This window comes from Oncorhynchus tshawytscha, linkage group LG26, assembly GCF_018296145.1.
Source record: "Oncorhynchus tshawytscha isolate Ot180627B linkage group LG26, Otsh_v2.0, whole genome shotgun sequence".
Lineage (NCBI taxonomy): Eukaryota > Metazoa > Chordata > Actinopteri > Salmoniformes > Salmonidae > Oncorhynchus > Oncorhynchus tshawytscha.
Genome location: NC_056454.1, coordinates 19,552,593 through 19,624,156, shown reverse-complemented (window position 1 = coordinate 19,624,156; position 71,564 = coordinate 19,552,593). Strand labels below are relative to the sequence as shown.

General features: G+C 43.0%; 3 protein-coding genes across 12 annotated transcripts; 2 read left to right on the top strand and 1 right to left on the bottom strand.

Moving 5' to 3' along the window:
* The first annotated feature begins 17,449 nt into the window (after nt 1-17,449).
* On the top strand, nt 17,450-33,960 carry ccdc80 (coiled-coil domain containing 80). 4 transcript variants are annotated; one of them, XM_024389141.2, is made up of 11 exons: nt 17,450-17,736; nt 17,858-17,911; nt 18,195-18,897; nt 19,148-19,824; nt 20,215-20,583; nt 20,775-20,928; nt 24,981-25,117; nt 27,460-27,611; nt 28,076-28,179; nt 30,237-30,320; nt 32,944-33,960. In XM_024389141.2, exons 1-11 carry the CDS (start codon nt 17,734-17,736, stop codon nt 33,261-33,263), a joined length of 2,757 nt encoding a protein of 918 aa, XP_024244909.1. In that variant the 5' UTR covers nt 17,450-17,733; the 3' UTR covers nt 33,264-33,960. The 4 variants fall into 4 exon arrangements, with proteins under 4 accessions (XP_024244909.1, XP_024244908.1, XP_024244910.1 ...); XM_024389140.2 differs by having other exon boundaries at nt 18,180-18,897; XM_024389142.2 differs by having other exon boundaries at nt 17,858-18,897.
* A 166-nt stretch (nt 33,961-34,126) lies between these two features.
* On the bottom strand, nt 34,127-45,734 carry slc35a5 (solute carrier family 35 member A5). Of its 5 annotated transcripts, XM_042306762.1 has the most exons (11): nt 45,612-45,734; nt 44,255-44,429; nt 44,074-44,172; nt 43,814-43,947; nt 43,665-43,732; nt 42,482-42,670; nt 42,081-42,287; nt 41,788-41,915; nt 41,132-41,400; nt 35,758-35,802; nt 34,127-35,656 (listed from the first exon to the last, which is right to left on the bottom strand). In XM_042306762.1, the coding sequence occupies exons 2-10, from the start codon at nt 44,391-44,393 to the stop codon at nt 35,785-35,787; spliced, it is 1,251 nt and encodes a 416-aa protein (XP_042162696.1). In that variant the 5' UTR covers nt 44,394-44,429; nt 45,612-45,734; the 3' UTR covers nt 34,127-35,656; nt 35,758-35,784. The 5 variants fall into 5 exon arrangements, with proteins under 5 accessions (XP_042162696.1, XP_024244912.1, XP_024244913.1 ...); XM_024389144.2 differs by lacking the exon at nt 35,758-35,802 and having other exon boundaries at nt 45,612-45,733; XM_024389145.2 differs by lacking the exons at nt 35,758-35,802; nt 45,612-45,734 and adding an exon at nt 44,598-44,785.
* A 188-nt stretch (nt 45,735-45,922) lies between these two features.
* f5 (coagulation factor V) lies at nt 45,923-69,712 on the top strand. 3 transcript variants are annotated; one of them, XM_024389136.1, is made up of 25 exons: nt 45,923-46,086; nt 46,908-47,114; nt 47,779-47,861; nt 51,652-51,774; nt 52,640-52,852; nt 52,979-53,149; nt 53,408-53,629; nt 54,116-54,281; nt 54,535-54,715; nt 54,882-55,184; nt 57,050-57,197; nt 57,466-57,678; nt 57,903-60,072; nt 60,240-60,408; nt 60,617-60,853; nt 61,093-61,312; nt 61,532-61,711; nt 62,154-62,270; nt 62,480-62,551; nt 67,016-67,101; nt 67,403-67,558; nt 67,833-67,977; nt 68,150-68,301; nt 68,802-68,993; nt 69,165-69,712. In XM_024389136.1, exons 2-25 carry the CDS (start codon nt 46,948-46,950, stop codon nt 69,309-69,311), a joined length of 6,033 nt encoding a protein of 2,010 aa, XP_024244904.1. In that variant the 5' UTR covers nt 45,923-46,086; nt 46,908-46,947; the 3' UTR covers nt 69,312-69,712. The 3 variants fall into 3 exon arrangements, with proteins under 3 accessions (XP_024244904.1, XP_024244903.1, XP_024244906.1); XM_024389135.2 differs by lacking the exon at nt 45,923-46,086 and having other exon boundaries at nt 46,874-47,114; XM_024389138.2 differs by lacking the exon at nt 45,923-46,086 and having other exon boundaries at nt 46,875-47,114; nt 68,802-68,984.
* Nucleotides 69,713-71,564: the final 1,852 nt, after the last annotated feature.

Here is a 71,564-nt window from a genome sequence, read left to right as displayed (position 1 = left end):
GGTGGTCTGTTTGAACATTGGCCAAAAAATGCTTGGAAGAGGTCAACATGCTATATGCTCTGCAGGAAAGGTTTTTGTTGTTTTAATAACATTTTAGCATGGTCTGTATTTTAACCTCTTTCAACCCATCTGTTTTATAGTGTAATAAATATTTAGAATGTTCACAATGTTTATCAGTCCAGTTATTCTTATGTGCACCGGGCACAGCCTGTGAAACTCCATATCTGTCACGTTCTGACCTTAGTTCCTTTGTTTTTGTCTTTGTCTTAGTATGGTCAGGGCGTGGGTTGGGGTGGGCAGTCTGTTTGTTTTTCTATGTTGGTTTTTGAGTTCGGCCTAGTATGGTTCTCAATCAGAGGCAGCTGTCAATTGTTGTCCCTGATTGAGAATCATACTTATGTAGCCTTTTTCCACCTGTGTTTTGTGGGTGTTTATTTTCTGTCTTTGTGTTACGTGTGTATGTCACTAGACGGGACTGGTTCGTTTCATTCATTTAGTTATTTTTGTGTTGATTCAGTGCTTTCTTTAATTAAAATTATGAACACTTGCTGCGCTTTGGTCCTCCTCTCCTTCCCAAGACGACACCCGTTACAATATCCAGTTTTCTGTTTTGCATGTTTTTTTTTGTAAGGGCACACACATGCATACACCCCCGGCGATGACCTGTCAAGAAGACAGAGGTGAACTATGAAACATGAACTAGCAACAGACAGGCAGAGGCCAGCTACCAGGTCCTCCATTTGTCCGCCCATTTGTGCACAAGCCCTTCAATGTTTCCAGACCAAAATGAATTGGAGAGGGATAAGCAATAAAACAGAAGATCTCTAACTCTTATTGGAAGGGTAAGTGGAGCATCACCATTGTACTTACACCGATCAAGTTCTTTCAGAACTACACACACTGACCAATGTCATGGAAAAGTAATAGCCTAAGTGGTCAAGTGCACAAGTGGCCAACGACTGCTAAAAATGTCTAGCTTACTATTCCATATGGACTGTGTAAACAACCTCTCACTGCATGTGGCAACATGCTTGTGTGTGTGTTACTGTGAAAGTGTCCTGTAGGTTGGTGGGTATTGGGGTGTCCGTGGTCAGTCCCCCAATAGCTGTGCATGCAGGGAATGTTATCCTTATGCCTGGCTGTGGAATGTCCTGTTTAAACACTGTAGTCCATAGGTACGTAAACACACAGGCACCCATGTGCGCACACACACGTATGCAAGTTTTAAATACTGTCATGGTTTTGGAACTCTTCAAATGTCCTATTTCAATATTAGTTGTCTTTCAAGGTGGTCTTTACATCTGACCAGTGAGTACAGATCTTACCACAGCTGAAAATTCCCTCTCGCTGTAGGCCATTCACTCTAATGACATGATATCTGTCTCAAAGAACCAAGTCCTCCTTTGCTTCTCCCAGGTCCACCTCTGAGTTCTACAATGGGTGGGTCAAAACAAGCATTGTGATTGGTTGATACGCTCTCTAAGCCATACTAAAATCTGTTTAGCACGGGTAAGCCTATGATGCAAAAATGGGCATTTTGTTTTCTGCTCCATTGGAGAAATCCCTGAGCATCCACTGTCCTATCAGCCCAGCGAGCGAATTCATTCATTTGATTTCCACTGTAAAAAAGCATCTAGACATTATCTCCCCTTGATGAAATGCAGTTACTTTGCTGTTATTCTAGTTGCACGGTTTGACGTGACTGTGTTAGCCGTAGTTGGCTATCTAGCAAGCATGAGATAAGAGCGTTGCCAGTCAGCATGGCAACGGAACAGTTAGAACCAGTTATTGGGTTGCGTCCATAGATATAGAACAAAAATACTTCACAAAAGGGTCACGTCTCTGGCAACCTAACCAATAAAATGAACGGTCAGCTGGCTTGGCTAGCAACCATTGGACAGATGAAATAGTAGCTTATGAATACATTTAACAATTTTTTTTATTTAATTAGTAACCCATTGTAGAAAAGCAATTGTACACTCAAGGTTGTGCAAAACAACTCTTTTTTTAGCATGGCTGTACGGATCTACGGTACTCGGCTCTGCCTCGTACCTATGACCTATGAATTTTAGAAGGCTATGGCTTCACTGTCCAGATCCATCTACACTTCTACGATATCCTGACACAATGCGTGCCCGAATACCTCCAGAGTTGGTCAAGAAGATCTGATCACAATGCGTCTTTTAATGGTCTAGACCTGTCTGACAATGTGGGCTCAATCAGAATGTGGATAAGATCAGGCCAAAGGATGTATGTTAGAACCGGGCACGGTGCCTTCAGAAAATATTCATACAGACTTATTATTCCACATTTTGTTGTGTTACAGCCTGAATTCAAAATGGATTTTTCTCACCAATCTACACACAATACCCCATAATGACAAAGTGAAAACAAGTTTTTATAAATGTTTGCACATTTATTGAAAATTATATACAGAAATATCTCATTTACATAGGTATTCACACCGCAGAGTGAATATGTTGTAGACCTTGGGCAGTGATTACAGCTGTGAGTGTTTCTGGGTAAATCTCTAAGAGCTTTTTACACCTGGATTGTGCAACATTTGCCTATTATTATTTTCCAAATTCTTCAAGTTCTGTCAAATTCGTTGTTGATCATTGCTAGACAAACATTTTCAGGTTTTGCCATACAGTAGATTGAAGTCAAAATAATTGGTGAAAACAAAAGGTGAATTCATCCCTCAGTGTCTGGTGGAAAGCAGACTGTTCCATTTCTTTTTTATCCTGAAAACTCCCAGCCCTTTAAACAAATGTTTGTTTTTTTATGTTACCTTCATTTAACTAGGCAAGTCAGTTAAGAACAAATTCTTATTTTCAATGAATCTGTTTGAAATTCACTGCTCGGCTGAGGGACCTTACAGATATTTGCATGTGTGTTGAGAGAAGGGAGGAGTGGGGAGAAAGAAAGAGAGAATAAAAGAGGGGGGGTTGTAAGCTAGAGAGCGACCGTATGGATTGAATGAAATAATCACTGAATATTGGACACGGACTGCGACATTGATTGGGGTTGGTTAAGATTCCTCTCTCAAAATTAGGCTACTTTTGAAACTTCCTCTCAGCTTTTGGTCCAGCGGCATGGGCAGAGGGAGAGAGAGAATTGGGTACTACTCAGTCATGCTTTGTGGTGGAAATCAGATGGCGTTTATGAATAAATGGAAATGTTTTTACAGTGAAATCATACATAATTGAGAGAGAGAGAGAGAGAGAGAGAGAGAGAGAGAGAGAGAGAGAGAGAGAGAGAGAGAGAGAGAGAGAGAGAGAGAGAGAGAGAGAGAGAGAGAGAGAGAGAGAGAGAGAGAGAGAGAGAGAGAGAGAGAGAGAGAGAGAGAGAGAGAGAGAGAGAGAGAGAGAGAGAGAGAGAGAGAGAGAGAGAGAGAGAGAGAGAGAGAGAGAGAGAGAGAGAGAGAGAGAGAGAGAGAGAGAGAGAGAGAGAGAGAGAGAGAGAGAGAGAGAGAGAGAGAGAGAGAGAGAGAGAGAGAGAGAGAGAGATTATTGCCAGTAAGAAACTGCTAGCTTTTAGCTGCTAACAGTAGGCCTAATAACAACACATATTCTGTCACGCCCTGACCTTAGTTATCTTTGTTTTCTTTATTTTGGTCAGGGTGTGACTTGGGTGGGTATGTTAGTTTTTGTATTGTCTAGGGGTTTTTGTATATCTAGGGGGTTTTGTAAGTCTAGGTATTTGTAGGTCTATGGTGGCCTGAATTGGTTCCCAATCAGAGGCAGCTGTCTATCGTTGTCTCTGATTGGGGACCATATTTTGGTAGCCATTTTTCCATAGGGTATTTGTGGGTTCTTGTTCTGTTTAGGTGCCTGTCTGCACTATTCATATTAGCGTCACGGTTTGTTTTTGTTAGTTTGTTCAGTGTTCTTTCTTTATTAAAGAAGTATGTACGCATATCAGTCTGCGCCTTGGTCTCCTCTATACAACGACCGTGACATATTCAACTAACAATTTACTTTTAGTTCCCTTCAGTTTCCTCTAAACGCAGACATGGCTGTCTGCTGAGGATCATTAGTAACAGTTGATCATATATTTTAAAAAGACATGTAGGCTAATTAAGTCGTTATGGAGCGCAGAGCAGCGCAGACCAGTTTGAGCCTGATGCATGGGGCAATACTTGGCTGTGTCATCACACAGTTCCATGGTTAGTGCAGGCAATAGACAAGTGTATAGCATACTATTCTCCCTATTCTAATTCTATGTACACGAATCCAACATTACCATGGGTTGAAGAACTGAATGTGGCAATTTTCAGAATAATCAAACCACCGTTTTCTTTTAGTGTGTAAAGGCTCTCCAAACCTGTTTTTTATGATTCATAACTACTTTCTAAAAGCTAAATAATCGACATGATCAGAGTATTTTCAAATCTACCAATTGGTGCTGAAACGGATATGCATCTACTGTGTTTAGATGGCTTTCTTTCATTGATCCCTACTATTCTGAACCCGTTCTCTCAAATATATTCTATTGAGTCTGTCGATAAAATTCTAACTAAAAGGTACACCTTATTTAAAGGGATGCCTTAAGATAAATGCACTGAAAACCCTATTGATTGAAAACTCCACGAGAAAGTCGGCAGCAAGTGGGAGGGTTGAATTACATTTATTCAGCGTGCTCACGAGAACCACGCCTGCAAAACCTGTGTAACGGTTCTCTTGTGGTGAAGGAGAGTCGGACCAAAATGCAGCGTGTAGATTTCGATCCATGTTTAATGAACAAACGTAAACACGAATCAATTATAAACACTACAAAACAAAGAACGTAACGAAAACCGAAACAGCCTATACTAGTGTAAACTAACACAGAGACAAGGACACTAAGGACAATCACCCACAAAACCCAACACAAAACAGGCTACCTAAATATGGTTCCCAATCAGAGACAATGACTAACACCTGCCTCTGATTGAGAACCATATCAGGCCAAACATAGAAATAGACAAACCAGACACACCACTTCGAATGCCCACCCAGCTCACGTCCTGACCAACACTAAAACAAGGAAAACACATACGAACGATGGTCAGACCGTGACAGCCTGTTCCTTTTCATAATTGTATTATTATCAGGAATACATTTTGATTTGATATGTGTTTGGTGAAATATGTATAAAAGTAGAGTAAATGCCCGTAATTCTGCACCTGTGGATAGATGGACTTCCAATTTTGATCTTCTTGTTTCAGTGACGACAACGAAGATGTATTGATCTACTGGGATTTAACTAACTTTCTGTTTTGTCTGTTAGGACTTGTATGTAGAGTTGCGTTAATCCTTTTGCAGACAGTCCTGTTCTTTTCATTAATTGATTTGCAATTTTGTCTGTATAATATAGTTTTGATGAATGTTTTTATGTTTTGAGAAGGCCCAACTACATTTTTAAAACGAATTTACTGTTTTGCAAAAGGCCACAGAGTTCTGTGGACTCACTTTGACCTCTGACCCCAAAATGTCATCAACAGGTTATGGTGGTCAAAGCCACAGGCTTCTTTACTGCGCTCAGTATTTTTCCACCCAGTTAAGGTGGTAAGGGGAGAAGTCTGTGTTGGCTTGCTCCTGGTCAGGAAATTGCCCTCTGACCTCTTTATTGATATTAAAACGGAAACAAATAAAAGGGAAGAAATCCATGTGTCCTGAACTATAGTCATCCCAAAACCCTGAACGTGGCTAACACATTTACAGAGCTTTAAAAGAGCCCTACTAAAAAGTATTACACTCTAATTCAAACAACTAATAAAGCAGTCCAACCTTGTACTTTGCCCTCTCTGACTCCAACTAGAGCACAGTTTCCCAAACTCTGTCCTCGGGACCTCAAGGGGTGCACGTTTAGTTTTTTTCCCTAATACTACACAGATTATTCAAATAATCAATTAATCATCAAGCTTTGGTAATTTGTATCAGCTGTGTAATGTTAGGGCAAAAAACGTGCACCCCTTGGGGTCCCCAGGACCGAGCTTGGGAAACGCTGAGCTAGAGAGCTCTAGCGATTCATTTAAGATTGACTGGTGATAATTTCCAGGACAGTAACTAAATGGGTTATACCTAATGTTCTCCTGTCTCCTAATTTATCCTGGTTCGCCTATTGTATGCCAAAAGTTGTTACATTGTAACTACAAAGGTTGTTACACTATAACTACATGGTCATTATAATGGTTATACCTTACTGGGTTTCACTTTACATTCAGTCGCTTGCTCCTGGGGAGGTACATGATAATTACAAGTAGATCCTATGTAACAGCATTGTCCTTACATTACACTTGATTTGGTATAGCCTTTGAGCCAGGTCATAACATAGATATAAGCTCATTGAAAATGACTGTTGTGTGCCTTGTTACAATTGTTGTTACCAGATCCTAGCCTATTTATCAACCCTGGTATTACATGTGGATTTGATGGTAGAGTTGTCAACGTGGTAATTCACAGGTGACTTTCAAACGTGTAATTACAAAACATGAATTACATTAGGAATATACTGTAAATTAGATTACAGTAACATTTTTGGTAACAATACCATAAAATGGATTACAGTAGCTGTATCCGTAAGATAAATTACAGTAACTAACTGGCAAATTGCTGCCAGTAAGTTACTGTACATTTTACAGGAAATGTTTTACAATGTGACTTTCTTTCAATCCTAACAGTATTGAAACATTCTCCAACAACACACCTAGCAAACGTTCTTTCTGTGTGCTGTTTTGGGAACTTTGTTACTTCTTCAGCCGTTGTTGGAAAGATGTATGTTAAAACACTCGTAGGCCTAAGTTGAATCATTATCAGGAAACCGGGCACAGAACCCTTACAGACACTTAGCAAACACACACACATACAGTATGCATCAGTAATTACAGCTAATGAAGTCACTGAAACCATTAACAAAGAGCTGCAGTCTGTTTGGGAATGGGTGGCCAGTAATAAACAGGTCCTGAACATCTATAAAACTAGGAGCATTGTATTTGCTACAAATTATTCCCTAAATTCTAGACCTCAGCTGAATTTGGTAATGAATGGTGTGGCTGTTGAGACTAAATTACTTGGTGTTACCTTAAATTGTAAAGTTTAGATTGAAATTAAAGGCGCCTGAATACTTTACGAATGCACTGTACACACACACACACACACACACACACAGCTGCTCTGTGTTCCCACATGAGGTCATCTGCAGAAGTGGAAAAAGTGTAACACACAGATTGAGTTAGAAAAATAGGGCAAGATTACTCCGATGAACAATGTAGAAAGTGAGAGGGGGGGAAGAGATGAAGAGAAATATATGGAGAGCGAGAGAAGGGGGAAGATATGGAGAGAAAGATATGGAGATACAAAGAAAAAATAATGAGAGGGGGAGAGAGAGAGAGAGAGGGGGAGAGAGGGACAGACAGAGAGAGACAGAGACAGAGAGAGGGGATAATGTGAGTTTCCCCCTTGATCTTTGGAAATTCCACAGATGTCTAAATTGATCAAACTTTGCAGATTTCTAATATAAACCAGAATGTTTAATGCTGAGATCTACAAAAGGATGACATATAGAAAAGACCAGGGGGTATTTATTTAGAAATACATACATTTATTTTATTTATTTAGTTTATAAATTATATAAATGTATACATTTTTTTCTTCATTTGTGTTCTTTTTTCTTTTTTGGGTGGGGGGTAATCTTGCCTGAGACCCGAAGACTTGTGTTAGCACCCCAAGCTAATGCCTGGGCTTTAGCTCCCCGGGCTAACACTGTCATGTGGTACGCATGCGACCCTGTTTCAAAACCAGTCATTCGCACAATGCCCCATTGTAGGTGGATGATGCAGTAAAGTATCTTTGGATGCAGACAGCAGTAAAATCTGGATAACACACACACACACACATTTAACAGCAGGCAGACTGGCACTATAAACAGACTGATAATTTTACAGGGTAAATACCCATCTGTACTACTCACTGTTATAGCCCCGTGAGCTGGAAAAAGCTGTGTTTGTGTGTTTTATACTGAAAGTAGTCCCCTCTTACTGATGTGCCAGGGGTCAGGTTGGACAGCAGGAGAGGTCAGTGATTAAAGAGTGAAATGAAAGTTCATAATGTATGTGAAAGAGACATGCTGGGTCAACAAAACCTAATTACTGCTGTTGATGTGTTAGTGCAGATCACTGTGGATAACTCAAGCTGATTGGACACTAAAAAAGTCAACATGTCGCTGGCTGCTTCCAAAATTACATCCTATTCTCTATATAGTACACTCAATTCCATTTCAGAAAGTGAGTCTGTGGATAGCAAGTCAACCTTGACACAGGCCAAAAGGCCGTATGTTTGATACAATTACGGGACAACCCATATTAAAGCGTTCATGTTGCTGTGCTGACCTGTTGAAAATCCAAAGGCCAGTTTCCTTCCTCCTCTTTAGAATCAAACATACGGAGACCATCAGGAGAACTCCCCATGCCTTACTCTGTAATTACAACCAGCATGTAGTCGAGAATCGCTGGGTTTTCAGACGACTAAAAAAGAGCGCAAACACACCTTGAATCAGCCTATATCGACTCGAACTGAACTACTCTGCTCAAAAAAATAAAGGGAACACTAAAATAACACATCCTAGATCTGAATGAATGAAATATTCTTATTAAATACTTTTTTCTTTTACATAGTTGAAAGTGCTGACAACAAAATCACACACAAATTATCAATGGAAATCAAATTTATCGACCCATGGAGGTCTGGATTTGGAGTCACACTCAAAATTAAAGTGGAAAACCACACTACAGGCTGATCCAACTTTGATGTAATGTCCTTAAAACAAGTCAAAATGAGGCTCAGTAGTGTGTGTGGCCTCCACGTGCCTGTATGACCTCCCTACAACGCCTGGGCATGCTCCTGATGAGGTGGCGGATGGTCTCCTGAGGGATCTCCTCCCAGACCTGGACTAAAGCATCTGCCAACTCCTGGACAGTCTGTGGTGGATGGAGCGAGATATGATGTCCCAGATGTGCTCAATTGGATTCAGGTCTGGGGAACGGGCGGACCAGTCCATAGCATCAATGCCTTCCTCTTGCAGGAACTGCTGACACACTCCAGCCACATGAGGTCTAGCATTGTCTTGCATTAGGAGGAACCCAGGGCCAACGGCACCAGCATAGGGTCTCACAAGGGGTCTGAGGATCTCATCTCGGTACCTAATGGCAGTCAGGCTACCTCTGGCGAGCACATGGAGGGCTGTGCGGCCCCCCAAAGAAATGCCACAGCACACCATGACTGACCCACCGACAAACCGGTCATGCTGGAGGATGTTGCAGGCAGCAGAACGTTCTCCACGGCGTCTCCAGACTGTCACGTCTGTCACATGTGCTCAGTGTGAACCTGCTTTCATCTGTGAAGAGCACAGGGCGCCAGTGGCGAATTTGCCAATCTTGGTGTTCTCTGGCAAATGCCAAACGTCATGCACGGTGTTGGGCTGTAAGCACAACCCCCACCTGTGGACGTCGGGCCCTCATACCACCCTCATGGAGTCTGTTTCTGACCGTTTGAGCAGACACATGCACATTTGTGGCCTGCTGGAGGTAATTTTGCAGGGCTCTGGCAGTGCTCCTCCTGCTCCTCCTTGCACAAAGGCGGAGGTAGCGGTCCTGCTGCTGGGTTGTTCCCCTCCTACGGCCTCCTCCACGTCTCCTGATGTACTGGCATGTCTCGTGGTAGCGCCTCCATGCTCTGGACACTACGCTGACAGACACAGCAAACCTTCTTGCCACAGCTCGCATTGATGTGCCATCCTGGATGAGCTGCACTACCTGAGCCACTTGTGTGGGTTGGAGACTCCGTCTCATGCTACCACTAGAGTGAAAGCACCGCCAGCATTCAAAAGTGACCAAAACATCAAGAAGGCTTGGGTTTTGCTAGGGCGTTGTGGACGCAAGCTCCATCTCCGAGGGTTGAGTGTTCAAGTTCAGTGATAGGCACTCATTTTAGTTTTTTAGTTTTAGCCCTATCCCAAACCTTAATCCTTAACTTAACCGTTTAGATTTAATGCTAAAACTTTAACTACAGAGTTGTTGTTTTTAACCCTATCCCAAACCTTTAAAGAGATTCTCTGGTACTTTTGTATACTTTTTAGCGAGTAGTTCTGTGTGTGTACATCTTGCTAGCAGATGTTTAATCAGTCATTTGAAATAAAATAATTAGGCACTAATCTATGGATTTCACATGAGTAGGAATACAGATGTGCATCTGTTGGTCACAGATAACTTTTTTTTAAAGGTAGGGACATGGATCAGAAAACCAGTCAATATCTGGTGTGACCACCATTTGCCTCATGCAGTGCGACACATCTCCTTCGCATAGAGTTGATCAGCCTTTAGATTGAGGCCTATTTAATGTCGTCCCACTCATCTTCAATGGTTGTGCGAAGTTTCTGGATATTGGCCAGAACTGGAACACAATGTCATACACGTCAATCCAGAGCATCCCAAACATGCTCGATTGGTGACATGTCTGGTGAGTATGCAGGCCATGGAAGAACTGGGACATTTTCATCTTCCAGGAATTGTGTACAGATCCTTGCAACATGGGGCTGTGCATTATCATGCTGAAACATGAAGTGATGGAGGCGGATGAATGGTATGACAATGGGCCTCAGGTTCTCATCATGGGATCTTTGTGCATTAAAATTGCCATTGATAAAATGCAATTGTGCTCATTGTCCGTAGCTTATGCCTGCCCATGCCATAACACCACCGCCACCATGGGGCACTCTGTTCACAACGTTGACATCAGCAAACCACTCACCCATTCACCCACACGAGTTACTAAGGTAACCTGCCTAAATGACTACTGCCATCTGCCCGGTACAGTTGAAACCGTGATTCATCTGTGAAGAGCAGACTTCTCCCACGTACCAGTGGCCATCAAAGGTGAGCATTTGCCCACTGAAGTCAGTTACAACACCAAACTGCTGTCAGGTCAAGACCCTGGTGAGGACGACAAGCACGCAGATGAGTGGGTACACGTGGTCTGTGGTTGTGAGGCCGGTTGGACGTACTGCCAAATTCTCTAAAACGAAGTTGGAGGCGGCTTATGGTAGAGAAATTCAATTAATTAAATTCTCTGGCAACAGCTCTGGTGGACATTCCAGAAGACAGCATGCCAATTTAAGACATCTGTGGCATTGGGTTGTATGACAAAACATTTTAGAGTGCCTTTTATTGTCCCCAGTACAAGGTGCACCTGTGTAATGATCATGCTGTTTAATCAGCTTCTTGATATGCCACACCTGTTAGGTGGATGGATTATTTGGCAAAAGAGAAATTCCCACTAACATGGATGTAAACAAATTTGTGCAAAGAAATTGAGAGAAATACGTTTTTTTGCGTGTACAGAACATTTATGAGATCTTTTATTTCAGCTCATGAAACATGGGACCAGGACTTTACATGTTGTGTTTATATTTTTGTTCAGTGTACATACTAGTCGCCAAAGTTCCGGAGCATGTCTTTAACTTAACCATTTGGAATAATGCCACCAATGGTCCAGCAGGAGGAGCAACCCAGGGAGTCCAACTACGAAATGTGACTTTTGGAGAAACGTGGACAAACATCGGAATCTGAAGTCAAATCTGTCAAACGGTGAGATCTTGTTGGGAAGCCAACGACATGGCATGATTATCTTTCATTGGTTCCGGGTCAGGTTCTCTAGGTAAAGTCCTTGGAAATGGAGTGAACAAGAAGAGACCATCTGAACTTCTCTTATAATGTCAGACTGTGTGCGCAACTGGTCAACTGGAGTCAGGTGCAGGAGAGCAGAGATGAGTGAACAGGCACACTTTAATTGGCAGAAGCAAATCAGTCGGACGCAACGGCATCACAACACTCCAGCTAAAGGCAAAAGTGAATAACGCACAAAATAATGTACAACAATACAATACCACGGGTTCAAAACAATACCCGGAAAAAAACTGCCTGGCGCGTCACACAACAAACGTAATTACACACACAGACATGGGGGAAACAGAGGATAATATACACGTAGAGTGATGAGGGGATGTAAAGCAGGTGTTCGGGAAAACAAGACAAAACAAATTGGAAATGAAAGGTGGAGCGGCGATGGCTAGAAGACGGGTGACGTCGACCGCCGAGCGCCGCCTGAACAAGGAGAGGAACTTCAGACTTCGGCGGAAGTCGTGACATATAAGAAATGTTAGTTTTCGTTTTCCAATTTGAAACGTTTTGCTACGGTGTGCCCAAATGAACACTACCCTGTAAAGCTTCCTTTCCTGCTATTCTCTTACATCTCAGTGTGCTCTTTACATCTGTGTATGTTTTGGTTGAGATAATGGAGGTGGATGAAGACAGTATTTTGGTTGGCTTCTCTCTTCTACAAATCCTGTGTTAGAATCAAACTGTATCCTACTACAGACTCCACACATAAATCACACACACCACCATCTGCGCTTCTCATGTTTTACTCAGGGTCTTTCGTGTGTGTGTGTGTGTGTGTGTGTGTGTGTGTGTGTGTGTGTGTGTGTGTGTGTGTGTGTGTGTGTGTGTGTGTGTGTGTGTGTGTGTGTGTGCTGACATCCCCAGTTCTTGCTTAGATATAGTGCTGGTGAATAAACTCTTAGTCGGGATACTGATATCCTCTATAAAACGTTTACACTGGTCAGCAGAGCATGGGGTGTGTGTTTATGTGTGTGTGTATGTGTGTTTGCCCTACATACCTCAGTTTAAGATGGTCTTGGCTCAGTGGATGTAAAGGTGTGTTTGATGTGGACCACAAGATCAGGTCCCCTCTCCTTTCCAACCCTTAAGGAATGTGTGTTTTATGTTTACTTAAACTGGACTGGCAACACATTGGGGTATAGACTGTACATCTGAGGTTTAAGAGTAAGGATGGAGTTTGGTGGTTCAGTGTGCTATCCATAGTATAGATGTTTCACCAAACTACATTATCACATCATAAGTAACCTTGCTTGAGAACCAAGGACTCAATGATAAAGTGCTCTATATTTTCACATTGCCCATCCATCTGTGTGTGTGTGCATGTGTGTGTGTTTGTGTATTGAGGTTCAGAGTGGTCATATTGGGGTATATGTTTGGCCCATTAACAGACGGTTCACTGGGAGAGTTTTAATTAGTTCAGCATCAGTGGAAAAGACAGGAGACTAATGTTCATCATTCCCAGCTGCTTCCCCCTTTGTCACGACAATGAGCATCAGAATTCTTAAACAGATAAAGTCCTATTACTATTATCTGGATAAATAATGAGAGTGAACATCTGCCTATGTGTTTGTACTGAGGTCAATAATTGTGTTCTTTGCTATAAAAACTCTGTTGCTCTTTTATACTGTCTGGTGGAACAGGTTATGGAAGTATAGATGGCTATAGTTAAAATGCATATCTCAGGGATTCGTGAGAAGTAAGGCTAAGCGTGGCTACAAATCCGGTTGTTCAATGAGCTGAGCGGTTGGAAAAACGATTGTGGAGTAAATGAGAATCATATAAAGAGGTTATAATGCACTGTAATGATGCTTTATCATAACTATACAACTTGACTCGGTGTATGCCTACAGCAATAATGTATACCGTTTAGACGAGAAAAGATGAACTGCCAAAGTCTCAGAGTCTAAACTTACCACAGCTTTCAGTTCTTAGATGACCCAAGTCCATCCAACTTTAATTGCGTCGCTTATTTATTATGCTACCATTTGGAACAAGTCCTGCAAGGGGAAAGCACCGGCTATTTTGGAACATTTCAAAGGGAATGGATGTTGTGGGCAAGGGGAGGGAAATACAAGCTGTTCCTTGTTAGAGTTTATGGGAGGAACTTGACTCTGAGATTTGCTATGGAAATCAAGTGATCCTCCACTGTTGTGACAGTGGAAGAATCAAATGCATTATTATTTGAATATTGAAAGGGTGTGGGAGACAGAGAAGGGATGAGTAGTCATGTTGAACAGAGTCTTGCAGGTGCTGGAGATGGAGGAGGTGGGAGCATGTGGGTCTGGGCAGGGGTGATGTCGTTGATGTTTGTGTGGGTCTGTCTGTTGTCTGTTGTCTTTTGTCTGTCTATGTTAATATTGTTTGGAAAAATAAAATCATACCAAAACAAATAAATTGTTTCTCTATGGTCAGTTATCTTCCCAGAGAGCTTTCTCCAGCGGGGTTGCCAGTTGTGGTAAAGTCCCAAACTTTAAATTGAATTAAATTTAGCAGTAAATGTAAACTTAATTCATAAATTAGAAATTGCATTTTGTGTTTTATAAAAGTAGTTTTTTCACTAAGGATTTCCTAAAAGACTAAAAGAAAGACTGCAACATTTCCAGTGAATGGAATTTAGACTGCTACTGGCAACCAGGTGTCCAGGGGCTGGTCCTGTATAGCCAACCTAGACTCATGGGTAGATGTAATATAGTAAATATATAGCTATATATAAACATATAGATATGTAGTATATCCGGAACACTCCAATTAGTATGATATGTTACGTTTCGTATGGTATGTATTCATTTGTGGACATCCATCATCCATTTTGTATATATTACTAATTACAATTCATATGGTATATTACGAATTTGAAAAATATATGCTATTTTACAATTCGCTTTTCGTTGTGGCTAACGTTAGCTAGGTAGCTAACGTTAGCTAGGCTACGGGTTAAGGGTTAAGGTTAGGGTTAGGGTTGGGGTTAGAAGGTAGGTTAAATGGTTAAGAGTTAGGGGAAGGGTTAGCTAACATGCTAAGTAGTTTCAACATAGCTAAAAAAGTAGTAAGAAGTTGAAAAGTTGCTAATGAACGAAAATGCTAAAGTCCATGATGAGATTCAAACTCACAAACTTTAGGTTGCTAGAAGTTCATGTTAAATGCTCTGACCAACCACCCTACTTTCGTTTTTTTGCCTTATGTAACCATAACAAACATAACATATTATATGTGATCGCAAGTACATACCCCAACCAGAAGCCATGGATTACAGGCAGCATCTGCACTGAGCTAAAGGTTTGAGCTGCCGCTTTCAAGGAGTGGGACTCTAACCCGGAAGTTTATAAGAAATCAAGCTATGCCCTCCGACGATCCATCAAATAGGCAAAGCACCAATACAGGACTAACTTCCAATCGTACTACACCAGCTCTGACGCTCGTCGGATGTGGCAGGTCTTGCAAACCATTACAAACTACAAAGGGAAGCACAGCTGAGAGCTGCCAGTGGCACAGGCCTACCAGACGAGCTAAGCTACTTCTATGCTTGCTTGGAGGAAAATAACACTGAAACATGCATGAGAGCACCAGCTGTTCCGGAAGACTGCGTAATCATGCTCTCCGCAGCCGATGTGAGCAAGATCTTTAAACAGGTCAGCATTCACAAGGCCGCAGGGCCAGACGGATTACCAGGAAGTGTACTGCGAGCATGCTCTGACCAACTGGCAAGTGTCTTCACTGACATTTTCAACCTCTCCCTGTCCGTGTCTGTAATACCAACATGTTTTAAGCAGACCACCATAGTGCCTGTGCCCAAGCACACTAAGGTACCCTGCCTAAATGACTACCGACCCACAGCACTCACGTCTGTAGCCATGAAGTACTTTGAAAGGATGGTCATAGCTCACATCAAAACCATCATCCCAGAAACCCTAGACCAACTCCAATTTGCATACGCCCCAACAGATCCACAGATGATGCGTTCTCTATTGCAAGCCCTACTGCCATTTCTCATCTGGACAAAGGGAGCACCTAGAATGCTATTCATTGACTACAGCTCAGCGTTCAAAACCATAGTTCCCTCAAAGCTCATCAATAAGCTGAGGACCGTGGGACTAAACACTTCCCTCTGCAACTGGATCCTGGACTTCCTGACAGACCGCCCCCAGGTGGTAAGGGTAGGTAACAACACATCCGCCACACTGATCCTCAACACAGGGTTCCCTCAGGGGTGCATGCTCAGTCACCTTCTGTACTCCCTGTTCACTCATGACTTCACGGCCAGGCACGACTCCAACACCATCATCAAATTTGCCGATGACACAACAGTGATAGGCCTGATCACAGACAACGATGAGACAGCCTATAGGGAGGAGCTCAGAGACCTGGCCATGGGGTGCCAGAACAACAACCTATCCCTCAATGTGATCAAGACAAAGAAGATGATTGTGGATTACAGGAAAAAGAGGATCGAGCACATCCCCATTCTCATCGACGGGGCTGCAGTGGAGCAGGTTGAGAGCTTCAAGTTCCTTGGTGTCCACATCACCAACAACCTAACATGGTCCGAGCACAGCAAGACAGTCATGAAGAGGGCACGACAAAACCTATTCCCCCTCAGGAGACTGAAAAGATTTGTCATGGGTCCTCAGATCCTCAAAAGGTTCTACAGCTGCACCATTGAGAGCATCCTGACCGGTTGCATCACTGCTTGGTATGGCAACTGCTCGGCCTCCGACCGCAAGGCACTACAGAGGGTAGTGCATACAGCCCAATACATCACTGGGGCTAAGCTTCCTGCCATCCAGGACCTCTATACCTTGCGGTGTCAGAGGAAGGCCCTAAAAATTGTCAAAGACTCCAGCCACCCTAGTCATAGTTCTCTCTGCTACCGCATGGCAAGCGGTACCGGAGCGCCAAGTTTAGGTCCAAGAGGCTTCTAAAAAAATAAAGGAGAGCCGCATACTCTAGGAGCTCAGATGTAAAAGTATTTATTCAACATTTTGACAGACAAGCTGTCTTCATCAGGGTATAATGACAAACACTGCGGGATGACTCATTTATATAGTGTAAAAAGACACACGTGTCTGTAATCATGGCCGGGTGTGACCTGATATCATTGGTTAATTCTCATATTAAAATAGCATACAAAAAACATAAATGGATAGCGTACGATCATAGATACATTTTGGCTACATAAGCCTATAAACATTCTAAACAGCTCCAACCCCCAAGCCATAAGACTCCTGAACATCTAGTCAAATGGCTACACAGACAATTTGCATTACCCCCCCCTCCCCCTCTTTACACTTTACACCACTGCTACTCTCTGTTGTCATCTATGCATAGTCACTTTAATAACTCTATATACATGTACATACTACCTCAACTAAGCAGTGCCCCCGCACATTGACTCTGTATCAGTACCCCCCTGTATATAGTCTCCCTATTGTTATTTTACTTTCTGCTCTAAATTACTAATTACTTTCATCTCTTATTCTTTTCTTGTTGTTTTGTTTACTGCATTGTTGGTTAGGGGCTCATAAGTAAGCATTTCACTGTAAGATCTACAACTGTTGTATCTGGCGCATGTGACTAATACAATTTGATTTGATTTGTCTTGATGTTACACAAATGTTTGTCTCCTAGATTTACATTTACTATGTTACGTCTAGTCTATGAGACCAGGCTGGTATAGCGCCACTGCGCCAGCGAGGAGAGTCTGAGGCAGGGCAGGCTTAAAGGTGTCGACATTACTAGCTTCCGTAGTTTAGGTTGGGGAGTCGGGAGAAAGAAGAGGGAGACGCATTTCCCATACAGAAGAGCCACTCTGTGCAGGTTTTCCTCTTGAAATCGGACTAGGTTTGCTATGCGTAAAACGCCCTGCGTTTAAATTGGATTACTTTGATAGTTGGAAAAAACTATATTTTTAAATAATGGTCAGGTCCGAGAATAAAATAACACGGATTTGTTTTCGAGACCGTGCTGTATATCTGTTTACTTGTGGATGTTAAAATGTCGCGTACACTCGGAGTTTATAAATGGTATGACATTTTTTTCCAGAATTGGCAAAGTCTGCGTATTTTCCTAATTTGTGTGGTTATTTTGAGAGCTGAAATTGGAAGTTTGGATTAACGGTTTCTAAATACCCCGAATGTTTTTCAGGAATTGCTGACTCCGTCAATTGGTGCCTGGTTTGGATATTTTAGAACCTCTCTGGTGAGTTTTCCTGTCTGCGTTTTCACGCTTCTCTCAGGTTGATCGCAGGCTGGTGAAGTGGGGTTTGGCTGGTGTTCCACTGCAAAAAGTAAAGGCATGTTTTAAAACACAATAATAAAGTGTTGGCCTCTCTCTTGTACTCTGTTTTTTTACTGCGCTGGACTTTATTTCTTATTTATTGAACATAAATGCTCTAAAGACGCACACAGGTCCCATGTCCACTATTGGATATTCTTCTCTCTTTCTGGTTGTTTATTGTAACTAACAGTTTACAATAATGCAGGGAGAGTTTGTCCTGGGTCTGTCCCTGCTGTGTCTGCTAGCGTGGGCAGGACACGCCGACAAACAGGCCCACCTCAGACGGTTTCCCTTGCGCCAACGCACCAAACTCAATACCGGGCGTCTGCAGCTCGGCGCAGCCGGCAGAGAGCGCACTGTCGGCGTGGGAGGAACCCGCCCAGGGCCCGGCTCCCCCTCGGTGCCCTCCGGGATCAGCGCCAGGCTCGAGGAGGACATGCAGGCGGACCAGGTCTCTGTTCTTCAGCCCAGGACTGGGTCTGGACAGGGCAGGAGAGGTGGAGCGCTGGCAAGAGCAGCAGGGAGGAGGGTAGCTGGGAAGATGGCTCCCCTCCAGTCTGGCATGCTTCAGGATGAAGGCACTCCCAGGGCGAAGGCCAGACAGACTCGAATGCCAAGCAGCGCAGGCTCGCCTAACCTCCTGGCAAGCTTTGCAGGGAAAAACCGAGTCCTGGTGATTTCTGCTCCACATGACTCAGATGGTTACTACCGGCTGATGATGACACTGCTGAAGCCAGACGTGTACTGCGAGCTGGCAGAGAGGCACGTGCAGCAGATCGTGATATTCCACCAGGAGGGGGAGATGGGTGGGAAGGTGAGGCGGATCACCAGCGAGGGGAAGGTGATGGAGGAACCTTTGGACAAAGTGCTTATCCCCCGCCTCATGACCTTCCTCAAACTGGAGAAAGGTAGGCTTGGCCCACCTGGAAACATCCCCTAGCCCTACTCCTTCAGTGTTAGCAGATCTGAGAGAATCTCTGTGGGGGGCTAGATTGAACCTGCCATTCAGATCTGTCAACACCTGCTTGGTGTTAGGAGTGGGGGTTATGGGGGTACTTTGTGTGATGTTGGCTATTTGTATGTTTACTGCATGTTTTATGCTGACAAGCAGTGAAAATGAATTTGTGAGGGCAATAACATAAATCTGAGTCTTTACAGGTAAGTTTGGGATGGTGCTCCTGAGGAAAACACTGCAAGTGGAGGAGAGGTATCCCTATCCAGTCAGGCTGGAGGCCATGTACGAGGTCATCGACCAGGCACCAATGAGGAAGCTGGAGAAGATCCGACAGAAGGGATTCGTCCAGAAGTGTAAAGGGGCAGGAGTAGAGGGCCAAGTGGGTGGGGGGGGTGGAGACTCAGGGATGGAAGTTGAAACAGGTGGACAGGTAGACCCGACCCCAGAGAGGAAGCCGCCTGCGAGGAAGCCAATGAGGAGACCCACAACAACCACCACAATTGCCACGAGGTCAACGACAACGAGGCCAATGACAACTTCGATAACAACAAGACCCACGACGACCACGACAAAAGCCACTATTACAACAACGAAAGCAACAACCACACCAAAGCCCACAACAACCACAACTAAACGTCCTGTGACCACACGACAGACCACCACCACTACCACCAGAAACCAGAGACCCACAAAAGCCCAAACCACCCCTCACTGGCTGCCTGCCCCTAGGACCACACCTGAGCCCTATAACCGCAGAGACAAGGGGAGACACCCACCCAAGACCACCACGTCTGGGGACAACCGAACAGACAAGGAGAGGAAGGACCACAACAGCCGTAAGCCGGCCGGAGTGATACCCACCAAAAGGAAGCATGGGAAGGTATGCAGTTTTTTTTATTTTACCTTTATTTAACTAGGCAAGTCAGTTAAGAACAAATTCTTATTTTCAATGACGGCCTATGAACAGTGGGTTAACTGCCTGTTCAGGGGCAGAACGACAGATTTTTACCTTGTCAGCTCGGGGATTAGAACTTGCAACCTTTCGGTTACTAGGCCAACACTCTAACCACTAGGCCACCCTACCTCCCCAAAAAGTTGACTTATTACATTTCACTTATTACATTGATGTTGAGACAGAATGTTGCTGTATGTTGTTCTCTGTTGCTTTTGTTGCACCAGGTTTGATTTTGGTGATCAATAAAGTCCTCTTCTCTCCTATCCTCTCCTTTTCTCCTCCCTCCTCTCCTCTTCTCTTCTCTCTTCTCTCCAGGTGTTGAATAATGAGTATGAGGAGAATTATGAATCAAGCCGGCCCACCTCCAGCAACCCAGAGACAGAGGTCAACACAGAGGTCAACACAGAGGTCAGCCCAACCAAGAGGGGCAAGGGAAAACACGACAATACTGAGAAGAAGAAGAAAAAGAACAGCAAACCACAAAAGGCCACCAAGAGGGACAAGGCAGAGAGGAGAGGAGCGAAGGTGGGGAAGGAGGGAAAAAACAACGGGAAGAAGAACGGAAAGAAGGCGTTGAAGAATCACGAGAAAGAGGCGTACCACAAACCCACCAAGAAGCCTCCGCCTCCTAAGGGTTCCCTGGCATCCTTCCTGGACTACTTTGAGAACAGGAGACGACTTGTGGTAAGTACCAGTGTTTTGCAGCCTGTCTAGATTCTTAACACAGGAGTGTTGCCGAGGGCAGGGTAGTAAAATCAGTCCCCATCCTCTAACCTCCCCGCTGTCTATTATAAACACAATCGCCACAGTAGTGTGTGTGTGTGTGTGTGTAACACAGTCTAACCCAGTCTCTTTCTGTGTGTGTGTGTGTCCAGATCATAACAGCCCCCAGTGAGGAGAGCACTATGTATGTGCAACAGAGGGATGAGTACCTGGAGACGGTGTGTGAGATGGCCATCAGGAAAGTCTCCATCATCACCATCTTTGGCTCTGTCAACTCCACCATGAAGATAGATCACTACCAGCTGGGTATGTACACATCTCTACTAACACACTATTGCGGGAAAGGAAAAGTTTAAGTGACTTTGGGTCCTTGAAAACTCTATATAAATGTAATGTATTATTATTGTTACGACACGTAGCCTGTACAGGACAGAACAGTCCGCATCAGCTATAGTACACTTGAAATTGAAAGGTCATTTCTGATTCAACCGACGTACCGTAAATGCAGTCTCCGCGAACGTGGGAACATTGCCTTTAGATTTCAAACGCGCTATAGCGCTGAACTTTGGCGATACAGATTGAATTGAGCCCTAAGTTACAGTAGGTGTCCTGTATTGCTGTTACTGCCCTGTCCTGATTTTACCCCTGCTATCCTAAACTCCTCCGATAGAACAGAAGGCTAGAAGGTGTCTGGAGTGAGTCTGCAGCAAACAATAAGAGAGGCTCGAACAATAACACTGTGAACAGGATGACACTACCATTGCAAAGACATTTTGGTGAGACACAATGCCAAAGCCTCCTGAGTCCCAGACATGACAGTTAATGGTGCACAAAGGCTTTCACTGCTTCGCCATGAGTGCTTCGTGCATGTGACCAAACGGATCGGAGGGGGGGGCTTTGTGTTTGTGAGAGTCTCACCTATCCATAGAGGGGGCATAATCATTTATTGGCCAAACCGTTCGATCGCTACAGCCGTTTTCATGAGAAAAAGCTACAGAGAAACACCTCTGTAGCTTTGCCACCTTCCACCACCGATGCGGAAGTCAGACATCGGCGTTTACAGTGGATTAAGATCCAGCCCATGCACACACTAGCTTAAACAGACAGCTTTTGAAGGGGATTTTTATTATTATTTATGTATTATGCCTCGAGCGGAGCATGAGGGGGGCCTCAAGCAGAGAAACTATTGTAATATTTGTATATATATATTTATTTTTATTTTTTTATGCCCAGGTCATGAGGCCCCTTGATAATGTGAGACCTGAGGCAATTGCCTCTTCTGCCTAATGGTAAGTCCGCCAGTGTGTATGTGTGGTGTGGGGCGATCCCGGCTGAATACCTTCCTAGTTTATCATTGGTGAAAAGGGGGAAGTCTGCTTCCTCTGCAGCTAATGTGTAAGCTAGAGAGTTAGGTCACCTCTCTCTCACACACACACACACTCCCACACACACACACGTGTCTTGGGTTAGCTTACATGGCTTATCTTCAAGATGAATTAGAGTCTCCCTTTTGTTGATTTTCTTCAAAGCTACTTATTCAGATGGCTCAAGATTACAAATGCGTCTTATGAGATTTGCATTGTAAATTGGGCTTGGCAAGCGACAATATTTGTAGTTTTATGGAGATTTGAATCGTGCCTCCAGCCTATAGTTAGGATGTGTTAATGTCAGGACACAGCCCTACTGTATAAAACTTTATTATTCTCTCTGATTCTACACAAAGACATGTTCCACAGACGGAATGCCAGAATGATTTGAGGTGATGTCACACACACCCATGTTATGAACCGGACGGTGGTTAGTCTTATGTTCCGAGCATCACTCCAAGGGTTAATGTGTGTTCGTGAGCGTGTGTGTGTGTTTGTGCGGGTGAGCGTGTGTGTGTTCGTGCGGGTGAGCGTGTGTGTGTGTTCGTGCGGGTGAGCGTGTGTGTGTGTTCGTGCGGGTGAGCGTGTGTCTGTGTGTAAATGGTCCTTTCACAGCTGTATGCTGGAAAAAGGTTCCCTGTGTTGGATGACATCATCCTTACCTTTGAGTGTAATGCAGACATTGGTCTGTGTGTGTGTGTGTGGTGTGTGTGCGTACGTACGTACAGGGTGCTGTGATTAAGGGCTGTGGGCTGTGTAAGCGGTAGCTACAGTCCCAGCTAGCACATAATGTTCAAGAACCATTTGTTTCTTGGAGTGGGGTTATGGGTTATCCAATAGTTATTTTGCATACAATCATCGTACAATGTTCTGGGAATGGTGCAGGATACCCAGATTGCACATAACGTTCTGAGAACCATGTATCTTAGGTGGGAATTTCAGTACTTCAGCATAAGGTTTCCTACAAGTTTCCTCATAGTTCTATTTAAATGAATGTTCTGAAATTGTTTAAAGAACGTTAAGAAACAACGTGCTTCTGTGTGAATTTCAGTACTTCAGCATAACTTTTTCTGCAGGTTTCCTCGTGGTTCTATTTAAAGAGAACTTTCCATAAAAAACATTAGTAAACTTTCAAAGAACATTCTAAGAATGTTATTTAAAAACATATACCTGTACATTCCGCTCTAAGTGTCAACAAAACTCTTGTGTGTATCTTGTTAAGTGTTTCCAGGTGTGTTTGCCGCGCCCACTTATTGGCCACACCTGATCTTAATGAGTGCTTGTTTCCTTTGACATTGGTTCCATTTGAATAGACAAAAATGAACAGCTTTGTATCAGTTAAAAGAAACATGGCATGCTAGCTCCATCCTGGTGGCGCAGTGGACTATTTCCATGAATAGAGAACAGACGATTGTAGGTTTGTATCTCACTGAGGCTTTGATACAATAAAAAATAAATGGGTTTGCATGATTAATGCCTAAGTTAATGAATTTCCATGTGTCCTAGCCGTGCTTGGAGTTCAGAACAGTTAACACAAATTAAGCTAGCAGTGTTATTAAAAGTCTTATGGAAACATTACCTTCAAATAACTAATCATTTTCGTCATCAGAATGTTAAGAAAACTTCTCAAGAAAACTTTCAGGGAACCATAGTGAAATGTTCTCAGAACCTCCTTGCATCCTAAAAAGTCAGGAAACGTATGGCTTCATTCTCAGTACCAATGGAAAACCAAAAACATATGTTCCCACAACTTCCAAGGAACCAAATGTGCCAACTGTGTTAGCTCCTCTAAGCCATGTGATCAAGCCAACTTCCTGCCTGAGTATATTCCTGTTCAGGATAGATAGATGGATCACCGCTTTGCCTTAGAAACCATGGTGCTACAGATACTGTATATGTAAGCCATAGGAGGACGCCATTTGTTTTCTGTAGAAAGGAGGATGGTTGTGGATTGAAAACATCTTCATGTATGTTTTCAAAAGGTGACCAGTTCTCTTTATAGTACAAAGCAGACATGTGGAGTCCTTATCCTCTCAATCACATCAGGAAACATTGGGGTTTTTAAAAAAAATCCTTGTTGTGGAGAATGATGGGTTTCCAGTCAAAACAAACAGTAAGTCAACAAATGGCCTCTGTCATTACCCTCATGTTGAAGACAGCTGTGGTCTTTGGGGTGGGATTCCAATCAAAACAAAGGAAAACAGAGATCTGGAATGCAGTCTGAGATGCAATCCGGTCTGCCTCAACAAGCATTCGGGAATCAGGAGAAAATTATGGTTGAATGTTTTTTTTTTTTAAGGAATATCCATGTTGAAAAGGAGTGAGACATTCCAAAGAGTTAAAGGAAATAAAAATAAGACAAACAATCTAGATTGGCTTCTTCCTCCTCAGCCATCTCCCTCTCACTCTGTTTGATACAGATTATTGCCAATGTTTGGTAATAGAGATGGCCTCAGTGTGTGTGTGCATGCGTGCGCACACGTGTGTGTGTGTGTGTGTGTGTGTGTCTTCTCAGAGGAAGCAGTAAGCCTAGAGTAAACACACCATTGCCCTCCTTTTGGGTGGTAGATCTATTTTACCTCAAACAGACGCTCGCCCAAAATCAACCGTCGATTCCCCCAGTAGTCCCCTCCTTACCCTACCTCTATGTTTGCAGAACTGAAGAGACAGGGATAGGTGTAACCAATAACAACTAATAAGGCCACAACTCCACCTCTCATAAATATTATGAGGGAAACACGCCTTCTGGTCGTCAGTCATGTGTCAACCCATTCAGTCTCTGGTAGGAAGTGGGATGTCCAATCCCTGTTTCCCCATGACTCTGGTTGTACTATGCAGTTGTTTTAGCTTCCTTATCTGAAAATGCACTCATTATTGTAAGTTTCTCTGGACAGGAGTCTGTTAAATTGTACTAAACAACATTTTAATTGGTTGTCTGTTTCTCAATTTTCTCTCGCTCTCTTCTTTCCCTTCTTTCTCTTCCCCTCCCAGAGAACGACAAGCCTATGACGGGTCTTCGTCAGGAGGACCTGGTGAACCAGGATCTGATCACAGAGCTCAGGAAGGAGTTTTATATGACATTTAACGACTTCTACATGGTTCTCACTGACACTGACATGAGAGCCAAGGTGGGTTTTGTCTCTCTCTCTCTCTCTCTCTCTTTTTTTCTCTGTCTCTCTGTCTTACTAGGCGTGCATTATTTTGCAATCTGGCACACTGGATTGTCGGAGTCCGCACTTTTTGGACCATTCCATTTAGAACTAAAGTCTACAACTCAACCCAACCATTTTGCCAAGTGAGCTAAATGGAGCACAAACACCTAACCTCTCTGTTTGGCCAATTAGACATAGACTCATGTTGCCTGACCTGCCTTCGCCATACTGTAAACATCCTGCCGTGATTAAACACTGGTTTAATTCACACATCATGACGTTCTCCCAACAGCTGTGTTTGTGTGTGTGTGTGTGTGTGTGTGTGTGTAAACCACCAGGCTGTTTTCAGACGGATTAAACAAAGACGCCAGTGTGCAAGCAACCCTCTAATGCTGTCAGTACAGACAGGAAATTCTATTAACATTACAGGGCACATGGAGGGAGAGAGGGAGGGAGGAGTGACAGGGAATGCAAAAAACAATGAGGGAGACTGTATCCATGGCAGCAGACCCTCACCTGATCCATTAGAAAGTTTGTGTGCCTGTGCTTCTGTGAGTGTGTAATGCTGCATTGGGGAATATCACATTCTGGACTGAGCAAATTTGAGATCAGAATTTTAATGCCCACAGTGTTAAATGCAACACTTTCTTAGTGTGTATATGACTAACAAAGTGTTGATGTGTTGAAGACCCCAAGAGTGTTGGGTCCCTAACACCCTGGGTGTTGCAAATTTGGACTTAAATGAACACTTTATTAGGGCAGATGCTGTTCCACTTCCTCAGTGTTAGGGAATGAACACTTTATTAGGGCAGATGCTGTTCCACTTCCTCAGTGTTAGGGAATGAACACTTTATTAGGGCAGATGCTGTTCCACTTCCTCAGTGTTAGGGAATGAACACTTTATTAGGGCAGATGCTGTTCCACTTCCTCAGTGTTAGGGAATGAACACTTTATTAGGGCAGATGCTGTTCCACTTCCTCAGTGTTAGGAATGAACACTTTATTAGGGCAGATGCTGTTCCACTTCCTCAGTGTTTGGGAATGAACACTTTATTAGGGCAGATGCTGTTCCACTTCCTCAGTGTTAGGGAATGAACACTTTATTAGGGCAGATGCTGTTCCACTTCCTCAGTGTTAGGGAATGAACACTTTATTAGGGCAGATGCTGTTCCACTTCCTCAGTGTTAGGGAATGAATACCTATGGTGTTACCGTAACTAATTTTTTGTTGTTATTTTAACAATGTAGGGTGTAAAGCCTTATTTGCATATTTATTTTCAAGGGTGCCACTCAAGTTAATTTTAGAGGTACCTGTACCACCCATGACTGTGTTTGCTAGTGACAGAGACATGATTGTTGCATTCGATGGCTTTCAGTCCCGTAGCTTTCAGTGAGTGCCTACATTTATATTTTATCATCAAAATGTAATTATTTATCACGATAAATGACTTTTTTTGACTATACCATACTTCAACGTTCAAGTTTCACCCTAACACAGTTGTCTGAAACTCCTGGTTTGCTGGCCACATCAACAAGTCATATTATGCTGGCTTCCAAAGTGTTACATAATTCCTATTCAAATCCAGCCATAGGCTATTGAACTTTTAATCCCCTGCAACCAGCAGTTAAAATGACTGCCATGGTAGGAAAGGTTGATCAATGAGACTGCCTAAACCATCTCAATAACGGGTTAAATAAATCCAACCACTTACAGATTGGATTTGCTTAGAAACATTTGTTATTTATCTTTGTGTAGTATAAGATCAATTAATCAATCATTATGCATGCAGAAACATAGATATTAAAACTATTCTAAAAAGCAACCTGCAACAAAGCATGCTGGAAAATATAATGTCCCATGTCTCTTTCACTCTGAGAGAATTAACGGAAATGAACTCAACAGTCGAGTGACAACTTCAATGTCAATTTCAATCCCATTAATTCATCGCAGGCGGTGTCAATTTCAATCCCACTTGTGTTAACCCCACTAGAATCAGATATAACACTCACAACACTTTTTATCTCAACTCCAATAGTTTAACACCCACAAATCTGCTGTGTGTGAAGGGACTCTGATTCTCATCGAACACATGGCTCAGTGTCTTGTTTCATTTGCATACAGATTTTTTTAGGAGTAGAGGATACACAATTTTTTAAGAATACTGGGATAGGTATAACAAAGGAATAGCATTTGTTATGTTTTTCTCCTGACAACTTAAAGAATCGAGTAAGGATTGTACACTCAAATCCTCCAATGCTTATCTTTTTGCTCCATTGTCTTTTTTTCTGTCTTGATGATGTGTGTTTGTCCCTCTAACAGCAATCCTACGAGGTCCCGATCGCCATGAAGGCTGTGTTTGATTACATCGACACCTTCTCCTCTCGCATCAGAGAGATGGAACAGCAGAAGAGAGACGGAGTTGTCTGCAAGAAGGAGGACAAACCCAGATCACTGGAGAACTTCCTCTCCAGGTAGTGTGTGTGCACGTTACTCTTGCTGATGGCTGTGGCAGCGTCTGGAATTTTAAACAGTCATTAGCTCACAGCCAGTGAGAATATTGTCTCAAACCAGGCAGGGGTCTCGTTGAGGAGGCTGTGGTCAGAATTTGTAGTCAACATGAATATTCACACTAAATCACCTGCACCACAAATTCAACAGTTCTTCATGAGCTAAACTTGGCTCTGATGGTGGACAGCATGCGCGAGCCTATACTTCTAGTACTCTACGTTAACACAATTGTCTTGGATTGATTGACTGTGGTCCTATATTTCTATCTTTAACAGATTGACTGTGGTTTGTTGCAATAGAGACTAAATTCCAGTCTGATGACAGTAAGTCAAAGGGTCTGGAGTTTGGACAGAAAGTGACTTGGTTGATGACATTACTGTGTAATCTTCCTACATCTTTCATCCTAGTTCCGTCTTTGGGTTCTCAGGTTCCGTTGGAGGCGTCGCCTGTTTGTAATCTCCGCCCCCAACGATGAGGAATGGGCCTATCAGCAGCAACTCTATGCACTGACCAGCCAAGCCTGCAACCTGGGTGAGTATAAGAAGGAATTGTTGATTTATTATCATATTCCTTAAACAATATTTATCCCATCTACAGGAAGTGACTAGTCTAGTGCCTAGGGGTTGTTACACACACACACAGTGCCACACAACCACACAATTGATGAGGGAGAATATAACACATTAGATCTGGTAAAAGATAATACCAACAAAAAGAGCGAGAGAAAGGCCATACAGTCAGATAGGATTTTAGGTGGGGGGGTTTATGTGTTATTTCATTGTTTTGATGTCTTCACTATTATTCTACAATGTAGAAAATAGTAAAAATAAAGAAAAACCCTTGAATGAGTAGGTGTGTGTCACGCCCTGACCTTAGACAGCCTTTTTTATTCTCTATTTGGTTAGGTCAGGGTGTGACTTGGGTGGGCAAATCTATGTTTCTATTTCTTTGTTGGGCTAGTATGGTTCCCAATCAGAGGCAGCTGTTTATCATTGTCTCTGATTGGGGATCATACTTAGGCAGCCCTTTTTCCCACCTTCAGTTGTGGGATCTTGATTTTGTTAGTTGCTGTGTAGCCTGCAGAACTTTACGGTTGTTTATCTTTTTTTTTTTGGTGTTCATCAAAATAAAGAAAGATGTACGCTTACCACGCGGGCGTAACAGTGTTTCCAAACTTTTGACTGGTACTGTATGTCAGGCTAGGAATGACCATGCAAAAACGTTTTTCTGGGATGCATGAACAAATCAAATCTAACTTTATTTGTCACATGCGCCGACTACAACAAGTGTAGACCTTACCGTGAAATTCTTATAATGGTCTGTAAGGGCTTACTTACAAGCCCTTAACCAACAATGATATTTACTGGGATTTCGATAACAACCTATGGCCAAATGTTCAAGACAGGCTTGATTTCTAAATGTAATCAAATGAAAGAAACAATGTTTAGCAAGTATTAGTTTGTTTCTTTCATTTGATTACATTTTGAAAGATGTATTCAATGATCACACCTTTCATCACACATAAGATGGAAATTATGGACATTTGATGTTGAGTCAAATATTATGGGTAGTGCAAGTGTATTGCCTAATGTGAAAACAGTGTAATGTACTGCAATTTAATGTTCTTTAGCATACTACATTCAAAGGTTCATTTGGAAACATGGGTCTTAAATGTGTTGCTACTGGGTTAACTGGTTGGTAAAATAACTACATTGAGAAGATGTCATTATGTTGTGTTTTGGTGATTCAACCAATGTACTCATTATATTTTCGGTGTGTGGTGAAACATGCCTGCAGACAAAATGAATGCACAATGAAAGGTTTTGAATGTAAGACTGGCTGTGTTACCAGTTTGGAGTTTTGTACTAAGAGTTTTGAAAAATCACCACAAGAAAATAGCACCAAAGCGAAATTTAAAAAACGAACAATCAGTGGTGCACGAGAACTTCAGTATTGGTGTTAATAACCAGAGTTGATTGTGAGTGTGTCAATACTCTGTGTAGAGTGAAACACTCAAAACCATGCACACCATTATCATATTTCCCAGCATGCTCTATTGCAGGTTGATTTTCAGAATTGTTTGTTTCAATATCTGTGTTTTTGCATGTATATTGATTGGTTGATTAATCTTAGACTACACAAAGATAAATAACATACATTTTTCTAAACTAATCAAATCAAATTGTATTAGGCACATGTGCCGAATACAACAGGTGTAGTAGACCTTAAAGTAAAATGCTTACTTACAAGCCCCTAACCAACAATGCAGTTTAAAAAATACGAATAAGAATTTAAAAGAAAAAGGAACAAGTAATTAAAGAGCAGCAGTAAAATAGCAATAGCGAGACTATACAGGGGGTACCGGTACAGAGTCATTGTGAGGGGGCACCGGTTAGTCGAGGTAATTGAGGTAATGTGTACATGTAGATAGAGTTATTAAAGTGACTATGCATAGATAATAACTGAGAGTAGCAGAGGCGAAAAAGAGGGGGTGGGCAATGCAAATAGTATTTTGTTGTTCTAATGCGCTATTATGTCCTCTCTGCTGTTTGTTCATCTATGTGGTGGTGGTTTCCATGGTGACCCAGGCCTGAGACACATCTCCATCCTGAAGCTGGTTGGCATGGAGGCAGTGGACCAGGGAGGAGTCCTAGAGCTCTATCCAATCAACGGTAAGAACCCTGTTGTCTCCACACCACCTATATGTACAGTTGAAGTCGGAAGTTTACATACACCTTAGCCAAATACATTTAAACTCAGTTTTTCACAATTCCTGACATTTAATCATAGTAACAATTTCCTGTTTTAGGTCAGTTAGGATCACCACTTTATTTTAAGAATGTGAAATGTCAGAATAATAGTAGAGAGAATGATTTATTTCTTTTATTTCTTTCATCACATTCCCAGTGGGTCAGAAGTTTACATACACTCAATTAGTATTTGGTAGCATTGCCTTTGCCTTTAAATGGTTTAACTTGGGTCAAACGTTTTAGGTAGCCTTCCACAAGCTTCCCACAATAAGTTGGGTGAATTTTGGCCGATTCCTCCTGACAGAGCTGGTGTAACTGAGTCAGGTTTATAGGCCTCCTTGCTTGCACACGCTTTTTCAATTTTCTATAGGATTAAGGTCAGGGCTTTGTGATGGCCACTCCAATACCTTGACTTTGTTGTCCTTAAGCCATTTTGCCACAACTTCGGAAGTGTGCTTGGGGTCATTGTCCATTTGGAAGACCCATTTCCAACCAAGCTTTAAATTGATGATGATAATTTAACTGATGTCTTGAGATGTTGCTTCAATATATCCACATAATTTTCCTGCCTCATGATGCAATCTATTTTGTGAAGTGCACCAGTCCCTCCTGCAGCAAAGCACCCCCACAACATGATGCTGCCACCCCCGTGCTTCACGGTTGGGATGGTGTACTTCGGCTTGCAAGCCTCCCCCTATTTCCTCCAAACATAACGATGGTCATTATGGCCAAACAGTTCTATTTTTGTTTCATCAGACCAGAGGACATTTCTCCAAAATGTACTATCTTTGTCCCCATGTGCAGTTGCAAACCGTAGTCTGGCTTTTTTATGGCAGTTTTGGAGCAGTGGCTTCTTCCTTGCTGAGCGGCCTTTCAGGTTATGTCGATTTAGGACTCGTTTTACTGTGGATATACAGTGGGGCAAAAAAGTATTTAGTCAGCCACCAATTGTGCAAGTTCTCCCACTTAAAAAGATGAGAGAGGCCTGTAAGTTTCATCATAGGTACACTACAACTATGACAGACAAAATGATTTTTTTTTTCTCCAGAAAATCACATTGTAGGATTTTTAATGAATTGATTTGCAAATTATGGTGGAAAATAAGTATTTGGTCAATAACAAAAGATTATCTCAGTACTTTGTTATATACCCTTTGTTGGTAATGATAGAGGTCAAATGTTTTCTGTAAGTCTTCACAATGTTTTCACACACTGTTGCTGGTGAGTTGTGAAATGTCTTTAAACAATTATTGGAAAAATTACTTGTCATGCACAAAGTAGATGTCCTAACCGACTTACCAAAACTATATTTTGTTAACAAGAAATTTGTGGAGTGGTTGAAAAATGAGTTTGAATGACTCCAACCTAAGTGTATGTTAACTTCCGACTTCAACTGTATCAAACTGCATACGGGAAATGGCTGTATGAAGATTAAACCAAACAAAACAAGACAAGTGGAAGGTCAATGGGGCTGTATGTGTTATGTTTAGTTTAATCTTCAGTTCATACAGCCACGATGTTGAATATCGGATGTTGTTTTATTGACACAGCAGGCAGCTAGGCCAGCCTCAGCCCTAACTCCTGCTGTCTCCCCCAGTCCAAGTCCCTATCGCCCAGCTGCGTCTCCTGTATTCTCTCCATGCTACCTGTTTGATGTCTCCTCTGTGGTAGGGGACCCAACCCCCAAAAACTTGCTGATGCTGCTGCCTACACCACACACACGTCCCTCCATCCATTCACCCCTGACACGCAGACAGCTCCTGTGGCCGGAGTGTTAGGGAGGAGATATGTAAACCCTCCCTTTAATTTCTCTAGCCTGCCAAATAGTTTTCTTGTGTGCTCTTTATGGACTTTTCCTTTAGTGATGGGTCGTTCACGAACAAACAGCTCTTTTTGAACTGATCTTTTTGGTGAACGTCGGGAACCGACTCGCATCTGTGAGAGCCATTCAATTGGCTCCCTTATTTACATACTGTTACTACTGGTTTTTGAGCTCCTGATAACGATTATCTGCAGATACGTTATAAAAACATTCTCTGAAGATTGTAATTCCTTACTGCATTCAAAAAAAATTTTTTTTTTGCAGGTCATCTAATAAAATGGTCAGGTAAAAATTGTACTTGCATATCATGATGTGTGACATAATTGCAGGCAACATTCTAGGCGTTACATAATGGATTTGGTATTCTTAAGCACTACTGAACAAAGAGCTGTTTGCGAGCTAAATAAAGGTCTCTTTTAGCCAAACGGACCCGGAATACCCGTCAATGCTTTCCTTGAGTGAAGGGGTAGTTGTGCAGGGGAAGATGACGGGGCTGGAGCAGAGGCGCTGAATTTAGCGGAACCTTCAAAAGACAACGAAATGAATCCACAAACACTTTCACATTAAATGGATAATATGAAATTCAATTCTTCCATAGCAGTATTAACACAAGCTAATCCTTTCTAGCTCTAGAGAGGCAGCTTGGCCATGGAGCGAGAATGCCTCTTAAGTCAAAGATATCAAACACACCAAAGCCTATTGACTGACTCTCTCCCCCTTTCAGGCAGCGCCACGGTGGAACGTGAGGGCCTCTCGGCCGCCTTGGTCAAAGACATCCGCAACTACTTCCAGATCAGCCCAGAATACTTCTCCATGCTGCTGGTGGGAAAGGACGGCAACGTCAAGTCGTGGTACCCGAGCCCCATGTGGTCCATGGCCAACATCTACGACCTGGTGGATTCCATGCAGCTCCGCAGGCAGGAGATGGCCATCCAGCAGTCACTGGGCATGCGCTGCCCCGAAGACGAGTACGGGGGCTACGGATACCATCACAATGGCTACGACGGTTACCAGGACGCTTATCACCAGGGATACGGTTACTAAAGGGTCGTTGAGATGGTGTCAATAGTCTATCAGCAATGATATGGTTACTAAGGAGTATGTTGCCTAATCTCATAGATGCTTTTTGATGGCCCTTTGTAGATTTGAATGGATCAGATAGGTGTAAGCAAGCCCTCTGGTAGTCTAGATGGGATTGTCACCATGTTGCTTGAATCAGATCTACAAGTTAGCAGTAAGTATCTAGGGCTATGGGAAAGGGATTGAATTAAAATTGGGCATGTGTGTGTGTGAGGGGCATGGGTATAAACTTTGTCTCGCCTCCTTATTAGTGGATCGTGTTTTCAGGAAGTTTATGCACAGGGTTAAAGGAGTTAGCTCTGAACTTCCTGGTTTTGTACTAGAAGGAAATAAAGGATTGGATAGCGATGTCATCAATCTCAATCTTTCTTTATATCAGTCTTGTGTATTAAGAATTACAATTGAAAACTTTTCAACATTTTCCATCAGTCTACTTCAATTCCATTCCTGACCAAATGTTAATTTTCACTTTCACAGTCTGGACCTTATTGTAGATACAAGCGTAAAGATACGTCAAAACTTTTGTATTTATTGGATTTATTATTTGAGGCGATCAAAATCAGAGCTATAACTGTCTGTTTGTAAAGTTTCCTGTTGCTACACATTGTTCTTATTTATACTCTGTGGTGCTTTATGACAAATAAAACTGTTTTACTATCAACAGTTTCTCGGAGTTAATACACATCTCAGTCATTTGTATAAATGTCTAGTCAGAGGTTCTTTAAGCACAGTAACCATTTATTATACTACACCACCCCCTGTTGGTTCAATTTGAACATTACAACACAGATCAACAGAACGGAAAAAATAGTGAACTAGACAAAATATGGTATTTTTGGCAGTTTTTAATGTTAATTTGATAATCTGTTGACTGTTTGTTTGAGAAATTGTAATTATGCACTGTGTCATGAATAGTAATATAAAGAACCAGGTGTAAATTGCCTTAAATGCATACAGCATTACAATAATTTTATGTTATGCGTAACAACTTCACAAGAAGCTTTTTTGAATACATGATAGAAGTGTAAATTATATGGCACAATAAGCATGGACAGGAGAGGAGTAACACCGTTGAACACATGTAAACCACTAGAGAAGCCAATTAATTTTCAGTAAGTAATCTGAAACGCAATCTTACATGTTTTACCGTCAGATTGGGTATTCTGAACGTAACTTGGACTGAGACCAGAAGAAATCACATGGTCCGTGTGCTAGTACTGTATGGTCTTTGTGAGTACTTAACGTAAAGACAAACTGAGTAGTTGGCCATTAGAAAAACTAATTTAGCTCCCAAACATCCAACAGCCTTGAGTAGATTTCTTAATAGCCACATATGTATAATAAAAACAAAGACATAATAAGATCATACTGGCAGATATCAACATCTGACAGCTGTAACCCTTGTCACCGTGTCAATAACAGCAATAGCATTATTTTAAATACAACATATACAACATTGTATATTTACCATTTCTTCCATTACAATATTATTTGTATATCATATTTTTCATCTTCAAACAAGCACATTTCTGAATAGATGCGGTAAAGAGGTCAATGGAACGCAGACCTTGGGGGAAAGAAGGATGCCGGATTGGCGCGCATTCAACAAGTCTGATCTAACAAAGTGAATATTTGTGAACAAGGCCCACAATGTGGCTACTAAAATTGGATTTTGATATATTTGCCAGTTTTCGCAGAATAACATTTAAAAGTTGTTGTTTAAAAGTGACTGCTAAATGCTAACTCCTGTTCGTATAAGCTGGTAGCATAGCTAGCATATAGAAATTGGTCATGGTAGTCAAAGTAGTTTTTAACTGCAATGCAGTTGATTGGTGTTGACATGAACATGTATTGGGGTTGACATCCATACACGCATTATACTCAACATACAGTAGTGTGGAATACACATATAAACAATAGCCTAAATGTAGGATCATTTTGCTGGGGGGCAATGAAGAGACTCAGGATCTTTTCCCCCATGCATTTCCATGGCATTTCCATGTTTGTGTCGAGTTCCATTGACCTCTTTACCGCATCTATGATGTACAATAAATTATGACAATCACAGTAGGCCAACAAAACCACAGGCCAAGCCGCTCTGATGTCATAATACATAGCATGTCCATTCTGATGTCACAGGCTGATGATGTCACAGGCCAGGTTATAGCAAAGTCATAATTCAGGACTGACAGTTTCTCCATTGTGATGTCACAGAGTCAGGCATGTCACAGAGTCAGGCATACTGATGACATCACAGGGTTGAGCCATTGTGAAGTCATAATGGGAGGCTAGACAGACTCCTCCTCTGATTCACTGTCTGTGTTTGGCCTGGTCAGCCTCTCCAGCTCCTCCCCATCCTACACAAACACAAAGGAAGCATGGTGGAGATTAGAGAGGAATAACACCAGAAAGAGGAACGTCTGAAAGCAGTGGGTGGATGTGGTGTGTTAGCATTTACCTGCTGGGTGTCGATGAACAAAGGCGATTAAAAACCATGTAGAATCTAGGGAAGGGCATTTGATATTATTTCACTATTCAAATAATATCAGGATATTTTGGGGAATATCCAGATAATTATGACTCTTTTAAATCAATTAGAATGACGCAAATGCAGAGATAAAACAACAGAAGGCTGTTTTTCTCCGTAGTTTTGGGTTCAAAGCAACAGTAAAAGAGACGATAGAACTGATTGTCTTACAAAAAGGTTCTGGGTGTTTTGCATTGATCTGTGTCAGGTCTTCTGGAAACTCTTAGGGGCTCGCCAGTAATTGCTATTTGAAGTGGCGAGAAGTGGCAACGCACAGTTATAAAAACAATATTCAAAAGTTTATTTTAAGTATTTAAAATGTCATGGTATATCCTTGTAGGTAACAAGGATAATCTAATTTAATTTATAACAAAGCCTTTTCAATGTCAAAATAGGGCTACAATAAATAAATAATGTAAATAAACACGCACTCAAGTAATCGAATCCTAACGTATGTTCAGATATCCTGATATTCGATTAACTGTGCCCATTCTTAATAGAATCGACAGGAAATGAACGGTCAGAGGCGGTGTTCTGCGGTTAGAGGTGTTCTGCGGTCAGAGGCGGTGTTCTGCGGTCAGAGGCGGTGTTCTGCGGTCAGAGGAGGTGTTCTGCGGTCAGAGGCGGTGTTCTGCGGTCAGAGGCGGTGTTCTGCGGTCAGAGGCGGTGTTCTGCGGTCAGAGGCGGTGTTCTACCGCCAGAGGAGGTGTTCTGCGGTCAGAGGCGGTGTTCTGCGGTCAGAGGAGGTGTTCTGCGGTCAGAGGAGGTGTTCTGCGGTCAGAGGAGGTGTTCTGCGGTCAGAGGAGGTGTTCTGCGCCAGAGGAGGTGTTCTGCCGCCAGAGGCGGTGTTCTGCGGTCAGAGGCGGTGTTCTGCGGTCAGAGGCGGTGTTCTGCGGTCAGAGGCGGTGTTCTGCGGTCAGGCGGTGTTCTGCGGTCAGAGGCGGTGTTCTGCGGTCACAGGCGGTGTTCTGCGGTCACAGGCGGTGTTCTGCGGCCAGAGGCGGTGTTCTGCGGTCAGAGGCGGTGTTCTGCGGTCAGAGGCGATAGGACGGCCACATACTGTTTTTAAGTACCCTAACCGTCCGTTGCTCTGGTGTGCTTCCTCTCTTATGGGGGATTCTCACAACACAGTCTATGTAATATTGTAATGTAATGTAACTATCTTTTCACATTTCTGACTGCGTTTACCTAATAGCTATTTCCACACTAAGGATTTGAGGAAGGTGTGCTGATCCTAGATTTATGTCTACAGGCAACTTACACACAGAGCCTCCATAGACCGACAACCTCCTACTTATCATCATACTCTAACCAACCTAATTGAATACATCTATGTACCTACTGTAATGCAGTTACCCAGGGCTAAGGCTGTGGTGGGAATCTAAACTCTGTTCATTACACAGAATCACATTGGTTTCCCCTCAGTCTAAATCTTTATTACACACAAATGAGAATCATGGTTGCCCTCAGTGTGCATGTGTGTTTGCCTGTGTCACACTGTATATGGGTGAGAGTGGGTTGTGTCTGTCTGTCTGTCTGTCTGTACACATACTACCGGTCAAAAGTTGTAGAACACCTACCCATTCATGGGTTTTTCTTTATTTTTACTATTTTCTACATTGTAGAACAATAGTGAAGACATCAAAACTATGAATTAACCCATATGGAATCATGTAGTAAGCAAAAAAGCATTAAAGAAATACAAATATATTTGAGATTCTTCAAAGTAGCCACCCTTTGCCTTGATGACAGCTTTGCACACTATTGGCATTGTCTCAACCAGCTTCATGAGGTAGTCACCTGAAATGCATTTCAAATAACAGGTGTGCCTTGTTAAAAGTTCATTTGTGGAATTTCTTTCCTTCTTAATGCATTTGAGTCAATCAGTTGTGTTGTGACAAGGTAGAGGGGGTATACAGAAGACAGCCCTATTTGGTAAAATATCAAGTCCATACTATGGCAAGAACAACTGAAATAATGAAAGAGAAACAACAGTCTATCATTATTTTTAGACATGAAGGTCAGTCATTACGGAACATTTCAAGAACTTTGAAAGTTTCTTCAAGTGCAGTCCTAAAAACCATCAAGCTATGTTGATACTGGAAAGGAAAGGAAGACCCAGAGTTACCTCTGCTGCAGAGGGAGGATAAGTTCATTAGAGTTACCAGCCTCAGAAATTGCAGCCCAAATAAATGTTTCACAGAGCTCAAGTATCAGACACATCTCAACATCAACTGTTCAGAGGAGACTGTGTGAATCAGGCCTTCATGGTCGAATTGCTGCAAGGACACCACTACTAAAAGGACACCAATAAGAAGAAGAGACTTGCCTGGGCCAAGAAACGCGAGCAATAAACATTAGACTGGTGGAAATTTGTCCAAAAGCCATGTCTTTGTGAGACGCGGTGTGGGTGAACGGATCATCTCTGCATGTGTATTTCCCACCATAAAGCATGGAGGAGGAGGTGTGATGGTATGGGGGTGCTTTGCTGGTGACACTGTCAGTGATTTATTTAAGAATAAAGGCACACTTAACCAGCATGGCTACCACAGCATTCTGCAGCGATACGCCATCCCATCTTATTTGCGCTTCGTGGGACTATAATTTGTTTTTCAACAGGACAATGACCAAAAACACCTCCAGGCTGTGTAAGGGCTATTTTACCAATAAGGAGAGTGATGGAGTGCTGCATCAGATGACCTGGCCTCCACAATCCCCCGACTTCAACCAAATTGAGATGGTTTGGGATGAGTCAGACTGCAGAGTGAAGGAAAAGCAGCCAACAAGTGCTCAGCAAATGTGGGAACTCCAAGACTGTTGGAAAAGCATTCCAGGGAGGTGAAGCTGGTTGAGAGAATGCCAAGAGTGTGCAAAGATGTCATAAAGGAAAAGGGTGCCTATTTGAAGAATCTCAAATATAAAATATATTTTGATTTATTTAACACTTTGTTTACTACATGATCCATACAGTGGGGCAAAAAAGTATTTAGTCAGCCACCAATTGTGCAAGTTCTCCCACTTAAAAAGATGAGAGAGGCCTGTAATTTTCATCATAGGTACACTTCAACTATGACAGACAAAATTAGAAAAAAAATCCAGAAGGGTTTTTAATGTAGGGTTTTAATTAATGTAGGGTTTTTAATGAATTTATTTGCAAATTATGGTGGAAAATAAGTATTTGGTCAATAACAAAAGTTTCTCAATACTTTGTTATATACCCTTTGTTGGCAATGACAGAGGTCAAACGTTTTCTGTAAGTCTTCACAAGGTTTTCACACACTGTTGCTGGTATTTTGGCCCATTCCTCCATGCAGATCTCCTCTAGAGCAGGGATGTTTTGGGGCTGTTGCTGGGCAACACGGACTTTCAACTCCCTCCAAAGATTTTCTATGGGGTTGAGATCTGGAGACTGGCTAGGCCACACCAGGACCTTGAAATGCTTCTTACGAAGCCCCTCCTTCGTTGCCCGGGCGGTGTGTTTGGGATCATTGTCATGCTGAAAGACCCAGCCAAGTTTCATTTTCAATGCCCTTGCTGATGGAGGAAGGTTTTCACTCAAAATCTCACGATACATGGCCCCATTCATTCTTTCCTTTACACGGATCAGTCGTCCTGGTCCCTTTGCAGAAAAACAGCCCCAAAGCATGATGTTTCCACCCCCATGCTTCACAGTAGTTATGGTGTTCTTTTGGTAAAAGTTCTATTTTGGTTTCAACTGACCACATGACATTCTCCCAATCTTCTTCTGGATCATCCAAATGCTCTCTAGCAAACTTCAGACAGGCTTGGACATGAACTGGCTTAAGCAGGGGGACACGTCTGGCACTGCAGGATTTGAGTCCCTGGCGGCGTAGTGTGTTACTGATGGTAGGCTTTGTTACTTTGGTCCCAGCTCTCTGCAGATCATTCACTAGGTCCCCCCGTGTGGTTCTGGGATTTTTGCTCACCGTTCTTGTGATCATTTTGACCCCACGGGGTGAGATCTTGCATGGAGCCCCAGATCGAGGGAGATTATCAGTGGTCTTGTATGTCTTCCATTTCCTAATAATTGCTTCCACAGTTGATTTCTTCAAACCAAGCTGCTTACCTATTGCAGATTCAGTCTTCCCAGCCTGGTGCAGGTCTACAATTTTGTTTCTGGTGTCCTTTGACAGCTCTTTGGTCTTGGCCATAGTGGAGTTTGGAGTGTGACTGTTTGAGATTGTGGACAGGTGTATTTTATACTGATAACAAGTTCAAACAGGTGCCATTAATACAGGTAACGAGTGGAGTACAGAGGAGCCTCTTAAAGAAGAAGTTACAGGTCTGTGAGAGCCAGAAATCTTGCTTGTTTGTAGGTGACCAAATACTTATTTTCCACCATAATTTGCAAATAAATTCATAAAAAAATCCTACAATGTGATTTTCTGGATTTTTTCCTTCTCATTTTGTCTGTCATAGTTGAAGTGTACCTATGATGAAAATTACAGGCCTCTCTCATCTTTTTAAGTGGGAGAACTTGCACAATTGGTGGCTGACTAAATACTTTTTTGCCCCACTGTATGTGTTATTTCATAGTTTTGATTTCTTCACGATTTCTATAATGTAGAAAACAGTCAAAATAAAGACAAACCCTTGAATGAGTGCATTAGGAAAGTATTCAGACCTCATGACTTTTTCCCCATTTTGATAGGTTACAGGCTTATTCTCATCAATCTACACACAAAACCCCATAATGACAAAGAAAAACAGTTTTTTTGAAATTCCTTATTCACATAAGTATTTAAACCCTCAAGATTGAGCTCAAGTGCATCCCATTTCCATTGATCATCCTTGAGATGTTTCAACAACTTGATTGGAGTCCATCTGTGGTAAATTCAATTGATTGGTCATGTTTTGGAAAGGCACAAACCTGTCTATGTGGTCCCACAGTTGACAGTGCATGTCAGGGGGGAAAAAGCCATGAGGTCGAAGGAATTGTCCGTAGAGCTTTGAGACAGGATTGTGTCGAGGCACAGATCTGGGGAAGGGTACCAAAAAAATGTCTGCAGCATTGATTGTCCCCAAGAACACAGCGGCCTCCATCATTCTTAAATGGAAGAAGTTTGGAACCACCAAGACTCTTCCTCTTCCTAAATTCAGCCTTGAGGCTGTAATTGCTGCCAAAGGTGCTTCAACAAAGTACTGATTATATGGTCTGAATTCTTATGTAAATACCATATCAGTGTTTTTAATACATTTGCAAATATGTCTAAAAACCTGTTTTTGCTTTGTCATTATGGGGTAGTGTGTGTAGATTGATGAAGGGAAAAAAAGGGGTCCTCACCCCTCGCGACCTCTGCAGCACCTCTCCGTTAATGACGCGCAGCTTCTCGCGCTGCAGGGCGTACTCAGGGTCTTTGGGCCGGCTGGCGTTGTAGACAAAGATGGCGAGCAGCACCACGGGCGCCTGCAGGAAGAAATCCAGCGAGGGGTGGAAGTCAAAGAGGAAGAGGGACAGGGCCGTGACCAGGACTGTAGTGATCTGGCCTGTCAGCACGTGGAACATGTTGTCTCTGAACTTCAGGATGAACGCCACCGACAGGCCCAGGGCAGCTTGGGATAAAACATTTGATATATTAATAATGTACATACTGATAATGATGGATCAATAATAATGCATTTATAATAATCAACCTCAGGATGAACGCCACTGACAGGCCCAGGGAAGCTACTGATACATTTCGTAATGTATTAATAATAATGTTTATATTGATAATAATGTATTCCTAATAAATCAGCCTTAGGATGAATGCCACCGACAGACCCTAGCTGTCAGGAATAACGGATCAATATATTAGTAATGAATAGTGAATCAATAATAATGCATATACCATATGCACAGTACATACTGTACCTATTCATGCTAATGAATGAACCAGTCCTTTACATTGTATGGGGTTAATTCAACAACAGTAGCACCAGTGTGTACGTGTGTCCTACCAGTGACCAGCACCAGTCCCAGTGAGTAGACGTTGTGACCGTAAAGGAGGCCACAACGGACAGTTAGACCCCTCGCCTCGCCCCCTAGACCCAGAGTCAGACCGTTGAACAGCATGCCAAACATGTACCTGCAACAACATACACAGATTTTTAGACAGATGGGGTGTGGATGTTTGTGTATAGTTCGGTGGTTATTGGGATGTTTGAAAGCTGTGTGAATATGTGCGTGTGTGTCATATGTCTGCATTCATGCATGTGTGTGTGTGTGCGCCAACGTTCACATGAGTTCTTACAGTTTGCTGTTCTGGATGAAGATGCTCTCTTGGAGCTGGTCTCCCTCCTTGAGGATCTTCTCGTTGTAGATGTTGGCCATGGAGGAGATAAAACACTGGAGCACCAGGAGGATGTGACCCATGCCCAGAGAGCGCAGGGTCCCCATCAGCCTCCCCCGCCACGCCTCAGCCTGTCCCGGCAGCACTGAGCTCCATGTGCTGGAGTTACTGGGAGGGAGGGAGGGAGGGAGGGGAGACAGCAGGAACACTTACTTAGACTGACTTATTGACAGGGAAAGGAGACTTGTGGTGTCATGCAGGATGTGTGAAGATGTCCTAATACAGACACTGTACAGAGGAGTGCTGAATTCCACATTGACTGCCTCCCTTCCTCCTTCCCTCCCATCCATTGCTCTGACAACCTGTCGTTCCTTCGTTGCTCCTCTAGCTGTGTGTAGAGCAGGCAGCTGTTGGTGGGTGGGGAGAGGGGGCTGGGGTGGAGGCCCGGCATCGCTATGGCCCGTTGGCTGCCTCCAGACCCTGTCGTCAAGGAGACAATGGACAGGAAGAGGATGACCAGGGAGGCCCACTGCACCCAGGACAGGCGTCTCCTAGGGGAGAGGAGGGGAATAGCAGCGGTCAGAGATGAGCCCTTCGACGTAGGCTGACCCTAAATGCTGATCTGAAATCAGTTTATGATTTTTCCTCAATAATGGTTAAAGCTGTTATTGTTTTTGTTAATGAAACGGAAGAGAGGTGCATCCAGTATTGTGGTAAAAAATAAATGTTGTTTGAAATAACTTTTGTTGTCGTAATATCGCAAACGGTGGTGTCAGTTTCACAAAGTACAGATTCCAGCTTTAAAAAGGACCAGTGCAGTCAAAAACATGATTTTCCTGTAATACTGTGAAAATGACGATAATGCCCTTTAAGTGTAATTTTTTAAATTAACTAGTCAAGTCAGTTAAAAACAAATTCTTATTTACAATGACGGCCTACCCCGTCCAAACCTTAACCCGGACGACACTGGGCCAATTGTGCGCCGCCCTATGGGACTCCCAATAACGGCTAGTTGTGAGCCTGGAATCGAAACAGGGTCTGTAGTGATGCCTTTAGCGCTGAGATGCAGTGCCTTAGACCGCTGCACCACTCGGGGGCGCCACTAAGATCTGTTTGAAAAGCGCCTGAAATTTCAGCCAGTTGTGGTGGGATGTAGTTTTGAACTGTCTAGTGACAACACCAGGTGGTAAATTAGTTAATAGACCAATAACAAAGAGTACCAAACCTCTCTGCCAATAACAGCTAGGTTTCCCCTCACCACTCCCAGACAGTCCTAGTTAAATTGCTCCTTGCTAAGAAGCTATTTTTGTTTCTTTTTGACCATTTTAATAGAAAACAATCACAGTAAGGTACTTAATTGTTACCCAAGAAATGATTTGATATTGAGCTAAAAACAGATGCATTGGTTAGGGTTGTGTCAGGGTAAGCTGATCCTAGATCAGTAGTTAGGGGGAAACTTTTACCTCGAGTGCCACTATCAGCTATGTAAACAAACATAAAAGGTCCAGTACAGAACACTATGTCCAGAACAAAACTGTGACTTACTTCAGCACAACTCTGAACAGGATAGCTGTGGTCAGGATAACAACATTGGAGAACAACACTGCCATGGCCTGTGGGGGAAAGGAATCAGAGACAACCGAGGCTTTAACATTAGCATTTAAAACACTGCAGTGTGTTATTATTAAACTCACAGGCTGTAGGTAGGTCATGACGTAGAAGATGATGAGGTTATCCAGAAAGTAAAGGAAGGCGGGGACGGACCACTTCATGAAACGCAGGAAGGCAGAGCCCGAGGAGCAGCCCAGCTCTCGACATGAACGGCCGTCTGGAATACATACACTTTAATCTCCCTTCTCTCAGTTACATTCTTGCTCGACAACAACAACTCTAAACATTCTGAATTATGGCATTGGACAAGATGGCGCCCTCTCCCTCAGTGCCCATCTCTTACCTCTGACCATAACTCTCAGAGACATGCCAAGACAGAAGAGCAGCTTGAGCCCCTCTGCCAGCAGGTTGACAGACGCAGGGAGGAAGTCATACTTGTTCTCTATAGGTCAAAGAAGAGAAAAAACAGTTACATAAGACCATCGATTCAAACTGAAGTCCATGAATGATAATGTAGTACTAACGTGTGTTGGCAGAGAACTTGAGCAGCAGGATGCGAGAGGTGCCCAGGGTGACAAAGCCCAAGCCCAGGGCCAGAGTGTACGCGGAGGAGCGGGAGCACAGCCTGGGACACAGTCTGGAGCACAGCCGGCAGCACGCCATGATGTGGGCTCACACACACGCAGGGCTCCTGGCTCACTGAAACACACACAACAAAACCACTGTGAGCTGGTATATGAATGCAGGCCAAGAGCCGACATGTAGGCAGAGCACTCAGAGGAGGGAAAATAAGAAGGGAAAAAAACAGTAAGAACAGAGAAATCAAAGACAACAGTAAACTAAGCTTTCAGTGTCCGCAGCACACACCCCAGTTCTGAGAGAAACTGTTCACAGCCTAATCCACCCTACTCGAACCCTGCTAGTTTCACATCACTCTCCATACAGTTGACTACAGCAGTACAATTAGGCCCAGATAGTAGCCACATTTAACTCCTTCCACTTCCACTCTCCCTCTACTAACACAACATCCCAAACAGGTCTAACTATTCTGCTCCTCTCTAAAAGCCACAGGACATGACCTAGGCTATATACAGTAACTAGTTTTGTCCTTAAAGTAGCCACGGTTATCACCTCTTCGCAGAATCTTCCTGTTTGTCAAGCTGATTAGAAGCATGTGAGAGCCAGACAGGGCCAAACACAAGAGACACACACAGAGGGTTTTCTTCCAGAGTATAGTTACACAGTTCAACTGCAGTTATTATTACATTAGCTGAAATGGTTGCTAAAGTAATGTTTACCAAAACAAACAAATGTACAAAAGGTCGTGGCTATTTTAAATTATGAATAGAGGTCATGCTACATTTTCATTAAAACACCCTGTTATAGGACAAGTTGTATATGAAGACTAATGTGTGCATGGCATGTTTGCATATAGCCAAATGCAATGGCAATATGTAATGGCAATAGGCTTACTGTACTTTAGGACAGCATGTTAAATGCAGGCAGTACTATACTAGCTAATGCAGGTGCATGGGCAAGTCATCAAACGTCTATCACAAACTAAAAGGGATAGTTAGCTAGCCTAGTCATACATACAAGTTATACATTTATCAAGCTGTATTTTGATTCACATAAACTGTCACCACAATAGAAATGAACTAGATACGTTAGTTAGTTAGTTAGCTAGCTAGCTTCCTCCAGCTGCTTGATTGCTTGGTGGTGTCTCAAGAATGTAAACAACGCGCACAGCACTGGCACTGTGTCACTCCCTCGAAAATGTCCACAAAAACTAACATTTCTCTATGAAGAGTAGGCTACGAAATCCTGCTGTTAAAATTCAACCAAAAGCAAGAGTTTGTACTTAGCTACTAGAAATCGTACATTTTCTACAGCTTTCTGTCTACACATTGTAGACAGTCAAACTGCTTCGGGTTTGCTTCCTGGTAGCCTTGGACGCGCGCAAGCGCAATGGGTATGAAACGGGGATTGGCGACGTCATGTTTTAATGTATTTAGAAGATGCGCGATTCAGAAATCACTCGCCATGTCCTGGCTGCTAAAATTTTAATAGTTCACATATTTTTAGTTTATGTGACAAAACAAGCAAGTATAGTGTAGAGAATCATTGTATAATCCAAACCGATGTGAAATATATTTTCCGTAACCAAAAATATTGTATTTTCAATTGTTTAACGCTGGTGTACAAAACCAAAAGTTAAATACGCAAAACCGAAATTTAAAAACGGGAGGGATAGAAATAGCGCACATAGAACAGATCTACCGCTTTTAGTACTTGCTTTCAACAATGACATATCTATAACTACATTTATGTGAATTTTGTTTGGTCACCCAAGAAGGTATGTATTGCAGCTTAATTGCATACTATGATTGGTATACTGAATTAAAATTCTGACTAATGTCTGTGATTATGCAATCCCTTGTGAACACTGTGCTGTTTAGTAGGTCCACTGTCTAGCAAGAAACAAAAATAGTTATACAAAGGTATGAGTGCAAGTTTGCCATTGTCTTTCCTTTTGTTCAAAAATATATGACTGATTATTCAACTTTAGTAAGTTCTGTATACTCATTGCATAGGAATTTGTGCAGGTAGTAACACAGGCTCAGGTATAACACAGGTATGACAACTGGAGGAGAAATCGCAGGTTGCCTTTTAGTTGAATTTTGACCTGGTTCCCTACACTTGCCATTCTTCCCTTTTTCTCCAACCATTGTCGTGCATGAGCTATTGCTGAACTATCTGTCCCTGGTGATGAATGAACAGGTCCAGGCTTATCATGGAAACCTTTTAGGAAAGCATCTGTGAGACACCCATGGTGCACAGTAAAGGAATGAAATATTATCTTAAAGTCTGAGGTCTGGAACAGTTCTGAATAAATATCAAAACAAGAGTGTCATCTCCAGTGCGTAGTAACATGTGTGAAGGAAATTGCTTCGCTAGGAGTGACTAACAGTAAATCATGTGGTTTCAATTAACAAGATTGAAAAAATAAGTTGGAACACTGCGCAATGCCCTGGCTGGGACTTGTTTGTTTGTCTGTGTGTCTGTGTGTGTGTGTGTCTGTGTGTGTCTGTGTGTGCGTGCGTGCTTTTGTCTGTGTCCTGTGATAAAGCACAGAGTGGACTCTTCTTTGTCAGATAACAGTTTCCTGTCATCCAGAACAGACAGACTGTCCACACCTGGAGTTCCAACCCCAGATATGAGGCTTCGTTCCTGGGAATGGACTCACCGTCTCCTGCCTCTCCTGGTGCTCTTCTCGGTTCTACTGTCCCACACTACAGCAGAACAGCACTCAGACAGAAAGAGATACTACTATATTGCTGCTGTGAACATAGACTGGGACTACACATCTAATGGACAACAGAGGTAAAAATAAACACTAGTTAATAGCTTTATATGAGATTTACTATATTCCTTTTTTTCTGTGACCTTTTGTCTTTGTATTGGGTCCTGCATGTGAAGTTGAATCTTTTTGACCTCGCTAAGAGCAGTGTTAATTCAAGTGTTTGGCATATGCTCTTGACTACATTACAGATTTACTGAGTTGATTTGGCTCTTGTCTTCTTGGAGGGTGTATTGTGTAATTGTTTGATCAGGTGGATAGGTCATGGCAGCACCACAGTGCTCTCTCACTTGTGTTCCATTGAATGGAACATGGGACAAAAATGAAAACGTACTGTTCTTTCTTTATATCATTGTGTGTATGTCAAGTATCTCCATCAATTATGTGACGAGTACAGTCTGCTTAGAAGGCAATTATTGTCCTCATTGGAAAAAGTTAGGCTTTAATAATTATGTTTTCTGTTTTAAGGTAAAGTCAATACATTTACAATCTCCAGCCAAGTTCTTGATTATTATCACCTTTAAGGTGTGAACCTAGACTGGGGAATATAAAAGGATGTACATGATAATTATGTATTTAAGTTACTGAATTATGTGTAGAATTTGTCTTTCTATATCATCCACTGTATGTTTTATATTGGGTCCTTTTCTGTTCATTCACCGTTTGTGTTTTTCCATTGTTGTCTAGGTCTGGCCCCTCCTATAGGAAAGTGGTGTACAGGGAGTATGAGAAGGGATTCAAGCAGGCCAAGACCCATCCTTCCTGGCTAGGTAAATTATGTTTATGCTTTGGCGTTTTCACCGTTGTCGGGTAAATTATGTGTATGAGTCTGGGCTATCCCACATACAGACTGTCTTTCATTAGTGAATGTTCATGTTTCCCCACACAGTCACAACTCCACCTCAAGCTCCCTCATGACTGATAAACATAATAAACATGATAAGATACATTTACTCCTGTCTGCATGTACTGTATGTGTGTCTTTCAGAGTGGTTGGAATAAAGAGGACATTACATTTTCATTGGATCTTCTACTCCATCTTCTTTTCTGACCAAATGACAATGTATCATGTTGAATGATGAACTGAGTTTCTGTAATAGCACCTTTAACTGCACAGCTAAATCAATGGTGTGAATTTAACTCTGAAAGTGTCAAATGTACACTATTGTCAGTGAACTGAACTGGTATTAAAATACTAATTTAGAAAGTTTTAAAGATTTAACTCTGTTGCAGTGTTCCCCATTTTACTTTTAAAGTTTTCAAAGGAACTCGATTCTGGTGTTTGCTTAGCTCTACTGTAGCGTAATACACAACACCTACAGTGTAAAGCATAACACTTGATTTGGCGTAAAATGGACTCCCTTTGCTAAGTGCTGACTCTGTTACACTTTTTCAGTGTAAGAAATGAACACCTGTAGTTTTACAGTAAATCATTTTTGGCTGTTGTTTTAACACTGTATGGTGTAAAGTCTCATTTGCATATTTCCCAGGGTTCCTTTTCTTTTTGAGTAAATTGTAGAGTTAACACCCATGACTGTACTTGTTAGTGACAGAGACATGGTTGTAGAATTATTTCCTCCTAAAGGCCTGTGGTTTTCACCAAGTGATTTCCTGGATAAATGTCATCATTAAAATTATAATATAACAATACATTACATATATCATAAGCACTTATTTATTGGCTTACTTGATTACCTAGTTTTATCCTAACACAGTGGTGTTATGAAACCTCTGGTTAACAGGCCACAGCAGGCCTGCAAGTCACATTATGCTGGCTTGTAAAGTGTTACGTAATACCTATAGGAATCCAGCCAGAGTTAAGATATCCAATGGTCGGAATTTTTATTCACCTGCAACTTGCATTCAGAACAACTTTCAGGATTGGACACACCTACTCATTCCAGGGTTGTTCTTTATTTTTTACTATTTTTGACATTATAGAATAATAGTGAAGACATCAAAACTATGAAATAACACATATGGAATCATGTAGTAACCAAAAAAGTGTTTAAAAAAATCCAAATATATTTTATATTTGAGATTCTTCAAAGTAACCACTCTTTGCCTTGATGACAGCTTTGCACACTCTTGGCAGTCTCTAAACAGCTTTATTTTATTTTTATTTTTATTTCACCTTTATTTAACCAGGTAGGCTAGGTGGATACAAGTTCTCATTTGCAACTGTGACCTGGCCAAGATAAAGCATAGCAATTCGACACATACAACAACACAGAGTTACACATGGAATAAACAAACATAGTCAATAATACAGTAGAACAAAAGAAAACAAAAAGTCTATATACAGTGAGTGCAAATGAGGTAAGATAAGGGAGTTAAGGCAATAAATAGGCCATGGTGGCGAAGTAATTACAATATAGCAATTTAAACACTGGAATGGTAGATGTGCAGAAGTTGAATGTGCAAGTAGAGATACTGGGGTGCAAAGGAGCAAGATAAATAAATACCAGTATGGGGATGAGGTAGGTAAGATAGATGGGCTGTTTACAGATGGACTATGTACAGGTGCAGTGATCTGTGAGCTGCTCTGACAGCTGGTGCTTAAAGTTAGTGAGGGAGATATGAGTCTCCAGCTTCAGAGATTTTTGCAGTTTGTTCCAGTCATTGGCAGCAGAGAACTGGAAGGAAAGACGACCAAAGGAGGAATTGGCTTTGGGGGTGACCAGTGAGATATAACTGATGGAGCGCATGCTACGAGTGGATGCTGCTATGGTGATCAACGCACGGCGATTCAGACAGTTAGCAGGCCGATGCTAACCCGCTAACAGTTAGTAGGCCGGGGCTAAACAAGCTAGCAGTTAGCAAACCGGGTAAGCAAGCAAGCAGTTAGCAGGGGCTAGCAGTTAGCAGACCGGGGCAGGCAAGCTAGCAGTTAGTAGACCGGGGCTAGCAAGTTAGCCTTTGGGGGACGTCGCGATGGGGGTAAGTCTGTTTTTGCCTCTTTGTGCGGTGACGTCGATAGACCGGTCGGGGAGTTAGTAGGGTTCCAAGTAGCTCTAGGTAGCTAGCAGGTTAGCAGAATGTGCCTTCAGTGGGCGTCGCACCTGAGGGGCCTGTTGGAATTCCCGGGCAGATTATGTCGGTATTCCAGTCATAGAGGATCAGTGGGGTTCCGTGCCTCGTACCGGCAGTAGAAGGGGTCGGATATTGTAGCCCAGGAGTGAGCCGGGAGATGGGTCTAGCATGGGCTAGCCCCAGGCTAGTTGGTGCTAGCTCCGGGACGGAAACGTTAGCAGATAGTCACCTGGAATGCATTTAAATTAAACGGTGTGACTTGTTCAAATTTATGGAAAAGCAGCCAACATGTGCTCAGCATACAGTATTTGGGAACTCCTTCAAGACTGTTGGAAAAGAATGCAGAGGGTGTGCAAAACTGTCATCAAGGCAAAGGTTGGCTACTTTGAAGAATCTATTTTGATTTGTTTAACACTGTTTTGGTTACTACATGATTCCATATTGGTTATTTCATAGTTTTGATGTCTTCACTATTATTCTACTATGTAGAAAATAGTAAAAATAAAGAAAAACCCTTGAATGAGTAAGTGTGTACAAACCTTTTACTGGTACTGTACATGCAAAAGCACATATATTAAAAACAATCCTAAAAAAAACTAGCTGCATTATATGCTGAGAAATATAATTATGATAGGTGTGGTTTTGATGGGACTGTTTTAATCTCCACAGTATAAAACAATAACTATGGTTATTAACACCAACACTGAGTGTTAATGTCACTCTTACAGTGTGAATTTAACTCCTGAATGAAGACTAGAAATGTTATACTGAAAAATAAACACCAATTTGCTGTGTGCTATAGCGCCTTTAGTCACAAAGTGCTTTGCATTGTACGGGATGATATTGAATTTGGTTCACAGGTTCACAGAAGCACTGACGGATGTGTTGACTTGACAACTACGTCAGCGTGTTGAATGACCCCCCTTTTGTTCCATGCTGGCTGAAGACCTAGCTAGCCAGTAACTAGCTAACACCAGACACAGATGAAGACCTAGCCAGCCAGTAACTAGCTAACACCAGACACAGATGAAGACCTAGCTAGCCAGTAACTAGCAAACACCAGACACAGATGAATGGGGAAACATATAAGTATCTTTGCCAGATATGAATAATGTAAACTTTTATTTTGCTGACACCCTACAGTCAAGTTTTGACACCAGTAGGGTAGCTATAGAACTATATAAACCACTCCCCTCTGCAAAGACGCTATCTCTGATGTTGGTTACAAAGTGTTACTTATTTAAATTAGGTAAGAGAATATCATGTTACCATAGGTGTATTAAAATGTCACCCTAATAATGAACCCAAGTGTTTGACATGGGGGATGGGACCAGTAACTTTATCGTCAAACTTGATCAGTTTAGAAGCAACAGTCATTTTTCATACTTTGCTCATCATACTTTGATCTGGTTTCATCCAAATATCATCCAATTTCATGAAAACACGATTTTGACTGTTCAGAAAAAATAACTAAATTAGCAGCAAGAACATCCCTCTTAACCAATGTGTTTTTGTTGTGTTTTGCAGGGCTCCTTGGGCCCACCATCCGTGGTCAAGAGGGAGAGACCATTGTGGTCATGTTCAAGAACATGGCGGATTGTCCTTACAGCCTCCATGCCCACGGGATCGCTTACGGGAAGCAGTCAGAAGGTGGGTTACAAACCAATGATGTCGTCTGTATTAACTGGCCTATCAGAGCTCATTGGTGGTTACTTTTAAATTGGGATTTTTTTTGACAGGTATTCCCACTAAGTGTTCTCGTCTAGAATTCTACAGATATAATTTATTAAAATCTGTCGGAAATGTCCAACAATTTACAAGTCTAGCCATGGTTGTTGTCATTATGACTGTGGTAACTATGTGGAAACAGTGAGGTATTCTATCCCAGACAGATTCACCCATCCTGTGGCCTAGACAGTCATTGATGTGGTTGGAAAAGGGGGACTTAGGGCATTTTGAATGTTATTCATTCAGCTAAGTACACATGTTGTGCAACACAAGCAGCTGTGTTTGGCCTTTTCATTAATATTAACCAGGACAAACAGATTAACATACAAGCCAGTCCTAAAGTCCAAAGGATACTCCCTAAAACCAGTGGAAATCCATGATTTCCCCTAATAAAGCCTTGGGGGGTTGAGAGATGAGTTTTGTAAAGGCACAGGATGTAGTGTTATTACTCTTTAATTCATACTTAACTCAAAATTAATTGTGCCATTGCAAGGTTAGGTAACATTGTAACAAGATGGCAGTGAATAGACCTCTTAAATTCCCCAGATTTTCCTAGATTCTACCATTTTTTATGAAGATGGTTTGCATATTTTGTAGATTAGCCATTTGTTAAATGTTTACTGGGGTCACTGTAAATTGTATGTTTATTTAGAGTATAGGCGAATCAGGCCAGGTGACAAAGTTTTAACCTTGTACAACATCAAGACAAATTCTGATCATTAAATAATTAAGTTATTTCTTATTCTGCTTTATTTTATTATTATGAACCAAACATGTCTCCCTTTAGGCTCCCTGTACTTTGACAACACGTCTCAATTTGAGAAGGAAGACGATGTGGTGCCCCCTGGAGGTGAACACACATACTACTGGGAGGTGACATCAGACATTGTCCCCCGGGCTGCAGACCCCTCCTGTCTCACCTACACCTACCTCTCCCACTTTGACATTGTCAAGGACTACAACTCAGGACTGATCGGCACCCTGCTCATCTGTAAAGCAGGTATGTAAATGTAAATGTGAAATGTATGAGACCTATTCCTGACACAGTGGCATACGTACCAAAACAACCATGTCAGTAAGTAACCAGAAAGAAATCAACTGAACCACCCTCTGTACCTCCCTCCAGGTAGTCTTGACGTGTCTGGAGAACAGGTGTTGTTCCACCAGGAATACGTCTTCCTCATGGGAGTGTTGGATGAGAGTAAGAGCTGGTATAAGCCAAAGATGGACAGTGCCACTGCCAGCCAAAGCCACATCAAACACACAATCAATGGATACACCAACGGATCAGTCCCAGGTCAGTCAGTCAGATCCTCTCTCATCACTCTGAGTTCTGCTGATATCTACAGATAATGGTTGTTGTGCTTTAAGTAGTTTAGGTTGTCTGCTTTAGTTGTTCCATCCCAGCTGGTTATTGCTTGGAACTATTGCTTCCACCTAATCCTTTCTCAGATTCTATGGGTATAGGGCGTGTAGTGGGCTCATTCCTTCCTCAAGTCTGTCCCCCTCCCTATCTTCTCTCCATCTCCTCCTCCTGTCCCTCCCTTCCCCCCAGGTCTGACTGTCTGCGCCCACACCTCTGTCAGCCTGCACCTGGTGGGCATGAGTTCAGAGCCTGAGCTGTTCTCGGTGCACATCAATGGGCAGGTCCTGCAGCAGGCTGACCATCGGGTCTCCTCGGTGGGCCTGATCGCTGGCACTGCAACCAGCGCCAACATGACCGCCGTCAACACGGGCCGCTGGCTCCTCTCCTCACACACCAGCAAGCACCTGGAGGGTACGTGTCAATGGCTTGATGACATTCATATAACCGAGCTACACTCTTAGAAAAAAAGGTGCCAAAACAGTTCTTTGGTTGTCCCCATAGAATAACCCTTTTTGATTCTAGGTAGAACTCTTTTGGGATCCATGTAGAACCCTTTGTGGAAAGGATTTTGCATAGAACCGAAAATAGTTCTACCTGGAACCCAAAAATATATATTTTAAAGAGTTCAGCCGAAGAACCAGTTTAGGTTCTAGATAGCAAAAAAAAAATTCTAAGTGTGTATTATATTTGCATATGGGTTCTGAGAATATGTGTGGAGTGAGATTTATTGTGATGGACCACAGAACAGATTGAGGTTTATTCAGATATATTGTAGTGTATTGACATTTTGAAATGCACTTTGAATCAAGTTTGATTGATTGAATGTGTAATGTTCTATTCCCAACATGTTAAATCAACATGACCCTCCTGAACAAACTAACTTCTCTGCTGTTGCAGCTGGTATGCATGGCTTTGTCGAAGTGAGGAGCTGCGAGGGCTTTAACCCTCCCAAACGTAAGCTGACCATCAAGCAGAAACGAGAGAGCCAGGAGTGGACCTATTATATCGCAGCTGAGGAGGTTGTCTGGGACTACGCACCAAACATGCCAGAATACATTGACGGGTGAACAGCTTTACAGATATTTATTGACTTACTCATTTCGCTTTACTTTAGCCCACAATTATTTATCGATCTAAACTAAATTCAGCCAATTTAGAATTGGGAACCAATTCAGCTTAATACAGTAATAGATAATACCATCGTTGTATTTGTGACATGATCGCCACTTTGACATTCTCCATTAATCTGTTGACTAATCTCAGTGTGACCTGACATCCTGTGACATCACATCCGTTTCTCTTCCTGTTTCTCTCAGAGACTTCAAGTTCAAGTATCTGAAGCGAAGCCCAGAGCGTATAGGCCAGAAATATAAGAAGGCAGTGTACACGCAGTACAAAGATGCCAAGTTCACTGAGAGGGCCGAAAACAAACAGAGGAAGATGGAGGTGGGCATCATTGGCCCTGTCATCAGGGCGCAGATCCATGATGTCATCAAGGTGAGATAAAAATCTTCTATTTTCAAATACCCACTTTTTTTATGTGCCCAATTCTTAAGTTGTTAAGATGTGTATTCTACCTTCTTCTCCATGCATGAACACTAAACTGTGTCCACAATTGTCTTTTGCCAGTGCCTTCTCAAGCAACTGTTCCCCACATTCACAGATTGTCTTTAAGAACATGGCCACGCGGCCGTACAGCATCTACCCACACGGACTGACCATCGACAAAGTAGCAGAGGGGGCCAACTACCCGGCAGGAGGTAACCAGACCCATGGGGTTCAGCCTGGCGAGACGCATACCTATGTGTGGCAGGTGATCGAAGAGGATGAACCTTTGGCGGGCGACTCGCAATGCCTGACCCGTATGTACCACAGTGCAGTGAACACACCCCGAGACATCGCCTCAGGCCTAGTTGGACCTCTGCTCATCTGCAAGAGCCAGTCCCTCAACAAGAGGAATGTGCAGGTACTACACTGATACAACTTCTACTCAATTACTAACACATCACTTCTAAGGAACATGCAGGTACTATACTACTGCTACTTCATTACTACTACTGCACTACTATAAAATTTTACTACTACTACATACAGTGCCTTGCGAAAGTATTCGGCCCCCTTGAACTTTGCGACCTTTTGCCACATTTCATGCTTCAAACATAAAGATATAAAACTGTATCTTTCTGTGAAGAATCAACAACAAGTGGGACACAATCATGAAGTAGAACGACATTTATTGGATATTTCAAACTTTTTTAACAAATCAAAAACTGAAAAATTGGGCGTGCAAAATTATTCAGCCCCCTTAAGTTAATACTTTGTAGCGCCACCTTTTGTTGCGATTACAGCTGTAAGTCGCTTGGGGTATGTCTCTATCAGTTTTGCACATCGAGAGACTGAAATTTTTTCCCATTCCTCCTTGCAAAACAGCTTGAGCTCAGTGAGGTTGGATGGAGAGCATTTGTGAACAGCAGTTTTCAGTTCTTTCTACAGATTCTCGATTGGATTCAGGTCTGGACTTTGACTTGGCCATTCTAACACCTGGATATGTTTATTTTTGAACCATTCCATTGTAGATTTTGCTTTATGTTTTGGATCATTGTCTTGTTGGAAGACAAATCTCTGTCCCAGTCTCAGGTCTTTTGCAGACTCCATCAGGTTTTCTTCCAGAATGGTCCTGTATTTGGCTCCATCCATCTTCCCATCAATTTTAACCATCTTCCCTGTCCCTGCTGAAGAAAAGCAGGCCCAAACCATGATGCTGCCACCACCATGTTTGACAGTGGGGATGGTGTGTTCAGGGTGATCAGCTGTGTTGCTTTTACGCCAAACATAACGTTTTGCATTGTTGCCAAAAAGTTCAATTTTGGTTTCATCTGACCAGAGCACCTTCTTTCACATGTTTGGTGTGTCTCCCAGGTGGCTTGTGGCAAACTTTAAATGACACTTTTTATGGATATCTTTAAGAAATGGCTTTCTTCTTGCCACTCTTCCATAAAGGCCAGATTTCTGCAATATACGACTGATTGTTGTCCTATGGACAGAGTCTCCCACCTCAGCTGTAGATCTCTGCAGTTCATCCAGAGTGATCATGGGCCTCTTGGCTGCATCTCTGATCAGTCTTCTCCTTGTATGAGCTGAAAGTTTAGAGGGACGGCCAGGTCTTGGTAGATTTGCAGTGGTCTGATACTCCTTCCATTTCAATATTATCGCTTGCACAGTGCTCCTTGGGATGTTTAAAGCTTGGGAAATCTTTTTGTATCCAAATCCGGCTTTAAACTTCTTCACAACAGTATCTCGGACCTGCCTGGTGTGTTCCTTGTTCTTCATGATGCTCTCTGCGCTTTTAACGGACCTCTGAGACTATCACAGTGCAGGTGCATTTATACGGAGACTTGATTACACACAGGTGGATTGTATTTATCATCATTAGTCATTTAGGTCAACATTGGATCATTGAGAGATCCTCACTGAACTTCTGGAGAGAGTTTGCGGCACTGAAAGTAAAGGGGCTGAATAATTTTGCACGCCCAATTTTTCAGTTTTTGATTTGTTAAAAAAGTTTGAAATATCCAATAAATGTTGTTCCACTTCATGATTGTGTCCCACTTGTTGTTGATTCTTCACAAAAAAATATAGTTTTATATCTTTATGTTTGAAGCCTGAAATGTGGCAAAAGGTCGCAAAGTTCAAGGGGGCCGAATACTTTCGCAAGGCACTGTAGGTACTGCAACTGGCCTCTCTCCTCTTCTAATGCCAGAACAGAATTTAATACAATGTACTTTTACAGATTTTGGATGTACAGTGTTAAATGAAGCTTTGTCTCTGCAGCTGAAATCAGACAAAGAACAGCACGCCATGTTTACTGTTTTTGATGAGAATAAGAGCTGGTATCTAGATGACAACATTGTATCGTACAGTGAACCAGCAAAGGTCAAGAAAGAAGACCCAGAGTTTTATAAATCAAACGTTATGCATAGTGAGTATCACTTCCCTTCATCAAAACAATTCATACATTTTCGAGACAGGAATGGTCTGGGACAGCCAGAAGATTATTGAAATTGAGAAAATGTATCATATACTAAATCTTTCCTCCTATCTAGAATGCACTCCACATAGAAGAATCACATTCATAAAAATCAACTGCCTATCACTGTCAAAAACTGTGCTTCATATTCAGAATAATAATTTTCCTAAAATCTGACCACCTCCTTTATTGACTTAAATGGTATAATTTCCTCCCCCAGCGATTAACGGTTACGTGTTCGAGAGTGGTCAGCTGCTGGGCTTCTGCAATGGTGAGATCGTGACGTGGCACGTGTCCAGTGTTGGAGAGCAGGACTACATCCAGACTGCAACCTTCTACGGTCACACTTTCGACTTGAACGATCAGACGGAGGACTTCCTCAGCCTGTTCCCCATGACTGGAGAGACCATCACCATGAACATGGATAACATTGGTGAGTCAGCGGTTAATGGGTTAACTGGCCATACACTCCGCACACTCAACTTCCAAACCTCTAACCCGTAGTTCTACAAGATGCAATATATAGGTTAGTGGTGGAAAATGCATTTGGGTCTTCAACCGTCAACTCTACAGCAGGCACAATACAGGATTAAGATGATGTAAAATGTTTCCTTTTGTTAGGATTCAAGGACTAAATATGGTCTGTTCTTTTGTTAGGTGTTTGGCTGCTGGCTTCCATGAACTCCCATGAGACCACCAAGGGAATGCGTGTGAGGTTCAGAGACGTGGAGTGCTTCCGAGACTACGTCTATGAATACGAAGACGAGACCATGACGGCGACAGAGACGGATCCGAAGGTCAGCGCTGACTTCTCCATCTGGAAACCCATGGACATTAACGAGGCTAAAGATAAGGAGAAGAAGGACGAGGTGAAAGAGAAAAAGAACGCGGTGGAGATTGATGATTATACAGCGGGCTGGGCCGATTTTCTGGATCTTAGGTCAATCAAGAAAAAGACGAATGAGACGGACGTGGAGATGTTGGATCTCTCTCCGTACGACTACGATAGCGTTGATGTGCCTGATTCCGACGGAGACGCGAATGCAAACCACACCTCATCCTCTTACGATGCACCTACAAACACGTCATTGGCCGAGAGGGAGACGATTGACGGAGGCAACTTTACGACAAAGGCTTTGTTGAACAAGAGCATAATTGAGAATGCAACAGAAGCGCTGAACTTTACCACAGATCAGTTACACTCAAATCTTAACAGCTCCTCAATGGCTGAGACTGAATCAATGAACAAAACAGCTCATAACAACAGTTTATCATTTGTCGACAGCAACATCACTTCAGTAAGTACCAATGGTACAGAAGTTACAGCAACCAAAGATTCACCAGGTCCGTTCAACAATAGCTCAAAGGCTGAGAGTGAGAGAGTGATGCAGATCAGAGGGGATTGGGCCACTGTGAATAACACCTCAAAAGTTGAAGCATTAGTGGGAGAGTTAGAGGGAAGGATTACACGAGGCGATGTCTTCTCTTACTCTGTGCCTCTTCCCGACCCCTCTTCCAACACCACAGAAGAGAACAAGGGGATTGACGCCAACGATATTGTACTCCTGGCCAGAGAGTCTACAACTGCTTCATCCAATGAAAACGGAACAGCTTCAAATTCATCTCCGAATATAACCAACCAATCAGAGAGTGTGGTGAGTGCTGAGTTCATTTTTACCTTGGTGGAAGAACACAACATGACCAACTTTGACCTTGAAACTAAGGGTAACATAACCGTGAACAGTTCAATGGACACCAACACCACCACTGAGCAAGGAAATGGGACCTATTTCTCTGCCGCCGCGTCCACACCTGGCAACGTCAGCAGTGTGGTGCCACAAAATGGCACACAACCATCAGACATTGAAACATTCTCTGACATAGTGCCCAAACAAAATGGCACAGCAAACACTTCTGGTTTGAACTACTGGAATTCATCAGAGGAGACTAGTTCTGAGAGTGAAAAGAACACCACTGTGCCGGATGCCGTTGTAGAGTTGTCCTCAGAAAGCTCAGAATTCTCTAATGAGACTACTGACGCTAATCCTGCTGCGGCCAATCTGTCACTGTCAACCAATCAGCAGCCAGACAGCAGCTCGGAGGAGATTCTATCCCAGAGTTCTGAGAGCTCCAAGGAGGAAGTGGTAATCTACCTGAGAAACAACAGGAGTGAGGTCATCCGCACTATCTCTGTTGACCTGCAGGGGGAGCACTGGGGCTATGAGGGGACACACGGGATGGTCCCAATAGAGATGCCAGATCACATGACGAAATATATTGGAAACGAGCTCCCAGAGCCGCCAAATACTCTGGAACCAAGCCCAACTCCGGAAATGCGGAAACCCAACATCAAGGTCGTCCACCGCAGACAAAGACCCCGTAAAGGCTATGCCATGAAAACCAAGAAGAAGAAGGAGTACAAGCCCCAGCCTCCGAGAGGCCGCAGTTTCTCCCCCAGGGGTTTCAAACCCCCTCCTATCACCGGTCAAACCCCCAGAGGGACCCGACCCATTTCCAGCGAGGAGGACTTCTCAAACAAAGCCATTGTGATTGGCGTGCCACGACCCGACTTCAGCGACTATGAGATTTATATCCAGAGTGACGGCAGTGATGACCCGGATGCTGTCCTAGACACGGCAGCGGTTAACGCTAGAGAGGAGTATGAGTACGTCGACTACATTGACCCATACAAAGAGAAGGAGGACATGCACGACCTAACTCTGGATGAGAATGCAAAATATTTCCTCAAAATGGCGGGTGATAACGTGAGGACATACTTTATTACTGCGGAGGAGGTGCAGTGGGACTACGGGGGCTATGGACAGAAGTAAGCACAATAGAGCGGATGGGGCTGAGATGTGGGATGTGTTGGGAAAACATAATGTCCCTTGTTTATTGTTCTATGTGCTCAAATGATATTTCTTCTGACTGGAATTATGCGTACCTTCTTTTTTTGTTCCATAAAACCTTTTGTCCATTGTCTTTCCACAACAGGAGGATGGATAAGGCACAGAAAGCCGACAGGTCCACAAGATTCACCAAGGTAGTGTTCCGAGGTTACCTGGACAGCACGTTCAGCACGCCAGACATCCGGGGGGAGATGGACGAACACCTGGGCATCCTGGGGCCAGTCATCAAGGCAGAGGTTGGACAGACCATAATGGTAAGACAGGAAACCCTGACGGCTACCTTTTGCATGGATCTACTGTAGGTGCGTTTTGCCCATGATCATGAATAATAGACCATGTAATCAAACTGATGTTCCTGGTCTGTAGGTATTACGGTATTTTTCAGGAAATGAAATGTGTGTCCTTGGTCTGTAGGTATTACGGTATTTTTCAGGAAATGAAATGTGTGTCCTTGGTCTGTAGGTATTTTTCAGGAACCTGGCCAGCCGCCCGTACTCCTTGCACGCCAATGGGGTTTCCTACACCAAGCAGACAGAGGGGTTGTCCTACGAGGACGAGTCCAAGTACTGGTACAAGTATGACAACGAAGTCCAGCCCAACACCACATACACATACCTCTGGAAGGTCAACGCCAATGTCGGGCCCACCGGAGACGAGTCAGACTGTCGCACCTGGGCCTACTACTCTGGGGTTAACCCTGTGAGTAAACACTTACCTTCTGATGGTTTAGTTAATTAATGTAGCTGTTACAACATCACTATTTTCTATGTATAGTCCTTTTTGTGCTTCTGAGGTATTAATGTGATAACTTTATGTTGACGTGTGATGTCTTGTCCTCTGAAGCATCTCCTACACTAACCTGTTGTGTCTTTGTGATCTGTTGAGGGATATTCCAATAATCTAGTGTTTGATTGTTTGTTTTCTCTCGTCTCATCCAGGAGAAAGATATAAACTCTGGTCTGATTGGGCCATTGCTTGTGTGTCGTAAGGGCACTCTGAGCACGAAGGCAGTGGACATGAGGGAGTTCATGCTCCTCTTCATGACCTTCGATGAGTCCAAGAGCTGGTACTACGAGAAGAACCATGAGATAATGGAGAGGAAGAACAAACGAGCCAGGGTGATGGACCATGACTTCAGCGATAACCTCAAATTCAGCGGTAGGCACCTTCTAATCTAACACCATTTTGACTAAATGAAAGGTAATGGTGGATAACTGACTAGTGGGTCATGGCTGGTCCCTCCTGGATCAAGTCTTGATTTTGGATTTTAGGTTGTAAAATCATGATATGCGTAATGAACAACAGAGTCAAATTTACAAAACAGAGATTGTTTAATCGTTAATTTGTTGGGGGTTGGGTGTATGTGGGGGGGAGCAGCCATCAACGGAATCATCTTCAGTCTGAAGGGTCTGAGGATGTACACTAACCAGACAGTCCGCTGGCACCTCTTCAACATGGGATCTCCCAGAGACCTCCACAGTGTCTACTTCCACGGCCAGACCTTCATCCACAAACAGACCAGGGACCACACCCAGGCTGTCTACCCACTGCTGCCTGGTGAGAACTTAACTGGATGGATAGATGACATGTTTTGTCACATTTAGGGCAAAACGGTTCTAATGCTATGTAAATGCTTGAGTTGAAAAGTGTTATATGTACTGTGTGTATTTGAGTGGGAAAACACTGTTGTTTCACTTATTCGCGTAGGCTGTGAGAACTGATTAGAACCTGTTCTTGTTTGTACAATGCTTGAAAGAAGTGGAGCCAAGTCCTGCTATATCTCGTGTAACCTTGCCTCCCCCTCGGAGAGGCAAGCAGCTCTTTGTGTAGAAGAAGTATATAATGACTGTGTGACTCTGTATCCTTTGAGTTCCTCTCCGAGTGTGATCTCGTCTGCAATTGCTTGAATAAACTCTTAATAACTGGATAATTATCCCTAGTTGATCATTGGAAAGAGTTTTCCTCAACACTACTAACCTGCTCTGGTTTTGTTTCCCAGGGGGCTTTGCAACTCTGGAGATGCTGCCTTCCAAGCCGGGGCTGTGGCAGCTGGAGTCAGAGGTTGGACTTTCCCAACAGAGAGGGATGCAGACCCTCTTCCTGGTTCTAGATAATAGTACGACCCACTCAAAAGCACTTATGCTAATGATACCAATTTCTCAATGCCACATAACAGCAAAGGTGTGATGTCCATCTCAACTCCCAGAGAGTCGTTTTTACTGCTAGTGTCAATGCTTATTGAGTGAATTGACTCAATCCAAGTCATATCAACGGTCATTATTCCAAAGAATCAGTCCCATAATAAAATCTATTTGTGTTTTCCAGAGTGTTACCATCCACTGGGTCTGATTTCTGGGAGCGTCAAAGACAACCAGATCACAGCGAACGACAAAAGAGGTATCCTTACACTCAGTATCCCTCCGCCCTCTAGATGTTGGGTGCCTAATCAGAAATAATACTACCAACTGACATCTAGCCTTCCAAGTTAGATGTCCTTCAGTGATGTTTTAACTTTTACTGTTGCAAAAGCAACATTCCAAGTATAAATACTAAAGGATTTTTTTTTGTGTGTGTTTTGAGCAAAATAGTGTTTTTTAGACACTTCAAGGAATTGGTCTGAATCCATGATGTCATCAGCCTCCCTGCTTGCTTGAGGAACAATAGATCACAAAAGAGGAATTGCCCATCCCCCACTTGTGCCATGACATACCTGGACCACCTATTGAGATGTGCCTTTTGTTTAGTAAATGGGCTAATCAGGGCCACACTTAGTAGTCTTAAACAAATCTACTTTGAAACAAAAGTGAACACCTCACACCTCACACATGACTTCCGGCGCCGACAGAGATGGCCGCCTCGCTTCGCGTTCCTAGGAAACTATGCAGTTTTTTTGTTTTTTTACGTGTTATTTCTTACACTAGTACCCCAGGTCATCTTAGGTTTCTTTACATACAGCCGACAAGAACTACTGAATATAAGATCAGCGTCAACTCACCATCAGTACGACCAAGAATATGTTTTTCGCGACGCGGATCCTGTGTTCTGCCTTACAACCAGTGTAACCGAGTGGATCACATGCAGCGACCAAAAAAAAAAAAAAAACGACTCAGAAAAAGAGGGAAACGAAGCAGTCTTCTGGTCAGACTCCGGAGACGGGCACATCGTGCACCACTCCCTAGCATTCTTCTTGCCAATGTCCAGTCTCTTGACAACAAGGTTGATGAAATCCGAGCAAGGGTAGCATTCCAGAGGGACATCAGAGACTGTAACGTTCTCTGCTTCACGGAAACATGGCTAACTGGAGACGCAATCCGAAGCGGTGCAGCCAGCGGGTTTCTCCACGCATCGCGCCGACAGAAACAAACATCTTTCTGGTAAGAAGAGGGGCGGGGGCGTATGTCTTATGGCCAACGTGACATGGTGTGATGAAAGAAACATACAGGAACTCAAATCCTTCTGTTCACCTGATTTAGAATTCCTCACAATCAAATGTAGACCGCATTATCTACCAAGAGAATTCTCTTCGATTATAATCACAGCCGTATATATCCCCCAAGCAGACACATCGATGGCTCTGAACGAACTTTATTTAACTCTCTGCAAACTGGAAACGATTTATCCGGAGGCTGCATTCATTGTAGCTGGGGATTTTAACAAGGCTAATCTGAAAACAAGACTCCCTAAATTTTATCAGCATATCGATTGCGCAACCAGGGGTGGAAAGACCCTGGATCATTGTTACTCTAACTTCCGCGACGCATATAAGGCCCTGCCCCGCCCCCTTTCGGAAAAGCTGACCACGACTCCATTTTGTTGATCCCTGCCTACAGACAGAAACTAAAACAAGAAGCTCCCACGCTGAGGTCTGTCCAACGCTGGTCCGACCAAGCTGACTCCACACTCCAAGACTGCTTCCATCACGTGGACTGGGAGATGTTTCGTATTGCGTCAGACAACAACATTGACGAATACGCTGATACGGTGTGCGAGTTCATTAGAACGTGCGTTGAAGATGTCGTTCCCATAGCAACGATTAAAACATTCCCTAACCAGAAACCGTGGATTGATGGCAGCATTCGTGTGAAACTGAAGGCACGAACCACTGCTTTTAATCAGGGCAAGGTGTCTGGTAACATGGCTGAATACAAACAGTGCAGCTATTCCCTCCGCAAGGCTATCAAACAAGCTAAGCGCCAGTACAGAGACAAAGTAGAATCTCAATTCAACGGCTCAGACACAAGAGGTATGTGGCAGGGTCTACAGTCAATCACGGACTACAGGAAGAAACCCAGCCCAGTCACGGACCAGGATGTCTTGCTCCCAGGCAGACTAAATAACTTTTTGCCCGCTTTGAGGACAATACAGTGCCACTGACACGGCCTGCAACGGAAACATGCGGTCTCTCCTTCACTGCAGCCGAAGTGAGTAAGACATTTAAACGTGTTAACCCTCGCAAGGCTGCAGGCCCAGACGGCATCCCCAGCCGCGCCCTCAGAGCATGCGCAGACCAGCTGGCCGGTGTGTTTACGGACATATTCAATCAATCCCTATACCAGTCTGCTGTTCCCACATGCTTCAAGAGGGCCACCATTGTTCCTGTTCCCAAGAAAGCTAAGGTAACTGAGCTAAACGACTACCGCCCCGTAGCACTCACATCCGTCATCATGAAGTGCTTTGAGAGACTAGTCAAGGACCATATCACCTCCACCCTACCTGACACCCTTGACCCACTCCAATTTGCTTACCGCCCAAATAGGTCCACAGACGATGCAATCTCAACCACACTGCACACTGCCCTAACCCATCTGGACAAGAGGAATACCTATGTGAGAATGCTGTTCATCGACTACAGCTCGGCATTCAACACCATAGTACCCTCCAAGCTCGTCATCAAGCTCGAGACCCTGGGTCTCGACCCCGCCCTGTGCAACTGGGTACTGGACTTCCTGACGGGCCGCCCCCAGGTGGTGAGGGTAGGCAACAACATCTCCTCCCCGCTGATCCTCAACACTGGGGCCCCACAAGGGTGCGTTCTGAGCCCTCTCCTGTACTCCCTGTTCACCCACGACTGCGTGGCCATGCACGCCTCCAACTCAATCATCAAGTTTGCGGACGACACAACAGTGGTAGGCTTGATTACCAACAACGACGAGACGGCCTACAGGGAGGAGGTGAGGGCCCTCGGAGTGTGGTGTCAGGAAAATAACCTCACACTCAACGTCAACAAAACTAAGGAGATGATTGTGGACTTCAGGAAACAGCAGAGGGAACACCCCCATCCACATCGATGGAACAGTAGTGGAGAGGGTAGCAAGTTTTAAGTTCCTCGGCATACACATCACAGACAAACTGAATTGGTCCACTCACACAGACAGCATCGTGAGGAAGGCGCAGCAGCGCCTCTTCAACCTCAGGAGGCTGAAGAAATTCGGCTTGTCACCAAAAGCACTCACAAACTTCTACAGATGCACAATCGAGAGCATCCTGGCGGGCTGTATCACCGCCTGGTATGGCAACTGCACCGCCCTCAACCGTAAGGCTCTCCAGAGGGTAGTGAGGTCTGCACAACGCATCACCGGGGGCAAACTACCTGCCCTCCAGGACACCTACACCACCCGATGCTACAGGAAGGCCATAAAGATCATCAAGGACATCAACCACCCGAGCCACTGCCTGTTCACCCCGCTGCCATCCAGAAGGCGAGGTCAGTACAGGTGCATCAAAGCTGGGACTGAGAGACTGAAAAACAGCTTCTATCTCAAGGCCATCAGACTGTTAAACAGCCACCACTAACATTGAGTGGCTACTGCCAACACACTGTCAATGACACTGACTCTACTCCAGCCACTTTAATCATGGGAATCGATGGGAAATGATGTAAATATATCACTAGCCACTTTAAACAATGCTACCTTATATAATGTTACTTACCCTACATTGTTCATCTCATATGCATACGTTGATACTGTACTCTATATCATCGACTGCATCCTTATGTAATACATGTATCACTAGCCACTTTAACTATGCCACTTGGTTTACATACTTATCTCATATGTATATACTGTACTCGATATCATCTACTGTATCTTGCCTATGCTGCTCTGTACCATCACTCATTCATATATCCTTATGTACATATTCTTTATCCCCTTACACTGTGTATGACAGTAGTTTTTTTTGGAATTGTTAGTTAGATTACTTGCTCGTTATTACTGCATTGTCGGAACTAGAAGCACAAGCATTTCGCTACACTCGCATTAACATCTGCTAACCATGTGTATGTGACAAATAAAATTTGATTTGATTTGATTTGATTTGATTTGATATGGTTATGGACTTAAAATGAAGAAGACACCTGTACCATGTTAGATATGGAGTTGAAAGGTGTAACATTTTGAGTTTGCGTCTCAATATTACACTTGATATACCTCACAGAAGACTGAAATGTAACAAAACTGTTTGACACAGAAACACCAGATTTTCTGGGTTTCATTTTATGTTTACTAATGATGAAATTATGAAAAATATTAATAACATTCCACCCATGAGGTCACTAGGTCATTTGACTGCAGGAAAGGGCAACATGAGGTGAAAATTAGTCTGGAGTGCCACTTTAACAGTTGCAGTGTTTTACCCAGAGGAGGCTGGTGGGAGGAGCTATAGGAGGACGGCCTCACTGTAATGGCTGGAATGGAATAAATGGAACGGTATCAAACTCATCAAACATATGGAAACAACATGTTTGACTCCGTTCCATTTATTCAATTCCAGACATTACATTGAGCCCATCCTCCAATAGTTCCTCCCACCAGCCTCCGCTGGTTTCAACCTCTAACTAACTTGTTTCTCCTTATGCAGGCTACTGGGAGCCCCATCTGGCCAGACTGAACAACCAAGGCAAATACAATGCATGGAGTACAGACAAGACAGGCAGCTGGATACAGGTACATAACCTCACCTCCCAGGGAATACATGTGGTGTCTGCAATATTATGTAGCTGGTGAGCAGTGAGCATGCATTCCTCAGCGTTTCCTACAGGTGGCAGCATAATCATATCATTACAGCGTCTTTGTGAGGATACACTCTGTTGATGTGGGGTGACATGAGTGTCATGCCTTGGTCCTGAGTATTTCCTGACCCTGTAAACTCGATAGGTGAGGTTTTATGTGTCTCAACTTAAGCCTGGGTGGTGATACCTATTTGGTGACACCTGTAGTGATGCCTACTGTGACCATTGACCTGTAGGTAGACTTTCAGAGGCCCGTGGTGATCAGTCAGGTCGCGACACAGGGCGCCAAGCAGATGTTCTCCTCCCACTACATGGTCAACTACACCATATCCTACAGCACGGACAAGAGGAAGTGGATCTACTACAAGGGAGACAGCAACGAGTTCAGGATGGTGAGGAGTACGTCTATAGAGCAGCGTGGTTGGAGAGCAATGGAACACATGTGACGGGATTATGTGTTTGCTTTCTAACATTGCTGTTATTCTAGTTATATGCACTGCGTTATATTTACATTGTCAAAAATCAGAGATACTTCTGGTAATCTGAAATTATACTTTTGATAGATACTTTTGAATTTGTTCATTGCTATGACTGCTAAATATACAGAGATACAGTACATATGACTATATATGTTTTTAATCCAAATGTTTTTCTTCCATTCTCCAGACGTTCACTGGTAACGAGGAAGCTCATCAGGTGAAGGTCAACACCCTCTTCCCTCCCCTGATTGGTCGGTTTATCAGACTTCACCCTCTCCACTCCCACAACTCGCCCATGGTCCGCATGGAGTACTACGGCTGTGAGCTGGACGGTGAGCGATGAGGATGTTGTTGTTGTTGATGATGGTGATGATGATGATGATAATGATGACGGGTAGCATTCCTACTGTTTAATGTTATGTTAGCATCCAAGCCTATGTTCGAGCACAAACATTTCCCAATAAACGTGCAATAAAGTGAAAGTGTTCTAATTCCCTCCATCAGGTTGCTCAGTGCCCCTGGGTATGGAGAGCGGGCGGATAGAGGACCATCGTATCACTGCCAGCTCTACAGCCTCCAGCTGGTACTCTGGTTCCTGGCAAGCCTCACTGGGACGACTCAACACACAGGGCACCATCAACGCATGGCAGGCCAAGGTACGATAACACACACAGATCCATGTAGGCACATGTGCACGCGCACACACACACCACACACCACACCCCACGCGCACACACACACACACACACACACCACCCACCACACACACACACACACACACACACACACACACACACACCACACACACACACACCACACCCACCACACACACACACACACACACACACACACACACACACACACACACACACACACACACACACACACACACACACAAACACACACACACACACCACACACAAACACACACACACACACACACACACACACACAGACACACACACCACACACCAAACACACACACACACACAGACACACACACCACACACCACACACCACACACACACACACACACACACACACACACCACACACACACACACACACACACACACACACACTGTATGTACAAACTAATGTGGGCACACTCACCATTCCAGGTCAGTCATCCCTCTGTCCCGCCTGTCTCTCCCCAGAATAACAACATGAACCAGTGGCTGCAGGTGGAGCTGGCCCAGGTAAAGAAGATCACAGGTATCATAACGCAGGGGGCCAAGTCCCTGGGCACAGAGATGTACGTCATCTGCTACACTCTGGAGTACAGCGATGATGGACTACACTGGATGAAGTACACTGACGATGATGACAACATGTCAAAGGTAGGAAAGGTCAGGCAAAAGAGTTATGGGATGGTATTAAGCGATGGTATTGAGGGTTATTTTACAGTCCTGCTGTTACTTCTCTACCCAAGCTATCGCTAATAAGTATTCATCTAATAATACTATTACATGAAGAGTTCAAAATACTGACATGCTGTCTGTCTTCCACTCTCCCGGCAGACTTTCCCCGGCAACACGGATAACAATGGCCATGTGAAGAACTACATTTATCCTCCAATCTTCTCTCGCTTTATCAGAGTCATCCCTCAGAACTGGAAGACCTCCATCACGCTCAGGATAGAACTGCTGGGCTGTGACTTTGAATGAGGGACACACACACACATCCAAGATGCACGAATCACATTTCTACTTTAAGATCTTCATGCACATCCAAACGTCAGGTGCGTGCAGTAACTCAAACCATCACATAAATGATGAATTGATATCAAAGGGAAATTTGAGGGAAATTCGAGGGAAGTATGAGTTATGTGCACGTTTCTCAGATTGGGATTCAGCTCTTCGCTCATATAGGATACAGACAATTATACGGCTTTATACATAAGAAAGTAGCTTAAAGCTTAGCAGATAGAGCAATATGCATTTTACTATGTCGTCTTTATACTTTGTATGTTGTATCATAATTGAACATGAATGTAATGTAAATAATGTAAGTAGTACTCAGAGTATTTAATTAGTTTTTGTCAATAAAAAATCTATTATTGCTCATATTTTGTCAGTCACTGTGCCTCATTCTAGGATTGTGGCATGTTGTATGAAACTGTGGAAGCATAAAACATACAGTACCTCCTATATAATAAAACATACTTTTTCCAAATACTACATTCTACCATAGTATCATTTGGTCAAATTCTGAATTGACCCCGAACCCTGAGGGAGTGAGTAGACAGAGAGAAAAGGTGGATGGTAGAAACTCCCTGTCATTGTAGGCGTGTGAACAGGAGAGATCTCCCAGCCCAGTGGGGTGAAGGTGTCACCTTTTGCACCTCTGATAATCCCCTCTGTGGGGGTGTATGTCACACACCTCGGAGCCCCAGAGTCAACAGCCAAGTGCAGCTGCAAACACAGGGCCTGTTTGTCCGTTTGCCTGCCTGCTAAAAGAGACACCAGAGGTGTGAAAGTCTCAGCAAGAGCTGGGTCTGCAAAAGAACCCGACAGGAGAGAGCTTTGAAAATGTCCAAATCAAATTGTATTAGTCACATGCTTCGTAAACAACAGATGCAGACTAACAGTGAAATGCTTCCTCTACAGGCCCTTCCCAACAACGCACAGAGGAAGAAAATAGAGAAATAATAGAAAAGTAATAACCCATAATAATAAAAGTAATAATAAATACATAACGAGTAATGACAACTTGGCTATATACACAGGGTAGCAGTACCTAGTCAATGTGCAGGGGTACGAGGTAATTGAGGTAGATATGTACAGTACATATAACTAGGAATAGAGTGACTAGGCAACAGGATAGATAATTAACAGTATGTGATTCCTTACAGAATTTCCACATGTGAAATCATGTGAAACTGTGTGTTTTTGGAATACTTCATGTGATATTTCACGTTGATTAAAGCACGAGATTTCACAGATGATACCCTGCAAACAAAAATCTGTTGTGATACACACAGTGTTTTCAACTTACAGATCGTGCATGTTTTTTAATACAGTAATTATTATTCAACATGTCCTTACCTGGGATTTGAACTCACAACTCATTGGTTCACTGCAGTCAAATCGTCCTGCTACGCCACAATGTCTGTGTCAATGACTAATTTCACCTGTATTCCTACACATCTCAGCTTTATTAAAAATACACTCAAGAATAACAAGTATATTTATCATAGTGATTCAGGTGTAACATTAAAGCAGAATAATATGCCCCAACAACATTAGACAAAAAACACTCAAATTGCTGAAATAAGTCAATGTAATCAATGATGAGAGATTAGTCAGAATAAAGTTTTCACTATATATTTTACCTCTTGGTGCTGTCATTCGGAAATATAATGTTAACGTCACTGCTGTTCGGATGATACACAGCTGTACATTTCGATGAAACAGGGTGAAGCCCCAAAATTGCCCATGTTTCAGACATAAGGAAGTGGATGGTGGCAAATGTTTTACTTTTAAATTTGGACAAAACAGAGATACTAGTTCTAGGTCTAAGAAACAAAGAGATCTTCTGTTGGATCTGACAATGAATCTATCTTGACGGTTGTATAGTCATCTCAAATAAAACTGTGAAGGGCCTCGGCTTTACTCTGGACCCTGATCTCTCTTTTGACAAAAAAATCAAGAATATTTCAAGGACAGCTTTCCCCATCTTTGTAACACTGCAAAACTCTGAAACTTTTTGTCTAAAAATGATGCAGACAATCCATGATTTTGTCACTTCTAAATTAGATTCATCTGAAATGCTCTACTTTCTGGCTACCCGGATTTTTTATTTTTTATATTTTTTTATTTCACCTTTATTTAACCAGGTAGGCTAGTTGAGAACAAGTTCTCATTTACAACTGCGACCTGGCCAAGATAAAGCATAGCAGTGTGAACAGACAACAACAC

Excerpts from the sequence above, each read along its gene's own strand:
- ccdc80 (XM_024389140.2), top strand. Across the intron at positions 28,180-30,236 it reads CAGCCAAGCCTGCAACCTGG|GCCTGAGACACATCTCCATC; the intron begins GTGAGTATAAGA and ends ATGGTGACCCAG. Across the intron at positions 30,321-32,943 it reads AGAGCTCTATCCAATCAACG|GCAGCGCCACGGTGGAACGT; the intron begins GTAAGAACCCTG and ends TCCCCCTTTCAG.
- slc35a5 (XM_024389144.2), bottom strand. The coding sequence starts at position 44,393 with ATGGCGTGCTGCCGGCTGTGCTCCAGACTGTGTCCCAGGCTGTGCTCC. Across the intron at positions 43,948-44,073 it reads TCTGAGAGTTATGGTCAGAG|ACGGCCGTTCATGTCGAGAG; the intron begins GTAAGAGATGGG and ends TATGTATTCCAG. Across the intron at positions 35,657-41,131 it reads TGCTGCAGAGGTCGCGAGGG|GATGGGGAGGAGCTGGAGAG; the intron begins GTGAGGACCCCT and ends GTGTTTGTGTAG.
- f5 (XM_024389136.1), top strand. The coding sequence starts at position 46,948 with ATGAGGCTTCGTTCCTGGGAATGGACTCACCGTCTCCTGCCTCTCCTG. Across the intron at positions 60,409-60,616 it reads AGGTTGGACAGACCATAATG|GTATTTTTCAGGAACCTGGC; the intron begins GTAAGACAGGAA and ends CTTGGTCTGTAG. Across the intron at positions 68,994-69,164 it reads ACATGTCAAAGGTAGGAAAG|ACTTTCCCCGGCAACACGGA; the intron begins GTCAGGCAAAAG and ends CTCTCCCGGCAG.